Genomic DNA, 65,885 nt, shown 5'->3' on the forward strand with positions numbered 1-65,885 from the left:
CATTAAAATCAGATTCTTTTTTATACAAACATTGAACTTAACCCTAAAATACAACTAGCATTCAGTGAAACAGAGATGACTATTTTCCTCCATAAAGCAGGACTGTCTTGAGAGTTTCAAAAAACAGGACTAGACAGGTTTGTAAAACTAAAAAAAAGATTTACATGCAATAAATCCAATAAGTTTCCTCCACCCTGGAGACAGCACAGTATATTGACACACATAAGCCTTGGAGAGAGATAAAGTGGATTGAGATAAATTGCCAACCAATCAGCTACTAACTGTTATTTTTCAAACACAGGGGTCTATTTTCTAAGCCTTGGATAGAGATAAAGTGAATGGTGATAAAGTCCCAGCCAGTCAGATCCTAACTGTCATTTTTCAAACACAGCATGTGACATGGCAGTTAGGAACTGATTGGCTGGTACTTTATCTCCGTTCAGTTTATCTCCATCCAAGGCTTAGTAAATATCCCCCACAGCCTGTAAAGTGACAATTAGCAGCTGATTGGTTAGTACGTTATCTCTCTCCACTATATCTCTCTCCAAGGATTAGTACATAGACCCCATAACCACTAAGCTGCCTGAAACATGGTTGGAGCAGATAGTTAGTGTTTGCACCCTGCATTACTCTGGTTTGACAGTTGCAGATAAAGTGGAGGTTGAAGTGGCATTTATCTAATAGTTTGGAGGTTAAGTTATATCAGCCGGTGTTGTATGTTTGGTCAGCAGTTCTCATGTTGACAGTGACCATGCTGACATTCATCATGTCTATACGGATGACATGTTGACATGATTGAATGTTGACCTAACGTCCCTGGTGGCCCAGCAGTCACTTACCTGGTCCTAGAGGCAAATTCAGTGGTGTCTACCGGTTCCCAGTGGCCATTTAATCAGCGCTTTTGGCAGAGGCGTCTGACAGAGCTGCATTCAGATGAATATTTTTCCCCTATCCCTAATCCTCAACCCTCGCCCTAGTGCCTAACCCTTCTATAAAAGTTGCTCTGTGCAAAAGATATCCCACCAATAGTAGGATCTACCATAACTGTGGCTTAGTATAGCAACCTCTGCAATCTGTGCAGTTCCAAATGCTCTGCATACTCCAGATAAATGGAAATACTGTACCTTGAAATCTGCAGTCACCAGGAAGAACATTTGTGTGCCCTATGTTGCAAAATAAAATCTATATGCATTAGTAAGCATAACACCTTGATCCTCTGCCTGACTAGGTCTATTCACTCTCACGAGCAAATAATCGCTAATGCCAAAATTAAGCATTTCATGCATGATTCGTGAAGTCAGACAGAGTGGCAAAAAGAGTCACATGATGTTACAAATAGAAAAAGGTTCTATTAACACTATGTTGCCACATATTTCTGCATTCCTAATTGAATCCCATTAACTAGTTATCATGAATATTGTAAGGAAATGTAATACTGCTCATGTATGGAAGCAAAATTTTCTGGTGTAACTTGCACTTTTTCCTACTGCACAGACACACTACATTTTCTTACACAGCATTATGTTTACCCAGGAAATGTATCTGCATAGGGCTAGATTACCAATGAGATGAATGGGGCTCCAGCTCCAGGCTCCACATAAAGATAGGCCCATCATCATGAAGGCAAGATGATGACCAGCTACCCAGCTGGTCACACCGTCAGCCATAAATCATAATATTAACATTGTATTTCTATTTTTATCACAAAATCCTGCAATTTTTCTGATTTTATGTGTATAGGGAGACAATGGGGCTGTCTCCCTATACACATAAACACTCTCCCCGGGAGCTCCATGGCAGTCTTGGGCACGATATGCCCTTCTGCTCCACAGGAGGTTTCTGTCGTCCCTGAGCTCGCCTTAGGACACCCATGTGGCTCTGACCCCACCCACACAGTGCTGATCACATCTCCTCTTATTTTCACTATAGGCCCTTGATTATTTTCTGCCCCAGGTTTATGTGGCCCTTAATCCGGCCTTGTATCTGCATTTCTGTAATTGAAACCTCAAATATATTTTAGGAGCTTCTGTGAAACAAGTTTTCTGGACTTGTACGTTTTGAAAATGCAGTACAGGTGGGAGGAAGGTGCAAGAATTATAGCATGATCAAACAGTCTATCTCTTCCATGTGACATGATCACAAGCTTAAGGTGACTACACACATAGCGATGTTCTCACAATCCCATGTGTATGATTTCTCCTTGAACTCTCCCCGGGAGCTCCCTGGCAGTCTTGGGCACGATTTGGTCTGAAAAGCTGCCAATTTGACACACAATCTATCGTGCCTCCTAAACTATCCAGTGCATCGTGACTTGAGATTGTCAGATCTGCCCTACAGCACGGCAGATCTGAAGATGCGATATGCGACCTGCGAGGACTTGCATCGCATCGTGATCGTGAGTGGTACTCACGATTTGGGCATATTTTACACGATCTGTCGTTCCGATGCGTCGGAATCGACCAGATCGTGTAACATATCGCTATGTGTGTAGGCACCTTTACAGTAGCATGGTTTGAAAGTTTGAGCCCTGCACTTGCCACTTTTACTTACTCTCCAGGATCTAGTATACTTGCCTATATTTAATGGTGCCAGCATGTTCAGGTGGGAGGTGATGGGCTCTTGGTGCTACCAGTTGTTAGATCATAACAATCGCATACCACAGCATTGCATAGCAGGGCCATGATGACATGATGGTCAGCAGATCACGCTTACTTCTTGAGTGAAGTTGGTGGTATAGAGGAGGGTACTATTTGTACTGAATTTGATACAACCATATTTAATTGTGGGATTGGAAGTACTAGTATCTAATATTCCATATGCTACTCTATGAATCTAATAATTAGATGCAATCTAATCTGCTTTATTAGATAGCTATTGAATCTTCTATTACACTATTATTAAAGATACAATCAATTTAAACATACTTATATGCATTTTACTGTTGTAGGTAACTACCCTCCTGCATCTCCAGCCAAAACCCTAAAAGGATTCTGTGCCGGGAGAGCCAGTGGCCTATACCCAGTAGCTGGTGAAAATAATGCTTACTGGAACTGCTACAAAGGAATCACCTACAAACAATATTGCGATGCTGACCTTATCTTTGACGTGCAGTGTGAATGCTGTACGTAATTTAAGTTCTAGACTTTCTGTATGTAGGAACTCATTTAAAAAAAGAAAACTGGATGGGGGATGCAATACTTTTTTTTAATTATTGGATTAATCCATGGAAGCTAATAATTCATTCTTTTGATTAAGAATTGTGTGAAAAATGCCATACCTACACATGCTATACCATTGTGTGGGGCCAGAACTGACAGTATTTTATTGTAGCTAGATGGGGCAAGCAACATGATCAGCCTTATGTTATGTGATAGTAAAAGTTGAAGAAAAATATAGGAGGATGTCACAGGGAAAACAGAGCTCATATAGGTGCATTTCAAAGCTTCTCTGCTTATTACCTGTACATCATTTGCCATGTAACTGTTGTTGCCATGGTAGTCATATTACACTGTGAATAATCTTCTCCCGTCCTTGCTCTTCTTTAATTTTCTCAGTTAAAGGGGTTCATAGTTCATCGTAAGAAAACAGGGGTGTCCCATCCCATGTCTTTAGGTGCCATGATGGGGAAGAAAGAGGTTTTTCAGTCACTCTGCACTACATATTTTATATTTTTGTAGCTCACCCATTTATGTGACTTCATCATGCTAACACAGTGCTGTCAGTGATATGTAGCCTACTCCCATGTTTCTTACCAGTAGTGATTACCAGTGGAGGTTACGTAACTGTTTTATTTTTTTATTGAAGTGCTAGAGTGCTGAGGATGAGGCACATGCTACGGATGAGTCCTCCTTATAACTCAGTTGAGTAAGGGCCTGATTCAGAATTATCCTCTATTCCAATGTTTAGGCTGTTGAATGATAATCGTCAGTCTGCACATGCGTCTGAGTCACGCGTTGCATGCTTCAATGTACATTATCGTAGTTGCTCACAGCGACTATTTACTTGCAGTGTGATTGACAGTCAGGGACCATTTATGGGAGGTAATGGGGAGTAGCAGCAAAGAACGTGATTGTTAAGGGGGTGTATCTCATCCTGCATCTGCGATCCCATACAATAGAAAAGTGTCTCTAGCATCCCAGTTCCTGCGGCCATTCTGCATGACCAGAGGGTTAATCAGAACTGCAATAACCGAATGATCTAGGACCAATGCTGCGTCTTTGTATGCAGATGCTTGGATTTGGAAAGCAGGAGGTGATCGTCTCAATACATTGCTCAGCGTCTGCAACATTTGCCTATTTTTGCATAGCCACTGCGTACACAGACGCAGCAGTGGTGGCATTAACATGCAACTCTGAATCAGGCCCAAAGACCCTTACCCATTCAACTGTACAGAGATAATAGTTTGCTCACATGGCATAGTGACAAAACTCTCAGCCCATTTACATGACGGGTGACGTTAGCAAAGGTCCTGTCAAAAACAGGACAAAACAGTTTTCCATCAGTGCTGAAAAGACTGGTAGTAAATGTTGCTTTTAAACCATATTGATGGAGAAAAAAACAAAACCAATTAAGTGCCAATGATCTTACACTTTTGTAGATGACTTAAAGAAAAAGGAAAAAAATAATAACTTAAGGAAACAAAGACATTAGAAAAGTCTAAAACTCGTTAGTAGAGCAAAAAATCCAACAATGACCACAGCGTATAAGTGACATTGAACAATCATTTTTGGATGTTGCGCTTTTCTTTCAAATCTATCAGTATTATAGCTTCCTTTAATTTTAGGTGTATCTGATCTAAATTATAGAGAAATAAACATTCCATAAGGGATATTACTGCTTTACTAATGGTGACAGTAAAGCAGAAATATCCCTTATGGAATGTTTATTTTTTTATAACTTAGATACAGATACACCCGAATTTAAAGGGGTTTTAGTGTTCCGCTTGTAAATGTATCTTTGATACAAAAGCTCAAAAGCAAATTAAATATTAGTTCTTTAGCATTCCAGTTTTAAAATATTTATTTAAAATCTTTATTACTTGAAAGTTATAACTCCTTTGTTGTAGTTAGTACTTTTGCAGCATTATGAACCATATCATTAGTACTGATAACAACCAAGAATCTAACGAAAAATGTATCTAAAACATCATTATTTTTATTTTATTGCAGGCAACTACCCTCCATCCAGTGACTATGGTAGGGGTGAAGGTGATTTTGTATTTTAAATTGGCAATGCCTGTGGTCTGTATTGATTGGCCAGAAACAAGTCTGATTAGACAAGAACATTGGGATGGAATCACTACAATTGTCTTTGCATTGTTGACCCTATTGACTTTATAACCTCTGAGCTATTCCCACTACAGCATTACAGCAACCCTGCTATCAGAGCAATTTAAAAATTAAAAAATGTTTTCAAAATCAACATAAAATACATTTGTGTTTTCTTTTTTCTTCATACGTCTTAGTATATTTAATTTAATTTAATATAGGTGTAAAAGGTAGAGAGATACTGTATTAAAGTACAATGCAACTTTTTTTTTGCTATCCACAATAAATTATATTTATTTCTTAAAATACAAAAATTATTTTGTGCATCAAATTATTATTTTAAGTTAAAAGAATTAAATTGTAATTCTATTTTTTGCAAACTTTTTTTATGAGTAATTTATTTCTTCCAGTACTATCAATACATTCAGGAACAAAATGCTAGTAAATCAAAAATTCTGATGCACTGTCACAAGAGCAGCTGGTAAAGGGGTTGTCAATCCCAATGATACAGTAAAAATTTCTAGCGCTGGTTCTTTTACTATACATTCAGGAACAAGACAAATGAAATACTGTGTACACTTCCTCAGTGTTATCCTTAACTTTTACTTATGCTTGTAAACATTCAGAATTACCAACACTTTGGGCCTGATTCAGAGGTGCATGCTGCTGGGTCCACTGGTGGGTTTGCAGGAGTGGTGGCTGCGATACTATGCAAATGTTAGTATCAGCCTACCCCTGGTGCAATAGCCTGCACCTGAATGAGCAAACAGTGAAACACCCACTTCAGTGTCTCTGCACTTGACACTTGATTCCTGACACTCCACCATAGGAGCACCATCACATGCACCATCAACACTTGTACTAGCCCCATGCCAGGTGTAATTTCTCCTTGTGAACTTGGCCTCTGTGGCTGCAGCTGTGCGACACGCCCATAACATGCCCATAAGTCATATATATTTTTTTTGGGGGGGTTCACTTCAGGCCACCTTCCAGTCATCACCCTGGAATACCCATCATTTTGCTCCCTAATTTCTGATTCCGTCTTTCCCGATCTCAATAGAATCATTAAGTGTACACTCTGTGTAATACTTGGGGTAAATAATTGCACAATAACATGAATATTGGCAGTGGATTCCAATAGAGAGTACCTCTGAATCAGACTCTGTAAAAGCATCTCAATATCAACAAAAACATTTGTTTTCTGTTTGCTTTCTAAACCTTACAAATGTAGCTTTAACAACGACATCTGATGTTTGACTTGGTCAAATTTTCTCTCACTCTGAAGCGCAGATATTGGCACCCATTGTATACTTGCTACAAAATTCTGTTTCTATGAATATTGACACACATTTAGTTTCTCTCCCATTTGGTTAGGGCCAACCAGGGCTGGAACAATACACTTATCATCCTGGTAGTAGATAATAGACATATATTGTAAATTATCTACTATAATATATTGTATATTATCTACTACCAGGAATTGTATATCCCATCTAATTAATGACTCTGCCTTTCATGACTATCTGCTATGTATGTGTCACTTTTGCACACAGGGCATAATACACTTGCAAGTTGTATAACAGTTGTAACTAGAGATGAGCAGTAAGTATAACAGCTGACATCCTGTTGGATCACTGAAGCCATGACAGCTATGTTAGCATTAGATCTGCATCCAATATCCACCATCATTGCATCTGGTTTTAGACAATTAGTGGATGTATTGTGTCCCTGAAACCAAATTCTATCTAGATTCCATTTTACCAGAACAGCAATGCCTCACCTGCATCGGGACAAAAATGACAATTGTACTGACTATCCTCTTGACAACAGATATATGGATAAGTGCTACTGGTCAAAATAAAGATTACATGGCTGTGACAGCCCACTATGTGGGTGTATCGCCTTCAGCAACAGCAGTATCTAAATCACAATGACAGCTCATTCACTGAGAGGATACTCTCTGTATCACCAGCTTCAGAGGTATACCAACATCAATCTGTTGGAAAACCTAGGAGTGTGATAGCAAAGTGGCTTACCCCGTTAATACTCTCCTCAGAATTTGTAATTTCTGATAACATAAGTAACATTGTACAAGCATTACAACAGTAATTTTGAACACATACCATGTTTTGCACACACAATAAACTTGGTTCAGAATTTCTTAAAATCTAACAGGTACATGCAGGACATGCTGACTGTGACCTGAAAATATATCTGGACATATTTAGCATTCAGCAAGCACATGTAGAAAATTGCAGCGGCTGTAGCAATAGCATCATTTGCCATGTCACCAACTGAAGCAAGAGGTAGTAACCAGTTGGAATTTCATATGTTCTAGTGACTGGAGGAGCAGCAACCAGCAATGGAAGCATGCTACCTTAGCCAAGTACCTTGGAGAATACATTTTATGCAAGCCAGAAGCCAATGAATTTGTAACCAATGAACTGAGTTCCCAACACTGCCAGCCTGAGTCAGGTCATACCCTTAAATAAGCTACTAAAGCTGAAGAGAAGTGGAAATAAAGCGATTCCGCAAAGTAATTTGTACTTGTAGATCAAGTGCTTTTTTTCACTTTGCCAGGACCAAAGGGTTTCCAACATCTTGCAATTGGATCAGTACATTTTGGCAACCATGCAAAATCTAGGTTTAAGTCATATGTAATGTCTTCTTTCCAACTGACACAGATCTTAAGAGATGTAAAGAGCATATAGCAAGCATGTTGCAAGCTGAAGTGGCACATGACATGATGATGTCTTATGCTTCAGTTTTTCCCGCAAATGCTGCTGCCAGGAAAAAATGAACCTTTTCCAAGAGACCCACTTGTGATGATGATGAGTCAACTCAGTGCACCAGAGTGAAATATTATAACATCTGGTCTGGCTTAAAAGAATTGCCCACAATTATTGACACCTCTATCATGACTCTGAGTCTGATATCGAAGGCATCCATACAATTTTGGTGGATTATTTTAATGACAATGTACAAATTAGCATGTCACAAAGTCCCTTGGAATACTGAAAGGAAAAAAGGCAATTTGGAGCCCCTTGTTCAAACTAGCTTTGGTTTATTTTAGCTGCCCACCCTAAAGGCTGTACTTAGAAAGTGAGTTTAGCACAACTGGGAACCTTGTGAGCGAACGGCTACTTCCCCTTGTCCAAACTAGGTTTGGTTTACTTTAGCTGCCCACCCTCCAGTCTGTATTCAGAAAGTGTGTTTAGCACAACTGCGAACCTTGTGAGCAAATGGCATAAGAGGCTACTTCCAAAATAATTTTAAAAAATGATGCTCATAAAAATGAACTACAAATTCTATGAGAAAGAACCTTTTCTATATATTACAACAAAGTACAGAGACTTCTGTAATGGTGGTTCCAGTGGAGATGGGCTAATATTGTGAAATGATGATATTAACAGTGCTGAGGATCATGATGAGGATGATAATTACATCTTCCAACTGTGATGATTAACAATACTGTTAGCTGCCTTAAGCCCATTGGTAGCTTTTTTGTGAGGAACAAAACACACCAAGCACAAAAGTGGCAGTCACTGCCGCTGAAGTGCTTGGTTTGTTAAACTGTGCATGTCCCTTTAAAATACAACATAAGGGTGGGCGGGAGGTCCCAAGGACAGTTCCATTGTGCACCACTTTTCATTATGGGCTTTGACAAGATTCTGTGTGTTTGACAAGCAGCATACATTACTGTACTTTACTGGGACATTCATGTTCTTTTGTATCTTGCAAGGCCATCCATCACCAGCTTCTCATCCAAGCTATGAATACCATATTGTCGTTACCCCTAAATAATCGCAAGACGATATTTAGCATTACCTATCGCAAAATAAATAATTGCTTTCCAGCCCAACTGTGTTTCCAAAGCACAAACAGTTCTTATTGCAACAAAAAGTAAGTTACACGCTATGATCTATCACAATTAGCGCAAAGACAATTAAATACAAAAGGTACAGCTTGATACATACGCATGATCACCGGTCCCAGTAGACAGTCGTCACTCCAGAAGCCTGTGGTCATCCAAGAAGAATGGCTACTGACTGGGACCGGGACATAGGTTATATACCCTAACAGATCATGATAACAACAATGTAGACAGACAAACATAATTCCATTGGTTCTTACCTGTCTAATTTTGGAGGTGAGAGAAGCAGACTTGTAATTCCAAATCCAGTTATCACATAAAACATTATGGTCTGAAAGACACCACTGAGCTTTTTGCAGAAGCGCTATATCAGCCTTTAGGCGCTTCAAGTGTTTTCAAACCTTTATTAAGCCTTTCTACATTCCATGTAACAAATATAAGTGTAGTTTTGAGCCTAGGGGGGTCAACAGGGGGCATGTTCATATTAACCTATGCCTCTCCCTTTACCAGAAAACCAGCAAATAAGTAATCAAGCAATAATTCCCCATCCGTCCCAGTGAGCAGGTAAGGAATGTGGTGAGGAAACACAGCAGACTGGAGTAATATGACAATATTCTTAAAACTACAACTAGACAAAAAATAATGTATGACCTTTTGTATTTTCGTATATACTGTATCAGACCCATCAAAGATAGCTGACAAAGTCACCAAACAATATATAATACCTGAAACAGATGTGAGTGAGGGAGGGGTATGGCTGGAACCAGGAACCTTGATAATAAAGGGGGGGGGGGAGAATGGGGAGAGGGAAGGGGGGAAATGAGAACAAGAAGGAAATACATTTTAATTTGCTGTAAATAGTTTAGGGATTAGGGATAGGAGACAAAGTTCTTACAACCACAAAAGTCAGGACAATCACAGTGTGCCTGAAAATGAAAGGAGAAAAGATAATCACAGACATCCAAGATGTGTTATTTGTACAAGATTTGGGTACAAACCTAATTGCCTTCAGTGCCCTAGAAAATGATATGGTCAAGTTAGCAGAGGGCTGTGTTGTGCAAAATAAAAGAAGGCCTGTGATAGCAACAGCAGCCCAGTGTCAGCAATTATATGTTCTAGACACAGAAGTGATGTGTGATAGCAGTCTCTGAGACAAGTCAATCCATGAAATGGTGATGGACTGGTGATGGAAATAGCCATGAGTGATACTGAGAGATCAGTGTGTAAGAGCTGTATAATAAGTAAGCAGACCTGCTGTCCCTTCCCAAAGTCAGCGACAAGAGCTGAGGCACCGCTAGCTTAGGTGCATACAGACGTGTGTGGGGCAATGGAAGTAAAGTAAAATAGATAAAGTAAGTGGATACAAATATATCACGTTCATTGGCGATTTAATGAGAATGACACATGTTTACTTCACCAAAACATAGAGTGAAGTAGTGAACAAAATAGATTAAAAAAGTCTAGTGGAGACTAAAATAGGTCAGAAATGAAAAATCTTGAGATCTCTTACAATGGCATGGAACAGTGGAGTAACTATATATTTTGCTCCCCCGTGCCAAAAAAGTTTCAGGCGCCCCCCCCCTCCCACCCAAAAAACAAACACAACCAAAGACAACATTTAAGGTGTGTGGGTTCATGTTCATGATACAGTAATGTGCCTTACACAGTATGATACACTAAGCAATACCACTTATAACACATTATGGCACACCAGAATGCCCCTTACAACACATTATGCCACACAGCAATGCCCCTTACACATGCCACACAATAATGCCACATATAACACATAATGACACACAGTAATGCCCTTATAACAAATTATGCCATGCCATAATGCCCCTATTTCACATTATGACACCCCGTAATGCCACATACAACACATTATGCCACACAGTAATGCCCCTTCAACATTATACCCCTTATAACATATAATGCCACACAGTAATGCCCCTAATAGCACACAGTAATGCCCATTACACATTATGCCACACAGTAATGCATCCCACCCTGACAGATCTAATTCACCAACCCTCCTCTCCACTTTTGCCAGTCTGTCACCTCAGCTCAAGACAGGTTGAACAGTTTTTATGTCAGTGTAGAACCAGATTATTGGGAACATAGTTTATAACCTGTAAACTGCGTGTATCAAGTTAGTGTCCCTTATACAATGCCTCATGTAGTTGTGCCACTTATGCAATACCTCCTATAATAGTACCCCTTATGCCCCCTGTAGTAGTGCCCATTATGCAGGGCCCCTGTAGTTGTTCCCCTTATGCAATGCCCCTTGTAGTAGTGCCCCTTAAAGTAGTGCCCCCTGTAGTTGTGCCCATATGCAGTGCCCCCTGTAGTTTTGCCTCTTCAAGTAGTGCCCCTGTAGTTGTGCCCCTTCAAGTAATGCCCCCTATAGTTGTGCCCCTTCAAATAGTGCCCCCTGTAGTTGTGCCCCTTATGCAATGCTCCTTGTAGTAGTGCCCCTTAAAGTAGTGCCCCTTAAAGTAGTGCCCCCTGTAGTAGTGCCCATATGCAGTACCCCCTGTAGCTGTGTCCATGTGCAGTGCCCCATAAGTTGTGCCTGTTAAAGTAGTGCCCCTGTAGTTGTGCCCCTTAAAGTAGTGCCCCTGTAGTTGTGCCCCTTCAAGTAGTGCCCCCTGTAGTTGTGCCCCTTTAAGTAGTGCCCCCTGTAGTTGTGCCCCTTCAAGTAGTGCCCCCCAAACCTCTCCACCCTGTACTTACCTGACTCCAGGCTGTCTCTCCTGCTGCCATGCTGACTGGATCTAAATTGTGGCTGCTCAAGTTCCTTACATCGCGGCTGAAGTCATGACATCACCCACGCACTGCATTACTGAGAACGCTGGCCTCTGAAGTGATCGGAGGCTTCCTTAACCTCCAATCACTTCAGAGGCCAGCGTTCACAGTTGCAGTGATGAAGTTATGGCCCCTGGCACCCCACAGCCATAGCAGGGGCTTTGGGGGCAGTAGTTACGCCACTGGCATGGAATATAAAAACAGGAATATAACCGTCTTCATAAAATATAAATAAAATGGCATAGACCACCAGTTAACTATTGTGTACAATTGTGGAGAGAGCGTAGACTGTGCTGAGTGACGTGGTCCTGGAAATGTGCTTTTGAATAGAAGCAGTGTCTATGACAATACAGTATACTTAAAGAATCATGCACCCAGAGTTGCTGTAAAAGGCAAAACACAGCTGCAGGCATAGTCTGGAAGCAAGCTAAATGTCGATCAGTGTTTGGATGCACAGCTTATGTACACATTCCAAAAGAAAAGACTTGCAATCTGGATCACAAGTCAGTGGAGTGTATCTTGCTTGTTTACTGTCAAGAAAGTAAGGGATTTAAACTATGGGACATTACAAATAAAAATCTTATAAAGTTCAGGGATGTAGTATTCCAAGAAACAGCACCCCTAACATGAGGCTGGAACAAGAACTGCAGCACATGATTGTTTTGTTGGATATGCCTTCAGCTGGAAGCATGTCTGAATTAGAGACTGCCAGTGTGAATACCCAAGTGCAGAATAGCAGTTCAGTAAGAAATAATAAAGGAAAGCCCCCCCAAGAGATATGAAGAGGGGTTTTAAAATAACACTTTCCATGAACCCAAAAATTATCCAAGAGGAAATATCAAGCAGCGACTGGGATAAATGGAAGTCAGCAATAGACAGAGAAATGGCATCATTGCATGACACTAATACGTGGACTATAGGCCGAGTCACTTCAAGACATATAAAAACAGGTTTGTCTTCTGTAAGAAGTTAAATGTAGACAATACTGTTGCCTCTGACAAAGTCCGTTTTGTCGCTAAAGGATATATGCAGAAATCCAGGATTGACTACAGTGAAGACTTCTTGTCTGTGGCAAGGGTACAGTACACTTCGTTTAGTCATAGCTATTTCTGCCATGTATGTGATAAGGAAATCCTCTTCTCATTGCTGTACCAGTTACATTTTGATTCACGTTTCCTGAATAGAGATAGAGAGATAGACAGTGCCGTACCCAGAGTTCAACTGCGCCCTATGTAAGCCCTGCCCTCTCAGAGTGTGACATCATGATGCTACGCGCATGACATCATTACGTCGATCAGAGGGGGTGAGGCCGCCAGCACCCGTAAGTGCAGCACTACCGCTATACGTTGCAGAGAACATTGCAGTGACCACCATTTAATTCAATGATCATCACAGTAATAGCTAAGCAATGCAGAGAGCATTGCAGTGCTTGCCATATAATGCAGGTGTGGCACAATGATCACCATAGAAAGCATAGAGTGTTGCAGTGACTGCCATAAATAAAGAGAGCATTGCAGTGCCCCCTAAAATAATGCAAAGAGAATCACAGTGCAGAGGGAATTGCAGTGATCGCAAGGTAATTCAGAGAGCTTTACAGTGACCATAAATATAATAGAGGACGTCACAGTAACCACCATTTATTACAGTGATCATCGCAGTGCTCACCATATAATGTAGATTGCGTTGCAGTAAGTGCCATATAATGCAGAGAGTGTCACTGCGAGTGCAATATAATGCTGATAGCATCGCAACGACTGCCATATAATGCAGAGCATTGCAATGACCACAAAAGAATGCAGTGAGTGCCATGTAATGCAGTGAATGTTGGGCAGCACAGACGGTGTAATGGTTAGCATTACTGCCTCACAGCACTGAGGTCGTGGGTTCAATTCCCACCATGGCCCTAACTGTGGGGACTTTTTATATTATCCCTGTGCTTGCGTGGGTTTCCTCTGGGTACTCCGGTTTCCTCCTACACTCCAAAAATATACTGGTAGGTTAATTGCCGCCCAACAAAAATTAACCCTAGTGTGTATGTGTGTGAGCATGTGACAGGGAACATAGATTGTAAGCTCCACTGGGGTAGGGACTGATCTGAATGGCCAACTATTCTCTGTAAAGCGTTGCAGAATATGGCAGCTCGCTCTGAATCAGGGCGGCTTTTTTTTCTTTTTGGAGCCGGCCTCCGGGCTGCTCGCTTAGCTGTGGGTGACCACCAACAGCTTTTGCGAGCGGCCAGGTGATGGTCGCGATGGTCGCGTCCATCGCGACCATCGGGCTTGCGACGAGACCCTCGTGGTAGGGTCTTGTCTGCCGCAAGCCCCAATGAGCTTCCGGCTCTGAGAGATCTGGAAGCTCACTACTGACATCACTCATGATGTCAGTAGGGCCGCCCCCAAATGGCAGGTGTTCCTTCGGGCCAGCCACCCCCCCGACCCGCCTACTAAATGGGACGAGCTGTCGATCAACATTGACAGCTGCCCCTTTTGTATGCAAGCGCCGGAGCAAGTGATTTCTCGCTCGCTCCGGGGCTCGCGCACGCGCAGTGCGCACGCCGCTCATGCGCACTGCCCAGCCATCGAGCAGGGTCTGAATCAGGCCCAATGTGTGTGCTATGTAAATAACTGGTAATAAATAAATATAATGCAGTGACCGCCATATAATAGAGAACATCACAGTCACTTTACCAGCATTTAATACATTGATCAATGCAGAAATCATTGTAGTGAGCGCAAGGTAATGGCAGTGAGTGCCAAATAATGCAAAGAACATAGCAGTGCAAGAGAATGTCGCATTGACCGCAAATTAATGCAGTGTCGCAGTGAGTTATTTATACAGAGAATGTCGCAGTGAGCACCATATAATGCAGAGCATTGCTGTGAGCGTAATATAATGCAGAGAGCATCACAGTGATCACTATATAATGCAGAGAGCAACTTTTCTGCATGCAATAGCAAAAGAAAGTACTGAGTCAATAATCAGACTCAACTCTCCCATACTATTCTTACACATAGCCAATATACTGTATGCCCCTCCCCATAATCACATGACCTCCTCATAGCTTCCTATGAGTCCACTTTACAGCTCAGGATAATCACCTGTGCTGTGTACAGGAAGGCTAGGTCTAGAAGCAGAGGAAACAAGGAAGTCTCCCCTTCTTCATTGCTCCTGCTTATGTAGAAGCAGAGAAAGGAGAACAGTCAGAGAAGCAAAGGCAAAATAATATGCTCAACAGGTTTAGCAGTTTCTTAAAAAGAAAAAATATGAGTAGCAGTATTACCCCTATGAACCATGTTGAGGCCATGTTGGTGTAATGATGTAATAGTTAACATTACTGCCGCACAGTACTGAGGTCTTGAATTTGAGTCCTACGATGGCCCTAATTGTGTGGAGTGTGTGTGTTCTCCGTGTGTGTACTTATACAATACCCGACATCTGCGACATTTGCATTTTTTCACACAACAGTTGCATACAGGATTGCAGCCACGATGTGATTTGCGTCCACCTCTGCATCAGGCCCTGCGTACTGTATGACATTTACAATTTTATATGCGATTTGTAAAACTCTTATTTGAAGTAGTGAATACCTCCCTGCTCCTGCAGGTCACTGCCTTCTACTTACATCTCTTCACTCCCTTACTTACCTACTTGCCTAGAAACAGATATTTAATCAAATATTTTGACACAAAAATATATCATGAAGCCTTTTTAATTGAAAATTGACGCCATTGTCTATGAAGTAAAATACAGCAAAACTGATATTCAGTACAAATCTCTTTTGTGCCTCATGATAAATGTTATTTTTTTTTTTTTTTAATCATTAACAATTTTATTTATCGAGGTGAACACCATCATTTACAAAAAAGACCTGCATTAAGTTAACAAGTAACAAGTACATACAAGCTTTCATGCTCCTTTACAGTAAAAGTATTGAAGTTATTAGTTAAATTGGATGCTACAAATGAAGTATAGACATTTTTAAAGGACCCGGTTGTATCATATCGAGGGACGTGTCACCAGAGCTGGGAAACCAGTTGGGAAGAGCAGGGAGAGGGTGTAGAAGTGGGATAACAGGAGGAATGGAAATAAGATGGTGTAAGTATACAGTACAAGGAATATAAAAGTGAGGGAGAATGAAGGACAATACATAAGAAAGGGAGTCAGAGACAACTTATATACTGCTGCATATATAACACCAAAAATACTAAAGGGACCAATAATTGAAGTTATGGCCTTAAAGCACATAATAAATAATAATAATAATAATTACATTAATATTTACTTTAGAAAAATATATATAAAATAATAGTAATAATAATGATAATAAAAAAATTTTGCTTTTGAAAAATCAAAATGTATCTAATTTAGAGATGTGTGCAGACCCCTGTATTTTGGTTTTGACAAAACCACCCTCCTTTTGGACCTGTAATTTTTTTTAAATTGAGTCAAATAGCTAAAATCATGTAATTTGGGCCTGTTTTGTTCCTACAGTATTAATAACATCAATAACATAAATCTCTAGTAATTTCCAAAAATTTTATCCATCTCACAGCTCACAATATTGTTTTCAGTTTTCACCCATATTGGCCATAGCCCATAGAGAGCTGACTGGCTAAACTAATGACAGCATTGGCACAAACACATGGCTGTTTAAATAAAGAATATAGCGCATCTAGGAAACATAGCGGCACAGCAGTGGCAGACAGGATAGCAGTTTAATATAAACTATATGATGCTATTGAATGTTTTTATTCAACACCTAGATCAGAGGCCAGAGGCAAGCACAGGTAAATGGTGGTGGAGTACTATTTAGTGGAAGTCAAGTAAAGCATTGATTGACTGATTGATTGATCAACTGATTATTAATTGGTTAGTGTTAATAATTTAACTATAAAAAAATAAATCAGAGAAAAAGGAAGCACTGTTGCAAACAAATGTCCTAAATCCCAATGAGGTTGATTGATCAATTACTTGATTGATTAAATGATTGATTGAGTACAGAATATAACCATAAATTAAAAAGATTTTGATAAAAGAAACAAATCATTAAAAAAAAAAAAAAAAATAACATTGATTGATTACAGAATATTGCTATAAATAATTAAAATTTGATAAATTGAACAAATCATTATAAAATAAAAATCCAAATGAGATTGATTGCTTAGTGTTAATAATTTAACTATAAAAAAAGTTAATCAGAGAATACTAGAAAACACTACCAAGAAAACAAGCATCCAAAATCCCAATAAAATAGATTACACATGATTTAAGGCAGAGAAACAGCCTAGTCATATTGAATAATGAATTATTAATGATATGATTTAATTATACTAGTTTGTATCTGCTGAGAAACTGCAGGAAACAGGGCATATATACTTGGAGGAGAAGCTGGTGACAGAGAGAATTGCTAGATTTAAAAGAACATGAATGCCCCAGTAAAGTACAGTAATATACAGTACACTACCTGTCAAACACGCACAATCTTGGCAAAGCCATAATGAAATGTGGTGCATGATGGAATTGTCCTTAGGCCCTTCCTCCCATCATTATATTGTATATTAAAAAGGACATGCACAGTTTAACAATCCAAGCTCTTCAATGACTGGTACTGCCATTTTGTGGCTGAAGAACTTGGTTTATTTAGGCCTCCTGAAAACAAGCAACCAATGGCCTTATAGAATATGTCATTATCATCCTCACCTCACCAGTGTTTTTAATATCATTGTGATACAATATTAGACAAAAAGAAAATAATGGAGAGCGCTGGACAGAGGTAAATATTTTAATGATCAATAGCAATTAACATATCATAATATTAAAAAGCTGACAATTGTAAGCATAGATATAAAAAAATCATGAATCCCAGATGAAATGAACCGCCTGAAAAGGGATTCAACATATGGTGTAGCAAAAAACAGCATGCATCAGACAGCTTTTACAAGCATTAGTGAATCAGGCTGTTAGTAAACAGGAGTTTTGCATGCATTATGTCATTCCAGCTGGAAGAAGATTAATCGCTCAGGGCAATAACGGCAATATGCGCCTTGTAAAGTGCCAAATAACAGTAGAATCTTACCACCTTTAGGACTATAGCCGGCGCCTCGGCCAAGTGACTGGGTGGTATCTGCTGCTACTCACAGCTAATATGGTGTAGACACTCAGCAGTCCTAGGATATGAATCACTGTAAGTCCAAGTGGCAAGAGAAGGGGGAAAGCCAGGAGCGGAGGTCCGAGTAACAGCTCCAATAAAGCTGATGTGTATCAGCGTGTCCGCTATGTATTAGCGGCTGGAAATCCACGCGGCAATTGGGAGCCAGAAGTGGAGGTCCACGTGACAGCTCCAAAGTGTAGGACTTGGGCGGCTGTGGTGCGGCAGCGTGTCCGTCTCTATGCTCACCAGAGCAGTGGAAGCAGAGCCAGCTGGAGAGAGGCGTGCAGCTGATCAGGTGGTATCTGTAACCAGGATTCAGAGAAAACACCTGACGTGTTTCTCGGCCAATAGGAGAGGCCATTTCATCAGAGGTAGCTTGTTTCTCAGAAACATACTCTATTTATACTGATCAGTGATGATAAGTGGTAACACATGAAAATAATTGAGATCAGTTAGCTTGTCAGCTTGTATTTATCACTGGGATAGATAAAAATTCAAAAAACAAAACCAATTATTACAAGCTATAAAATAGCAATATATAAATAAACTTCATATTAGAAAAATTAGAATAAAATAAGATAAGTAAAATGGACCCCTATAAAACAGGATATAGTAAAGATTTATATTTTATCTTCAATAGATTAACAGAGAATAATCATGGTGATTTCATTCTTACTTAAGTTAGGATATAGTTGTCATATAACAGATGATCATACATGTGACAATGAATACACATACACATATATATATATATATATATATATATATACACGTATACACATAAACACATATATATATACATAGACACATACACATATATATATAAACATATATAGACCCATAACAATAAAAATAACAATAATAAAAAATAATAAAATAATAAAGTTTTAATAAACCCATGAGTGTGATCTTATTCGTACCCAACCAAACACACATATCAGAATTGTGTGCATGGCACGACAGACAACACTCTTTGAACACACTATCAATGATAGTCAGGAGACCTATAGAACAAGACCCAGATGGTGAACCCAACATAATCACCAATTGTATGACACACATGTATAAAAACATATATGCCCATATAACCATACACATATGTGAAAACACATATACATATATACACATATGCATACATATACACATGCACACGTATGCACAAACACGCATAAACATAATAGACACATCACAATGTAATCCAAGAATAAGCCAATGATGATAGATGATAGAGACCACAAAAAGGGAGAGAGGTTATTAATATTGTATAAGGGTATATAAGTAGTTAATGGGAAGGTATGAAAAAGGACCTATGGAAAACATTGGGGGGATAGCAAATGAATACATATAGGAAAGATCCAATGGGGTCCAATGGGGAACCAGAGTGTCACCATCTAATCTACTATATAATATGATGTATCATGCTCAGAGAATCAAAGTATAGAATATGAATAATGATTTAATTCAACTGTATCATTCAGCCCGAAGGGCATCAAAGTCTCCAACTGGAAGATCCAGAAAGCTTCTCTTCTACATAGCCTTCGAAACCTATCACCTCCTCTGGATGTATTTGGAATATGTTCTAAGGCTAAAACCGAGAGACCATCTAGATCTCCTCTGTGGCAAAAAACCACATGCCTAGATAGACTGTGGATTTTGATGCCATTGAGTATATTACGCCTATGTTCAGAAAACCTAACATGTAGGGGTTGTGTGGTCCTGCCCACATATTGGATACCACATTTGCATTGGATAACATAAATAATATATGTAGATTTACAATTCATAAAGTTAGTAATACTAAATTTTTTCTTATTATGAAAAGAAACTACTTCTGTAGCTTTATTTTTAGAAAATTTGCAAGTGTTACATCTTGTCCCACTACACTTGAAAAATCCTGGGGGGTAACCAGGGGATCATAGTCTTAACATGGTCTCTAGATTTTCCCTGAAACAGACTTGGGGCTAGGTGTTGTTTTAGGTTATATGCCTTTCTAAAAATAACTCTTTGTTGGCCATCCAAGACGGAACTAAGAATCCTATCTGCTTTTAAAAGTGAAATTACCTTTTTTATAGCATAAGCTGATGTATTATACTGTGTAATAAAAGGTATTACTTCTTTCTTATTTTCTTGATCTATAATTGATTTTGAATGTTTAGATTTATCAGAAAGTATTGAAGTCCTATCTATGTCAGTGACCTCCTGTAATACTTTATCCAACAGACTGTGTGGATATCCTTGTTTAAGGAAGTATCATACAGTCCTTGAGCTTGGACTTGAAATGTTTCTAATGTAGAACAATTCATCCTAATCCGGAGGAATTGGCCTTTGGGGACATTGTTCTTCCAAGGAAGGTGATGTCCACTTGCATAATTTAAATAGTTTCCACAGTCGACTGGTTTAGTATATGAGGAGGTTAAGACTTGATTATTTGCTACTGTCAGCATGATATCCAGAAAATTAAGTGATGTAGAACTAAAAGTGCTGGTGAACTTCAACCCAAACGTGTTAGTATTAAGGTGTTTAGTAAAAGAATCAATAGAATTAGAATCCCCATCCCAAACAAAAAACAAATCATCAATATCTCTCCCATAGAGGACCAGGTGCACCCCAAATATGCTCCCCCATACATAGTGATCCTCGAATCGAGCCATGTATAGGTTCACAAAACTTGGGGCGAACCTGGTCCCCATGGCCGTCCCCCGTGTCTGAAGAAAAAATCGTGAATCAAACAAAAAATAATTGTGTTCCAAAATAAACCTTATACTGTCCAAAATAAAGTGACGTGTTGCCTTAGTTACTGTGGAGTCTATATCCAAATAGTAATTAATGGCAAGAAGACCTAATTCGTGTGGTATATTCGTATATATAATGAGTCGACATCACAGGTGAAAAGGTGATATGAGTCTTTCCATTCAATTGTATTTATAAGATTCAAAAAATGTGTTGTGTCTTTAATATATGAAGGTAAAGACACCACGTACTTCTGTAAATAAGTGTCAACAAAAAAAGTAAGATTACTAGTGAAGGACCCAATACCAGAAATTATAGGTCGCCCAGGTGGATTAGCGAGTGTTTTGTGAATTTTGGGCAAATGATAATAAATGGGAGTGATCGGGTGAATGGTGTAAAAAAATCAAAAGTCTCTCTGGATATCACGCTGCAAGACAAAGCATCATCCAATAGGTCTCCAAGTTCCATCCTATAGCCATCAGTCGGATCACACAAAAGGCTAGAATAGAAAGACTGATTTCCTAACTGTCTAAAGGCTTCCTCAATGTAGTCCTTAGTATTTTGTATTACCAACCCACCGCCTTTATCGGCTTGTTTTATAATCAGATTTTTATCTTTAGTCAATCTCTTGAGGGCCATTCTTTCTAATTTGGTCAGATTATCTGTCAAATTCGTATCTTCCGCTTTTTTACATAGACTTCTAAAGTCTTCCATAGTTGTACTATAAAAACTCTCAATAAATGGTCCCCGATATTGTAATGGCTAAAAGTTGGAAGGCTACTGCAAAGAAATATGATTATTACAATTCATATTGTAAACCTGTTCAGGACTATTGGTGATCTCTATATCAACTTCAGGACAAGGATCTGAAAGTCCTATGTTTTCTCTACCCAAAGACTCTAAAATATCTAATGTAATCTTATCATCATCGTCTAAGACAATCGGAAATCCTTCCAACTGCTTATTCTTAAGTGATTTAAGGGCAAAAAAGTGTTTTTGACTAAGGGTCCTCACATACCTATTTAGGTCTACAAAAAGTGTGAATAGATTGGGTTTTTCTGCCAGAGCAAATTTCAATCCCTTTCTGAGAAGGGATATTTCATCATCGGACAAAATTTTATCAGATAAATTAAATATCCCTTTAGTATCATCTACCGCCATTTGACATTCTTGTTGGGGTTTCTTGTGTCGATTCCCTCCCTTGTCTTCCTCTGGCTCTATATCTCTGTTTCTTTTGACTGGCCAGCCTGATCTTGGTTCTGTGTGATGTATCTGAGAAAACGATAGGGGAGTGTGATGATGTGTCCAATAGTCTGTCTCTAAAAAACGAGGGGCAGTAGAAAAATTAGAGATTGAAGATTTATTGTTTTTATTTTTACTTATATTATTACTGGATCTTATAACCCTAGTATCATGTGTTGGAGTGTCTACTTCATCAGTTAAATTGGTGAATCGATTATGATGTTCTAAATCTGACCAGGAGTTTTTCCTTCGTGTTATGGATTTATCATACTTCTGATTAAATCTTGAATTAGATTGGTTCTGCATTCTTCTATCTCTATTCTGCCCAAAAGATTCAGATGATCGTCTAATATCAGGACGAGGTGATCGATAAAAAGGTCTAAAACTGGGTCTCTCAGTTGATGCCATATGTTGTGGTCTATTATAGGTTCTGACCTGACCCTTAACATAGTCAGTCTGATCTCTTGACAATTTTCTATTTGTAGTATCGAAAAGTGATTTCTCAAAATGTTCTATTTTCTTATTTACTTGCATATCTCTACTATCAAAATCTGGGTGTTTCTCATATTCTTTCAGAGATGTTTGTAATTTTTCCATTTCAGACTGGATAGTAGTAATTTTATTCTCCCTATATTTGATTAGGAGCTGCATTAAATTAATAGAACACTGATCCAAAACAGCTTCCCATTCTTCAGTGAAGACAGTATCATTTCTGAAAGAACATGATTTGAAGATTCTCAATCCTCTCGGAATTAACCCCTTATCGATATATTTTTTGAGCATAATTTTATCCCACCAATGGCGAGTTTCTGCTAAAGAAAGGGATTCTATCTTATTAAAAAGCTGATGCATATCATCTTTCATATCATCTAAGACAATCATAGCCTCATTTTCTGGATCATCTAAAAAGTTTTTATGTCTCTCAAGACGTTCTGTTAAACATTTCAATCCTGGCATCCTGCCTAGAGCTGCAATAAATCTCTGCCAAGAGAAAAAGAAGGGGAAGAAAGGATCTACCAAGGAAAATAGGTGTCCAATTAGACCAAAAAATATAAATATATCTCTAGTACACAAAGATATTCTATCCCAGAATGTAACCTACACACACATGTAATATGTTATAAAATAAACAATTAAACACAAGTTACCTCTGTCATGCTGCTCAACCCAAAAAAATCAGGATTGCTGGGTCCCAAATGAAAAATAGACAAAAAGAAAATAATGGAGAGCGCTGGACAGAGGTAAATATTTTAATAATCAATAGCAATTAAAATATCATAATATTAAAAAGCTGACAATTGTAAGCATAGATATAAAAAATCATGAATCCCAGATAAAATGAACCACCTGAAAAGGGAATCAACATATGGTGTAGCAAAAAACAGCATGCATCAGACAGCTTTTATAAGCATAAAGTTAGTTGCAAAGCATCTCATGCATTCCACATTGCAGCTGAAAAAGCGTTAGTAAATCAGGCTGTTAGTAAACAGGAGTTTTGCATGCATAATGTCATTCCAGCTGGAAGAAGATTAATCGCTCAGGGCAATAACAGCAATATACGCCTTGTATAGTGTCAAATAACAGTAGAATTTTACCACCTTTAGGACTATAGCCGGCGTCCTGGCAAAGTGACTGGGTGGTATCTGCTGCTACTCACAGCTAATATGGTGTAGACATTCAGCCGTCCTAGGATATGAATCACTGTAAGTCCAAGTGGCAAGAGAAGGGGGAAAGCCAGGAGCGGAGGTCCAGGTAGCAGCTCCAATAAAGCTGATGTGTATCAGCATGTCCGCTGTGTATTAGCTGCTGGAAATCCACGTGGCAATTGGGAGCCAGAAGTGGAGGTCCACGTGACAGCTCCAAAGTGTAGGACTTGGGCGGCTGTGGTGCGGCAGCGTGTCCATCTCTATGCTCACCAGAGCAGTGGAAGCAGAGCCAGCTGGAGAGAGGTGTGCAGCCGATCAGGTCGTATCTGTAACCAGGATTCAGAGAAAACACCTGACGCGTTTCTCGGCCAATAGTAGAGGCCGTTTCATCAGAGGTAGCTTGTGTCTCAGAAACATACTCTATTTATACTGATCAGTGATGATAAGTGGTAGCACATAAAATAATTGAGATCAGTTAGCTTGTCAGCTTGTATTTATCACTGGGATAGATAAAAATTCAAAAAACAAAACCAATTATTACAAGATATAAAATAGCAATATATAAATAAACTTCATATTAGAAAAATTAGAATAAAATAAGATAAGTAAAATGGACACCTATAAAACAGGATATAGTAAAGATTTATATTTTATCTTCAATAGATTAACAGAGAATAATCATGGTGATTTCGTTCTTACTTAAGTTAGGATATAGGCCCTCATTCAGAGCCACTCGCTATCGGCAGTACGCTCGTTCCGAGCGATGTTCGCACATCTGCGCATGCGTACGGTTTTTAGTACGCATGTGCGAACCAGTCAGTGCGGCCGAAAATCATTTGTACGCAATATAGCGAGTGCCTGCTATTTTGAGTGACAGAATGAGGCGTATGTGGGTGGTAACAAGGGAAGGTGCTTGAAAACGGGGAGTGGAGATCCGATCGCAGGCGTGCTTAAAGGTCAAAACGGGCGTTTTATGGGTGTGCATAATTAATATAGCAGCGTCAATGACCACGTCATTTGGTTTTTTTTAACTCAGAACTGCTCGCAAAATAGCGGTTGAAAAAACCAACCACAAGAATAGCGAGCAGTTCATATCCTGTTCGATGTACTCGATTAATCTAATAAATAGCGGACATGACGTATGGTGCGAGCGGCCAGGGGGCGTTTTTCAGAAATAAAAGAGCGTATGTTTTGCTCGCTCGTTCAGACTTAGAGGTGTGAACAGACTGCAATGTGCGAACGGATCATTTGCATAGCCACCCTTTGTTTTTGTACGAACGAACGCAAATAGCGAACGGCTCTGAATGAGGGCCATAATTGTCATATAACAGATGATCAGGAGAAGCTGGAACTCCCGTGCTACAATGCAAATATTTGCGCCCGGAGCCCTCCGTATGAATCACCGTGAACCGGTGGACACAAATAATATCAAACAGATGGCGGCACTCGCGGCGACTAAGGTAGGTAAACATCCTACCTTAAATACCATCACCCACAGTCTGTTCACTCGTGGGTGATGGTATTTAAGGTAGGATGTTTACCTTGTCTTATGTTTTCTATATCCTGACGAAAGGGAGAATAAAGGTCCCTGATAATATCAACGGGCCTTTGTGTATTTTGTTAGTCGCCACGAGTGCCGCCATCTGTTTGATATATATATATATATATATATACACATATACACACACACATATATATATATATACATACACACGTACACATATATATAAACATATATAGACCCATAATAATAAATACAATACAATATTAGCTTACCTCCTCTTGAATCCACCATTACAGAAGTCTCTGTATTTTGTCATAGAATTTGTAGTTTATTTTTATGAACACCAGTATTTCCACATTTTTAGGAAGTAGCCTCCTATGCTGATTGCTCTCAAGGTTTCTGGCTGTTCTAAACACTCTTAACTAGTACTTATTGGAGAGTGGGCAGCGTAAGTAAAGCAAAGTTAGTTTATGCAAGGGTCTCCAAATTCCATTTTTTCCTCCCAGAATTCAAAGTACTGTGTGACATGCTAATTTGTACATTGTCATTAAAATAATCCTCCACCTGTTTATTGATGCTTACTATATCAGATTGAGTCATGGCAGAGGTATCTATTATTTTGGGCAAATCTTTGAAGCCTGATCAGATGTCATAATTGTGTTGCACTTTGGTGCACTGAGTTGACTCATCCTCTTCATCAGTGTGTCTCTTGGGAAAGGTAATATTTTTCCTGGCAGCAGCATTTGCAGGAAAAACTGAATCAGGAAACATCATCGCTCATCTTTGTGAGAATTGTTTTGGGGTTCAGATAATTGCACACACTGTCTCTTACACTGGAAGGATGACACACTACGCAACTTTTTTTGTACTAATGACTTTGTTTTGAGGCACAGACAACAGTGCCAATTGTTTTCATGCACTTGAAAGAACAGTTCTTGAGAATTGTTTTGTGGTGCAGATGATGAGGGACACCCGCACACACTGTCACTTACACTTGAAGGATAACACACTATGCAAATTTGTTGGTACTTGGAGGAACAGGTCTTTGTGAGAATTGTTTTGCTAGTACACTGCTGAATGCAGATGCCTGCATGCAGCTTTGCAATTACGGTCCTTGCAGAATCAGGCCCACAAAACAGTAATATACGCTGCACCACTTGTCTCAACAAACAACTTCTTGAAATACACATTATGATTTCTAAATTCAATTAGAAAAGAATGCAGTTTTTTTTGTTTTAGACAACAGGAAAAAAAAACTTTTTTTGCAATTAATGTTTTATATATAACTGGGAAAAAAATAAAAACAAAGATGTCTTAGTTGTGGTACAGCAGCCTCAAGCACAGTAGAGTATTATTTTGACAGATAAACAATATACGTAGTATTCTGCAGTGATAGATTTACTAGATCAGAGGTGCCCAATTGCAGTCCTCAATGCTCCCCAACAGTTCAGGTTTTAGAGATATCCATGGAAGAGCACAAGTGGTTAAATCAAATTAACTGAGGTACTAATTAAGTCACCTGCGATCACGCATGGATATCCTTAAAACCTGGACTGTTAGGATGCCTTGAGGACTGAGTTTGGAAACCCCTAGCCTAGAGGGAAAAAAATGTGCAGGTTCATTTTAAGAAACAAACAAACAAAAAATCAACCAATCAATAACACCACACAGACAGTACCCTGTTTGTTTGTGTGTGTGACAAACACACATACACTGACAAATGACAATGATGCCCTGCAGTCACTCTTCACAGACACCTACTCCTGTCTCTAGACCTACCTACTATTAAACTCTAAAGTCTAAACCTAAACTTACGTAACTCCTAATGGCACACTGATGGCTTGCTAAGGTTGTTTTTTAACACAATGCCTCACAGTGCTCCAGCTCACAAGCCCAGACCCTCTCCCTCCACTCTCCGGTGTCAAATGGCACCCAATCACAAGGGAGGGACTTTTATATGCAATCCAATACATGTGAGATCCGACACCGGGAAGATGACGTTTTGCCTAATATTAGGATCCGAACTTGGCATGAAGACCTGAGCGAGTACTCAGAAACCCTCCGAACCAGTGGCGGATTTTGCCTAGGGGCTGCGAGGCTGCAGCCCCCCCAGTAAAATCCATCACCTCAGTGTAGTCAGTGCAGTCCATGACAGCACTGGCTACACTGTGACTGACAGTAGCTTCCTGCTGGAAGCGCCACCTGCCAGTCACAACAGGCAGTCTCAGAGGGAGGTGTCTCCTCCCCCTGGGACTGCCAGTCTGGGCTGCTATTAGCAGAAAGTGACTTCCATTAGGAAGCCACTTCTCTGCTTTTCCGCCAGCCCTACCCAGCTCCTTGGGGCTGCAGACGATACAGCCCTTTGGAAGCCGATCATATGCGCATGCTCGAAGTGGTAGTCTGCCGCCTACTGCACATGCGCAGGTCCCAGCGCCTGTCAGAGCGATTATGCAGCAGGCGCCGGGACCAGGGCAGGGTAAATGATTCTTGGCAGTGGCAGCCCACCTCATCAAAGAGGGTAGGTGCCGCCGCTGCTCGGAACCCCAATGTTCTGGTGCGTTTGGCTTCCTGAGAAACTGAACCGCTCCTAATAAGGGATTGAGATATGCAACTTTTATTAGAACCAGAATATTTCTGGTGAGAAGGGCCCCCTGGCCAATCATATTTTTTCATTTCTTCTGAGAGCCAAAGTGATGCCAAATTGATATGTAATTTTCTTGAGTCAAAACTATGTGAGTTATCTAAATGGCTCAATGTGTCTATTTAATTTCCATTAGAGTATATCTTTTTGGCAAGTCTGAAATCTAATTCAACAGGAGATTAAACAGTACAGAAGGTCACTGCTACAATATTATCATACTGTTCCATGCAGACCAATGGTTTATTTGAATTAGGAAAATTTTAACACAACACTCATTGGTTGGAAACATCTACTGATCACAGCGGCATGAATTGTAGCCTCATATTTGACCTTACTATCTGGCTGCCATTGAGTGGAAGCCACTGGAGCTTTCCAAGAACAATATATCACAATGCAAATATATAATTTTAATTGCTTGCTTTTCTTTATCAATACTGCAAAGTTAAATACAAATTCTAACTATTTGCCATTAATTAAAATTACATTTTTTAAGTGTGATAAAAAGTGGGAGGAGCATTAGGTATAAATAGCCATGCATCATAACCTGGAGTCAGTACAGAGGCAAAGATGGCAAAGCTTATCCTCCTAACCGGTAAGTGAATGCATGGACAGGCTAACATGCAGCCTTAATATATCAGAGTGTTATGTAACCAAAGGAGTTATGTTCTCTGTGTGTACTAACTGGTATACAAGGAGCAGAACCTGGTTCCTTACTCTACTGTAGTTGTAATGGAGAAGGAACAATGCTTCCTGATCTGTGAATAAATTCCTAGGAATGGTAGGGTGTCGGCAGTCATAGTGGAGTATTGAGCAAATTACTATATCCATCAAACAATATACCACAATATATATACTTTTGAAAGATTTTATGTATTTATTAAGGAACAAAAAATGTATTTAAAATATATGGTTGCATTTTAATTTATTTATTAAGGCTTCTATTTACTTTATTCTTTAAAACTTGGGACATTACTACTTGTTTATTTTAACAGGGGTACTAATACTTACATTATGTTAGTAGGTGCATTACTGCTTATTTTATTGAAACAGGGTGACTACTCATTGTTTTTAAAATGGGGCACTACCACATATTTTAGCAAGATGGGGCATTACTTATAACTTTGTTAAGAGATGGGGCATGAGCAGATTATTACCCTGGTAGCCACAGGCAAAGGGTACAAGAAGGCTCCTGGTGCTACTCAGCATTGGGATGGTCATCCCTTGGTGCAAAGGCATGGAGTTTAGTAGCACTGGGCTATTACACAATGATAGTAAATCCTGTGGTTTGGGTCTGAAAACCACATGTAGTGTATGGTGGTTTGCAACTGTCCCCCCCAAAAAAACTGCCTAGTAAATCTCCCACTAATACTATTTAGCATGGTACATGTTTTTCTGCATCTTACACAAGTTTAGTAAATATTATCCAAGGCTTATATATGTCACTCATTAGGTATTAAGCCACCGTACTGTGTTTTTTTAACCTGAACTGCAAAGCAATGGTCACCAGGGCCGTAACTAGGGTAGTGCGACTAGTGCCATGGCACAGGGCACCGCAGTGCAGGAGGCGCTGTTTGGGCCTGTCAATTTTCCTGTTTATTATTATTCTCCCCAAATTCTTGTTGGACAGTATGCATAAGTAAAGCAGACAGACAAGAAGCATAAGGGGAATGACAGAATAGGTATCAAAAATGCTAAAAAAGAAATTCATAAAGATAACAAAATTAAAATGTTTGATCCGAAATTAAGAGAAAAGAAACTTAAATATGCAAATAATGATTACAAAAGAAAACAATATAAAGATCTGAAGCTGAATTGTAGTGGTAGCTGCCCAGCTTTTATCTGTATATGCTCCGGAAGCTCAGAGAAGGGGATTCCGTCAGAATCCCGAAGAGCAGGATGCAGGCGCTTAGAATGCCGGTGCCAGGACACCTGTCAGAATCACAGCGTTGGCATCACAATGGTAAGTAGTGGGGTTAGGAGGAGGGTTAGGATTAGGTTTAGGCACAAGGGGGAGGGTTAGGGTTAAGCACTAAGGGGGGAGGGTTGGGTTTAGGGTGCGGGGGGAGGATAGGTTTAGGCACTTGGGAATGAAGGTTAGATTTAGATACCGGGGAGGGTTAGTGTTTCGGGTAGGGAGTGGGGGAGGGTTTGGATACTGATCGACAGCTGTCGGTATTCTAACCCTGTCGGGATGCTAGCATCAGGATTCTGACTACCGTGATCTCAAGCACCGGCATCCCGTACCCAACCCCTGGGCAGGGGATGGGCATAAAAAATATAAGGCATATATAAGACACAGAGGGCAATGTGGAAAGAGCATCCAGTAAGATGGAGTGTTAGTAAAATGTCCATGGTTTGTGATAGCTTTTTTGTTGGTTTGTGGGTGTCAGATGCTATTAGTGCTGTTAGTGTTGGTATTGGTGTGTGTGTGTGTGTGTGTGTGGGGGAGGGTGTTGTGTGATATTTTGCACCAAGGCACAGGGCCTACAGCTAAAACTCAAAACCATGCTGTCTTGTCTCTAATGATTAGTGATAGATGTTACTAAAGAACAGCCTAATGCATTATCATTTTAGACATTTTAATAACAATGCATTAGCATTTACTGATCTTATTTCTGTCTTCTAGGGCTGGCACTGCTGCTGAATGCTCAGCTAGGTAAGTTGTAAAATATTTAAATGCCACAGAATATTGTTAGTGAAAACTTACAATAAATAATAGTAATCCATACAACATGTATAGCAGACTACCCCACCCTAGGGTTGCCACCCTTCCTGTATAATACAGGATCATCCCGGATTTGAAAGCAACTTGCTGCATCCTGTATTGATTCAAATATGAGACACAGTTTGTCATGTTTTTAAGTCTGTTTTTAGAAGTGCTATTTTTGTCATTTGTGGTGTGGTGCTGTTTGTGACTGAGTGAGGCAGAGCTCCAAGTCCAGAGACTGGCTCAGCCTCTGTGTGCTGCGGCGTGCAGCATGTGAGAATGCATGTTACGTGTAACGTGCACTCTCAGTCACACTGTACACAGAGGGCCCATCACTCTGTCACTCTGTCTGGACTCGGAAGTTCACACAGTCACTGCAGCAGCACTGTACCACATATTACATTTCTCAAATCAGGAGACCACAGGTGAGAGTATGAGGGAGAGCCAGGGAGTGGGTGGAGGAGGAGCGGCGGGCCAATATCTCAGTGGCAGTGGAGGATGAAGAGCAAATATACACCCTGGCTGCAGGGCCACGGGTGCTGAGAGGGGGCAGCAGATACTCTTTACCCGGCCAAGGTTTGTTGGAGAGGCCCGGTGGGGGCCCAGGTCAGTTGCTGAGGGGGACAAAGTCCCTTTGCAGTGTTTGGTACTCCCCTTTGCAGCATATATTGCCAGAACAAAGGTGGCAACCCTACCCCACCCAAACACAGAAGAGGAGGTTATATATTTTCTTTCTCACAAGCCATAGGGGCTGATTCTGAAAGGCAGCAAAGCAAAAAATAGCAAGTTACATTGTACCTAGACAGAGGGTGAAGTCTGCATGAAGCTAGTGGTGAAAGGCTTCACAGTGGGGAAAGTGCTTGACCTGGCTAGACTCTTTTGAAATATGCTATCCCAGCAAGCAAAGTTTGATACATAACTCCAATAAATTGTGGCTAACAAATACAAATTAATTTATTATCTATTGAGTAAAAAATAAAATGGGATAGATAATAAATTACTTTAACAAATTATTGAACTGCGCTTGTAAGCAATGTATACATAATAAAACACTTGTTGCAATATGGTAGCACCTGTCTGAATAATGTACCAAGGACAAGGCTTCTCTTAAAAAATGTTTTCACAATTTATTACATTCAATACATATACTCTTTAACTTGACTCACAACACTTAAAAAATGTATTATGCACAAGCTGGCTCTGTAGCGCCCATTTGTTACTCTGATCAAATACTTTTGTTTAGTATATATGTTTCATGCTGGAATATATGAGAGAATGTCCAAAATCCACAGTCATTTGTTTAGTTTTTAGTAGATATATATCTCTCTCCACCAGAGATTTGTGCACTGTAAGTGCTTGCACAGCCCGTAACAAAGTGTCCTTACCCCTCTGCAGATAGTTCAGTCTTAGTTGCCACAGATGGTAATAATATATGGCTGTTAATCCTCTGTGGCTGTAGCTCCAGAATATTACCACGGTCCTGTACTGGCACACTGATGTTTAGTAGGTCCGTACATCAGGGAGACCAGGGTGCAGATGATGCAGCGGCCGCTTGCTAGCACCCGGTTAATCCCTCCGTGGCTGTATATTTATCCGGTCTGCAGGGCTCACTTCAATAACCAAAGGTGCAAAGTGACGGGCTCGGGTGGGTTTGGTATCTTACTCTATTCCAGAAATAGTAACCCTTTCGTCGACTGTACCACAAATTACATTTCTCAATTCAGGAGACCACAGGTGAGAGTGTGAGGGAGAGCCAGGGAGTGGGTGGAGGAGGAGCGGCGGGCCAATATCTCAGTGGCAGTGGAGAATGAGAAGCACGTATACACCCTGGCTGCAGGGCCACGGGTGCTGAGAGGGGGCAGAAGATACTCTTTACCCGGCCAAGGTTTGTTGAAGGGCCCCAGTGGGGGCCCAGGTCAGTTGCTGAGGGGGTTGCTGAGGCAAGTTACATTGTACCTAGACAGAGGGTGAAGTCTGCATTAAGCTAGTGGTGAAAGGCTTCACAGTGGGGAAAGTGCTTGACCTGGCTAGACTCTTTTGAAATATGCTATCCCAGCAAGCAAAGTTTGATACACAACTCCAATCAAGTGTGGCTACCAAATACAAATTAATTTATTATCTATTGGGTAAACAAAAATGGGATAGATAATAAGTTACTTTACTCTAGTATATGGATTATCAGGCAATCATATATATATATATATATATATATATATATATATATTATATATATTTCCACATATATGTCTGTTTCTACCCTACACAGGCTCTGCCTACCAGTTGACATGTTACTTTACCAACTGGGCCCAGTACAGACCTGGACTGGGAAAATTCAAGCCTGATAACATTGACCCATGCCTATGTACTCACCTGATCTATGCCTTTGCTGGGATGACCAACAACCAGATCGCCACAATTGAATGGAATGATGTCACCCTGTACAGCTCCTTCCAAAATCTGAAGAACCAGTAAGTGGTAGTTTGACAATGTAGCACCCAACAGTAGTAATGATTAGGGGCTTAGTGGTGTACAAAATATTTATATATTTATAGTAGATGAGCTTTACCAATATAATCCAAATATGGTTAATTTTGATATTATCTACACTATAGTCCATAATGCCTGAAATTATAATGACAAGATTTAATTTGTTGAAAAATATGCAGGTGAACAATCAGCGGTACCTAGCCTCAGTCCTATACATTTAATCCAATGTACTTTTGACATCATGGTACTAAGAGCCTGATTGAGCGTGCACTGCTGATCGCAGATTACAGTGTATCAGGAATGTGCGCGTGCACAGGACCCATTCTGCACATGTGCAGAATGGGTCCTGTGTGATCGCATGCAGCCCCTGCTATGCCTCCGACTGATTGACAGGCAGAAGCTTTTACGGGGCGGCGTGGGGGCAGGGAGGGCCTGCGTTCTCGGAAACGGGAGTATTGCCCTCATTTTCCGGGAGTGACATGCCCAAGATCTCTGTCCATGGACTCAAGTGGCTGTGATGGCCGTGATGGTGATTACAGGCTGCGTCGCTGCGCTGGGATCGCAGTATCAGCTGTAGGTGTCAGACACCTCCTGCTGCATTTGCATATTAGCAAGGACGGAATTGTGTGCGGCTTTGCAATTCCGTCCTCTGCCGAATCAGGCCACAATTTTGGTGAAACCAACACAGATAAACCAGATATTATTATATATAATTGTTTATTGCCACAATATTATGCAGCGGTTTTAATTCTTTATTGGACACCAGGGTCCATTTTTGTCTGAACTAGTAAGTTTTTGTAGTTTGGGAGTAAACCAGAACACCATGAGGAAACCCATGCAAACATGGGGACAACGTAAAATGCCACACAGACATTGCCTTGTTCAGAACTGAAACAATAGTTTAATATGTACTATGAGCTGTGATGACAGTGAAGAGTTATTATCAATACTTGAACATATTACCCTTTAATTTAAAACTTAATTGGACACATTTTGGGGTTCTTTACAACCCTGAAGCCTGCACAAGGGCAGCTATATTCCCATATTCCTACACCTTGACTTTATTGCGGTGGCACCGGCCTTTTTCTCATACACAGCACGTTACCTGAAATAATCTTTCCTGCACTGATAGATACAATTAGAATTGTAGCTTCAGAATATTGTTCTCCCCTTTCTGCCAGAAACAGTAAAAGCCATCCCCACAGCTATTAGTCAATGGTCAAAAAGGTGAATGATATGTGGAATGAAGTCTAATTTGCAAATCACAGTATTTCAATTATCTCCAATAAAACTTACAGTGACCAACTTTGCAGCTCTTTACAAATCAGCTAGTCTGAACAGGTCATTTATGTTAGCTAAGATGCTGCTAGGGTTTCACTAAGTCCTGGGTTTTATTATTGTCCAAAATGCAGGATGAAGAAGCAATGCCCACTTAAGCAGATATTTTCATTATGACTTCTGTCAGCAAGGGCACAGACCAGAAATCATTGTTAAATAAGGAAATGGAGTTCTCTTTAAAACAGAAAATATTGTTCAAAATTACACTTATGTTACAAATTAAATTAAATGTAACAATAATTTTAATTTTAGAAATGGTAACTTGAAAACTTTGCTTGCCATTGGAGGTTGGAACTTTGGAACTGCACCGTAAGTATTGATTCATTTAAAAAAAAAATATTTGTGGTGAAAATTGCATATTCTAGTGGTTTTAAATGGGTTTTCATTCCCACATATTTTTACAGTTTCACTGCCATGGTCTCTACTGCTCAGAATCGTCAAACTTTCATCTCATCAGTGATCACATTTCTGCGCCAGTATGGGTTTGATGGGCTAGACTTTGATTGGGAATATCCTGGCTCCAGAGGAAGTCCTCCTCAGGACAAAGCACTCTTCACCACTTTGGTTCAGGTAAACCAATCTCATCCTCCAGAACCGAGTAGCACAAACGATTAAGATATTTTATTCCCAATGGAAGCGACATAGTAATAATGTACAATTACAGGAAATGAGAGCAGCCTTTGAGACAGAAGCTTCACAAAGCAACAAACCAAGGCTCATGGTGACTGCTGCTGTAGCAGCCGGTATCTCCAACATTCAGTCAGGTTACCAGATCCCTCAACTCTCTCAGTAAGTAAAGCAACATACGATTCATCCTAATTATCATGGTACAATTTGTTTTATGAAAAAGAAGAAGTTAAAAATCAATTTTGTTTAATCGATAATTTTAAACACACTGCACATACAGTTTATGAAGTTAGGCAGTATATTTACTTGGTGCCATTGTCAATAATGGACAGGGTATTAGCAAAAAACAAAATTAAGTATTGCGTTATTAATAATGGACCTCATTTGGAGTTTAAAGTATTTTGCTTTCTGAACATGTACATTTCGATAAATCCAACTTCAAAACCTCCGTAATTATAGGTCAAGTGTATAAATGTGTTTATAAGGACAGCATGGAAATTCTGCTGCACATTGTAAGTAAGAGTTTAGAGCTTTATGGCCAGGCTTTCGGGCCTGACCGGCCCATCAGGCCATCATCCATTCTGGCATTTGCCAGAAGCGCCAGACTGCCAGCCCAGCCCTGGCTGTGACTTTAACCACACAGGAATTAGTTTTAAACATGCACAAAGTTGCTGATGAAGCACAACAGATCTTGTCTTGAGACAAAGCCGTGGCCCCTTACACAGATTCAGGCTCATCCGCACACAGCTATACAAATATTGCGTATTAAATGGATCAGGGCATGCTAGCAATGTAGTTTTGTCACTCCCAGTTCTATTATTTATGCAAATAAAATGGAAATATTTATATTTTGAGCGAGAAAGATGCTTTTTCATGGCTGAGTTATTTGGGATCTTGCGCACAAGAGCAGCTATTTGGAGCTACTTGATCAACAGTGAAAACAACTGTATGTGTATATATTTGTATATATTAAGTCAGTGAGCATACCTTGGGAATGTCAGGCAGTAGTTGCTTGCACAAAATAGAGCATTCCACAAATGTAGTATGGAGTAAAGGAGATTCAAAACACTGTTCCATCCTACAATCCCGGAGATACACAGTTCTGCCCTCCTGGAAGAACAGTTTGCACTGACAAGTATCTGGAGGGTCAAAATGCCAACCACCAATTAGAAGAGGCTAGATAGTACTGTCGATGGCCAACATGATTACCTTGTATCTTTGCCCCACCTGTCCAGTACCCACAAGAGATACACCACCTGAAAGGATTATCTGGATCAAGTTGTGTTGCATCTCCAGGAGACTTTCTACATATTAAAACACCCCACTTCAGTACTCAGCTCACATTTACTTGCCCCTTTCTGCTTTTTTGAGTACAAGACAAAAATATGCAATATATAAATACATGCCTATTTTGTGCACATGAGAAGTACAGAAATGTATATGTATATATGTATAACACAAAAGCTGACACCAAGCTCTAAATGAGGCCCAATATGTAACATCTTAAGCTTAAAAGTAGGCAATTGGATAATGTAATGAAAAGATGAACTTGGCTGGCAAATTGCTCCAAATATCATATTGTAACAATACATTTTATATTATTTAGGGCTCTGGATTACATCCATGTCATGACTTATGACCTGCACGGTTCATGGGAAGGATACACAGGAGAAAACAGTCCTCTATATTCTAACCCTTCTGCAACTGGCTACAATGCCTACTTGAATGTGGTGAGTATACATCAGGTTAATGATATTGAACAGCCAGAGCATGTGTGTGAATATACAGTATGTAAAATTCATAATACAAAAGAAGCTATCAAAAATGATAACATGCTATCTACAGAACATATTGGCCCTAGTAAAACTGACTTTTGAAGATAAAACAGAAAACTTATATAGCATATTACAACACAGCAATATCTCTGCTTTCCAGGATTATGTCATGAACTACTGGCTGAACAATGGTGCACCAGCTTCTAAACTCATCGTTGGCTTCCCAACCTATGGACACACTTTCATCCTGAGCAACCCATCTAACACTGCCATTGGCGCCCCTACATCTGGTACAGGACCTGCTGGGCCTTATTCTAGGCAGGCTGGATTCTGGGCTTACTATGAAGTAAGATTATCTTGTCACTTGTGGTGCTCTACAATGTATGCACTATGCAAACTGCATCTTGTAACAGACGATTACCCAACATTTTGGTGATATTTTCATTACAGTTAATAAATATAGTTAATAAATATAAGATTTTTTTTCTTGACTTGATGAGCAAGTAAACAGCTTATTGTTTTTTCTCTGGCACAATGTTGTACTCATTATGACAATTATCCATTCATTTGTTCAGATCTGTACCTTCCTGAAGAATGGTGCTACTAATGTTTGGTCTTCTGTTGAAGACGTCCCCTATGCCTACCAAGGAAATGAATGGTTGGGATATGATAATCAGAAGAGCTTCCAGATAAAGGTACTTGCAGTTTTTTGGTATACAATACAAAAGGAGGAATTACAAAACAGCATCGGAAATTAATGTTATATTCACTTCCTGCCCATAGGCTGAGTGGCTGATGAAGAATAACCTTGCAGGTGCTATGGTTTGGGCTATTGATCTGGATGATTTCACTGGTACTTTCTGTAACCAGGGCAAATACCCACTGATCTCCACATTGAAGAACACTCTTGGTATACAAGCTTCTGGTGAGTTAACTCATTTGTAAATTGTATAAATAATCTACAGAACAATAATCATGTTCAGTGAAACCCTGTTGTCTGGTGGGAGGTGCAGATGCAGCTCTCTTTGGCACCTACTTCTGTGTTAACCTGGGGTCTGCCACCTGTTGCTAGCTCAGTCTCTATATTATAAGGTCCTCATGAATGAATAAACAATAATCAACAGAAACGAGATGGGCAAGGGCAACAACTGATTAATATGGGGCATCAGACCATCTTTCTCTGATGAAATAAATGAGGTGAACTTTGTATATCTATCCTCAACACTCCAGCACAGGTCTTAGTGGCAGCAAATTATTACATACTAGATAGTATACAAAAATATGATTCTAGTCACCCCTACACATAGAGTATATTCAGGGCCAGATTATAGGTGAGGCGGATGGGGTGGTCGCCCAGGGGCTCCCACACATTGGGGCCCCCCACACTGCTGAAAAATTGTCCGAAACCTGGACACCCTGTCCCCTTCCGGGCGGCTCCCGAGACATCATTACTCAAACAACACACTGCCACACTCACTGATAAACTGGTGGGACCAACGGACTATGGAAGCACCGCCCCCTCACTGTCATACTACTGTGAATCGTGGGTATATGGTATACCCACCTATTTTCAATCCAGAATTCATCAATGAGGCACTCGCCGGCGAGCATTAGTGTTAAAGAAAACCAGTCAGTGCTGTTTCTCTCTTTAAATAGCGATGCCGAATTAAGTTGAATTTTTCATGTGTGAACTGTGCTCATGTGCAGTCCAGCAGACCAAGCGCTAAGGAGACCTGGGAGGGGAGCCATATTGTTTGCACGGACTGATGTTCCCTTATCTGTCCATGGTGGCCTCCCCTTTAGGGTAACTGAGCTGTAATGGCAGCCAGTTATCAGCATCAGTCTGCAGAAACAAGCCTGGCCGCCGCGACAAACTCTCTTGGGTAGGAGAGCGGGAAGGTGTGTACTGGGGGAGGGAAGGATTGAGGGGCGGGTGGTTACTGCTGGGGAGGGGGGGTCCACTGGGTCCTGTGGGAGTGAATAGAGACCTGCTGCGTACTGGGGGAAGGGGGTACACTGGGGGATGTGTACTGTGAAGGGGATGGGGGTGGGGGAATGGATGGAGAGGTGCTGTGTACTGGGGGAAGGGGATCTGCTGACGCACTGCATTCTGGGTAGACTCGGATGCCAGGTCAGATAGCCTGGAGCGTAGTGCTCATCAGCACAAGATAACTGTAGTAGGACAGAGAAATCTATACTGCCGGGAGTCAGTTCCCAGCAGTGTCGCGGTCATGATGTAGTATGCTGCCACCTTGCCAGTTAGTGGAGAGTCCAGAGGCAAGGTAAGGGGCATAGTAGTCACTGCATGAGGCTGTGGCAATTTTATTGATGGGGCCCCCACAATTTAGTTGCCCTGTGGCCCCCACAAGCCTTAATCCAGCCATGAGCATATTATGGCTCCAATAGGTATATCTAGTCAACCCCTCCTAGGGAAATATTTCACACATCATGTGCTCCAAAATATTTGTTAAATAAAACACATAAATTGCCTTGTGGTGATAATAAGATTCAAATCTCACACTCACTTGAGAGCAACGGCATATTGGACCAGCACTTACTTTTTTATAACACACATTTACCAATTTATCCGATGCTAGTAGGAAAATAGCTCATACACAGCGCATGACATATCCATCAACTTGTGTAAGGAAGTCTATGAGTTCACTGGGCCTGATTCAGCACGGATTATGCATGCAGTCTCATTGCGAAGATATGCTAATGATTGCAATCGCAATGCATTCACAGCCTAACATAAGGACGCCTCCTTTACCTTACACACATTCGTAATACTTAAGAAGACTGCAAAACCATTGGTAACATAGAGTACAATAGCAGCCTCACGCGCACTTGCACAAGGTCTGACCTTACTCGGGAATTGCTAACCTCATTGCACGCAGTGAAAGCCCAAGCTGCGTATGGCATCGCAGTGGCTAATTTATGCACACCCCTGTAAAGGCGTTCAAACACACTGACATGCATGCATTTCGCCAACCACCCCCCATCACCAAAAGGTACTTCCTGTCAATCACTCTGCGATGGGTCACGCGCACTGTGATCCATATGCATGCGCAGAATGCAACAATCAGCCGATTGCGTGCGTAATCGCAGTTGCGATCGGTAGTGAATCAGGCCCACTGTTCTCTGTATGGTCTTCCTTGTAGCAATATTCAATACATTTTGTTACAGGGACTCAGTAAACATTATAAATGAGCCCAACATTTATTGATTCATTATAAATAATGAAGATCATTCTAATAAGTGCCTATTCCTACAATAACTCATAATCAATTTGTTGCAGGGACTCAAAAAAACATATACATCGATATATAATCATAACATAGAATGTGCAATCCATTAGCCTGCATAAAAAATAAGTTTTATAAATTATTTCCAAATGCATTTCCATACTAATTCAAAGTGTGCCTCAAAAAGAGAATCATCTTTGTTTTGTTTTGTTTTTGCTGTGGCTAAGATAACAATTTTCTTAGATACTATATTTGATTTTAGGGAGCACCTTCAGCAACACTGAATACAATTATTTACAGTACACATTTCTACCATATGCTTGTTTATATTTATGTTCATAATTTCGTTATTTTACCTTATCATTCTATTCCTGTGCGGGATATCTCTCTTGGTTTTTTGGATCATTTGTTACTGTATTCTTCTCTTTTTGTAGGATGCACACCTCCTGCTGTTCCTGTTGCTCCAGTTACAGCTGCCCCAGCCACTGTGCCTAGTGGAAGTGGGTCTGGAAGCAGTGGTTCTAGCAGCGGCTCTGGTAGTAGCTCAGGAGGTAGTGGATTCTGTGCTGGCAAAGCCAGTGGCCTTTACCCAGTGGCTGGTAACAAGAATGCTTTCTGGCACTGCTTAAATGGAGTCACCTATCAGCAGAACTGCCAGACTGGCCTCGTCTATGACCCTAGCTGTGAGTGTTGCAACTGGCCATAGATTGGATCTACGAAGAGCTTGAATACTCAGATTATATAGAGAATACCGTACTGAATTAAGTGGCAAAAATAAAGAAGAGTTCAGCATAATCAGAGTCAGTGTTTTTCTTTTATTTAAGAATTAGTGGAGTGGAGTGTCAAAGGTTTGTTGAGAAGTATATTTGCGTCAACATTATGAGAAATATTTCTGAAACAGTAATAACCTTTCTCATCAACGTTTTAGCTATAGAAAGGGGTTATCACAATTTCTACAAACTTTCCAAAACTGACCTCTATGGAGACAACATAGACTTCAATGATTACAGCAGCCTCACTCAAGTTAACAAGTGTCTAAAAGCATAGTTTAACATCTCATGTTAGGAAATGTGATAAATGAGTCTTAAAAATAATCATATTACAGTAGTAAAGACAATGTGTTAAGAGAATGCCTACATTTTAAGTTTATATGCAATTTATGATATATATATATATATATATATATATATATGGTCTCTGTGACTTTCTTCGGACACTATATATAAACAATACTGTGCAAAAGTTTTAGGAAGGCGTGAAAAAAAAGCTGCACAGTAAGAATGCTTTCAAAAATAGAAGTGTTAATAGTTTATTTTTAACAATTAACAAAATGCAAAGTGAATGAATAGAAGATAAATCTAAATCAAATGACAGGACTTTTTGCTGATTTGAGTTTGGCCGGGACGCTTTTTGGAGTCCTTTTGCAATTGAATAGGGCGAAAAGTGGTGACGAGCGCGATACTTAGCCGGAGCCAAAACCAGTGATGGTGGCGGAAAGTGCACCATGCAAAAAGTCTGGGACTTTTTCGCCGGCAATTGAGAACGGGCCTAAATCCTAACCCTACTGGGGAGGTGCCTAATCTTAAGCCCTTCCTAGTGGTGCCTGACCCTAACCCCCCCTTTCCCTACCCTAACCCTGCCGAGGGGGTGCCTAACCCTAGGTCCCCCCGGGGGTCCCTAAACCTAACCCTCCCCCCGCGGCTAGACTCTAAGACACCTGGCTTACCTTTGTTCGGTATGCCGAGTGTCGGGATTTTGTAATGGGGCTAATAATAGGCGTCGGGATTTCAACGCCTACCTTTAGACCTGTGTCGGGCTGTCAGTATCGGGATATCGGAGAGCGGTATAGGACCTGCCGGTAACCTGACTGCATCCAGTTCCTGAGACCCCACTATGAAGAAACAAGGGTCTTGCCCTCTCACATGACATTCTGTTTTACCACCTGAATTCTTACAAACCTTCATTTGTCTAAGTGGTGTTCCGTGCATACACCATATAAATATAAAGGGTCATTCCATGGTAACTCGCATTATAAAGTGACATAGCCAAAAATTAGCAATTCCTGTATGCAGTTTGCTTTAAAGAATGACCTGTCTTATTATTTTCTCAGTAAATACTATTAATTAACATAATTCCCTTTTGCTGTTGATAGCATGCAAATAACTTGCATACCACTTTGTAACGTGTTACCGTGGAATGAACCTAAAGCATTCAAAAGTAAACCATATAAATAAAAACTCGGAGACATACATTTGGCAGAGTAATTTGTTAGCTATTTATTTAATATAAGCCTAAATGATAGAAAGAATGGTAGCAAAGAAAGGACATCCAGAATCTGCCTACTCCAACAATGCACTACACAACAAACTACATGTATTGCCAGAAGATACCACCAATGGTGCAGACAAACCAAAGAATCAATAACTGACAACAATTTGTATCCACTCAACCTACTAACATGACTACCCATCTGGTAGGGTGATGACGCAGCCCCCGTCAGGGTGGTCCAACAAGTCAACAAAGTTGAGCGCACCCAAAGACTATAATAACTAAACAACTCAACCAAACCTGTTGTTCTTTCCTGCCAAAATGAGGGTCTGGTTACAGAATTATTGCACCACCACACTGTACATCCACTAAAGCACTGAAGCAATAACCTGAAACTACATCCTCAACAAAAAGCAAAAGCCCCTCCACCATCAAATGGACCCCATCGGACCCATACAGATAAAACTAAAGATACCTAATCCTAGAATGCCCGACACACTACCACCATTGGTCAACACATATTTTGTGACCACTGCATTCACCTTCTTCCTGGCTTCATCAATCGCCTAGTTATCATGCACACCACGCCAGACAAGTCTAGGCACGATAAATGACCAAATTATTTTGCAAGAGGGCCAAGCTGACGAAATCTGGCAATATCATCTACAATGAAGCTCCTCAATTTCAAACCAGTCATCTTTCCAAGATCATTACCACCTATATGAATAAGAAAGACCTCGGGAATACCAAAATGTTTGGCAATATCCAAAAGCAATCTTGCAAAGCCCGCCACATCATCCTTCGCACACCACTCTACCAAACACAATCTAACCACAGAAAGGAAGGAGCACCACTGGAAGCCATGAACCTAGCAGCCCAAACACATATAAAAGTCAAACTTAACACCTATAAAAAGAGAGAGAAAGAATCAAACATGAAATCATTTTGAAATAAAATGTTAATGAAAAGGAGGTTCTGCCAAAAAAAAAAAATTGCATATTTAAATACCAACCCAAATCAAAACAAGATTCAGTGCCAATAAGAAGCAACATAAAGACACATGAGGATAAACTAGGAATAAGGTGGGAAGAGAAAAGACTCGGCTAGAGGTAAAACCAAAAACCTGCTGAGGGACATAAAAATAATAATTATTATTGCCAATTAGCCGAATTAAGCCTGTCAGTGCAGGCAAAAAGCCCAAATCCCTCCAGACTTCCGCTGCCAACAGCGGCAAGTAGCTAATCCCTGAGTAGGGTAGACAAGGGGAAACGGGACACACAAGACAAGTTACGTACTAATCACCCACTGCTTCCACCCACTACCTCTCCCTGTTACCTTCTACCTCATCCTGTCACCCTCTACCGCTCCCTACCACCCACTGCTTCTCTCTGCCACTCTCTGACTTTCCCTGTCACCTGCCATTCCCTGTCATCCTCTTCCTGAGACCAACATCCATTCCCTGCCACCTTCTACCTCTCCCTGTCATCCTCTACATCTCCCTGCCACCTACTGCCTCTCTCTGCCCCCACTGCCTTCCCTGCCACCCACTGTTTCTCAAGTCACCACCTGACACCCACTGCCTCTCACTGACATCCTCTGCCTCTTACGGTCACACACTACCTCACCCTGCCACCCTCTGCCTCCCCAGTCACTACCTTACACCCACTGCCTCTCCTATCCACCCACTACCTAGCCCTGCCACCCTCTGCCTCTCCAGTCACTCACTGCCACCCATGCCTCTCACTGTCACCTTCTGCCACTCATTGTCACCCCCTGCTACCCTGTGCCTCTTTACATCACCCTCTGCCTCTCCCTGTCACACTCTACTTCTCCTTTTATCCCTATAACTTCTCCCCCACTTCCTCTCCATGTCACCCACTGCCCTCTACCTCTTCCTTTTATCTGTCCATCACCCACTGCCTTTCCCTTCCACCCACTGCCTCTCCATGTCACTGACTGCCTCCCTCTGCCTCTCCCTTTCATCCACTGTCTCCCTCTTCCACCCACTGCCTCTCCTTGTTGCCCTCTACCACCAAGTGCCTCTCCCTGCCACCCTTTTCCTCTCCCTGTCACCTACTGCCATTCTCTGTCACCCTCTCCCTGCTATCTACAGTCCCTCCCTGCCACCCTCTACCTCTCCCTGTCATCCACTACATCTCCCTGCCACTCCCAGACTCTCCCTGTCACCCACTGCCTCTTTCTGTCCCCCTTTCCCTGACACCTACTGCCTCTCACTGCCCCCCCACTACCTCTCCATGTCACCCACAGCCTCCCCCTGCTACCCACTGTCTCCCCAGTCACCACCTCACATCCAATGCTTCTCAATTACACCCTCTGCCTCTCACTGTCACCTTCTGCTTCCAACTGCCACCCCTGCCTCTCCAGTCACCACTTTACACTCACTGCCTCTCCCATCCACTACCTACCTAGCCCTGCCAGTCTCTGCCTCTCCAGTCACCCACTGCCACCCTCTGCCTCTCACTATCACCCTCTACCACTCATTGTCACCTACTGACACTCGCTGCCCCTCCCTGTCACTTGCTATGTCTCCTCATGTTGCTCTGAAGTTATTTTCTTCCTCCTCTAGATGTAGCAGATCTAGAGCAGTGGGCAGGAGGGAACTCTGGGCTGCTGAAGAGGGTCCCACAGATGACAAGCTGGGATTGGACATCCAGGATATTCTCTTATCGCCCAGCCATGGTGGATTTTTCCCTCTCTCCTCCATGCAGGATGACAGTCATCTCTCATCACCTAGTACAAAAAAACTGTAATTCAGATGAGGGACATACAAGTGATTTGAGGGTCATAATAAGCTGACAGTTTGTTAGATGCTCTAGAATAAAGTTACACATCTTGTGGGGCCCAGAATCTGATTTTTGGTCCCATGACTGCGAGATATGATTGTTTGGGGCTTAGCAGAGTTGGCTGCAAAACTAGAGTGTTACTATTATAAAAGGCATGTGCAAAAATAACATATTTCTGCATATAACAGAGCCTGAAGGGATGTCACAGAAGGGATGTCGTCAATGTTGGTCAACATTTACAAAGTCGACATTCTGAATGTCAACACCACAATGACAACAGTTATGATGCTGACATTGTTAAACTGGCAACAGGCAGAATGTCAACATTAGAATTAGGCTGTGGACAGGAGAGTTAGGGTTAGACACTAGGGGAGGGTTATGGGTAGGTACTAGGGGTAGGTTAGGGTAAGGCTGAGGGTGGAATGTTAGGGTTAGGCACTAGGGGAGGATTAGGGGTAGGAACTAGGGGAGGTTAGGGTAAAGCTGGGGGGGAAGATTAGGGTTAGGCACTAGGGGAGGATTAGGGGTAGGGACTGGGGTAGTTTAGGGTAGGTTGTGGGGGAAGGTTAGGGTTAGGCACTAGGGGAGGGTTATAGGTAGGGACTAGGGGGAGGTTAGGGTAAGGCTGTGGGGGAAGGTTAGGGTTAGCACAAGGGGAGGGTTAGGCATAGGGATTAGTTTTAGGGGAGAAATATTCACTAGAACACTGGAGCATCGGAGGGCTGACCTGGAAGTGACAGTCACATGACCGCCAGGACCAGGAAACTACAATGACAGCCACTGCAGCCCCCAGGAGCAGGTACGTGACCACTGGGCCACCAGGGACAATATGTCGGCATTCTAAAATTATGGGATTTCACCTGTGTCTATATGATGTTGACATGGCCAATGTTGACATTATGACCATATAGACAGTCTCGTGTTGACATGATTAATGTCAGCATTATGATGGTAGACATATCATACCACCATACCACACCCACAAAGAACCATCTTCTGCAGAGCAATGTGACACCAGAATTATCAGCTAGAATAGGACAGCACCAGTGCTCTGAAATAGTTTCTATTGGCAATAGGGAAATTCTGGGAAATTGTTACCATGCAGAATAAGGAAATGTTCCCTTTTACATGTAACCTCACTGACACACATGTGACCTATTCCCCAGTAACAATATTCCCAGCCCTGTGAGCCAATCCTTTAGCCTACAGACATTCAGAGCATGATGCAGGAAAATAATAAGGGGCCTATTTATCAAAGCATATTTGCAGGATATCCCCCGAAAAAAAAAATTAGAAAAAGTTATCAGCAGAAGGTTCCATTTGCAATCAATTTACTTTTAAATATCATAGGAACAGACTCCTATCAAAGCCCATGTCCCTGCATGTGTAGTTTAATGCATCCCGGTCCAAAATTTCTTTTTGCCATGATAAGAAATTATAATCAAAACCTGATAATTAATAAACGGGCCCCTTGGACAGATCTCTATCTACAGAGGCACAGCTTTGTTTTGTTTAACGTTCCCCAATGTTGGGTAGAGGTTCATTGTTTTACTGACTTTGGCCCTGATTCAGAGGCGCTTGCTATATGCAAGCACTCGCTCTGAATCAGGGCAGGCCGTTTTTTTTTTCTCCGGCTTCCAGGCCGCTCGCTAAGCTGTGGGTGGCCACCCACAGCTTTAGCTGGCGGCCTGACGATGGTCGCGATTTTCTGACATCAGGCATCTGAGCTCATGGACAGTTTTGAAAATAATCAACTGATGTTGCCATGGCTACCACCAGACCTAAAGGGCCACTATAGCTCACTTGCTGCATTACATAAGGCCACTAATAGTGACATTTACAATGACATAGCTATGAAATATATCTTAATAACACCTCACACATTTATAATATGTGACATGAGGCAGTGATTGTGGTGGTAGACTTTGTTAACTGCATATCAGATTTCTTGTCTTTAGGACTATTGAAAGTGCTTACATTTAGCCACTCCTGGGTCCCTTTCATATGCTCGCAGTGGTCATAGACCATACCCAACATGACCCTCTCCAGGAGGGACACAATGCTCTTGTCCTGGACTTCCCTGGTAAGAGGTGGGGCTGCAGCACAGTTCAAAATTGATATAGGGGAGCCACACCAACTGTCATTTCAACCGCTGCCAAATATCACTGGCTGGGACTCACTGGCAGTTGGTGTGACTCCCCTATTTGAATTTTGGACTGTACTGCAGCTTCACCTCTGGAGCCTCCACCAATCATACATTACCAGGGAAGTCCTGGACCAGAGCATTGTGGACCTCATTCAGAGTCGGTCAAAGCGGCCGCACGGTCGTACGGAAAAAGGGGCCGGATATGCAAATGATGCACTTGCATGTTGCGTCCCTAAGATCGGATCGGCTGCTGGCCGACCAAGGGGAGGAAGCGGCCGTAAGACAAAAAATACGCCCCCTTCTCGCATTACACGCCATCTCCGGCCATATAAGGATTAATTGAGACCATTGGGCACCATCGGAACTGGTCGTAGAGCTTAAGGTTGACCATACCCTCTCTTAAGCTCTACGATCATGTCAGTGTAAAAACCTCCCATGTCACGTGTGCCATGACACTACTTTGTTAATTATGCACTCCCATAAAATGCCGTTCGCATAATTAGGCACGCCTGCTTTCGGATCTCCACTTCCCCGTTTTCAAGCACCTTCCCCTGTTACCACCCACAAACGCCTCAATCTGTCACTCAAACTACCGACCTGGCTGTTTTCAAGGAGAGAGAAATTTCTGATCGTAGCGGCTAGTTTGCGCACGTGCATTGCGAACTTTATGCATGCGCAGTTTAGCGAACATCGGTGGTGTACGACCATGCGGCCGCTTCGACCGACTCTGAATGAGGTCCTGTGTCCCTCCTGGAGAGGGTCATGTTGGGAGGTATGATAGAGGGTATCAGTAGAGGGTATGGCTACAATGGGGGCCCTTGCTATGGTCTTGAAAGACCAGAACTTGGGCCTGTTCTGTACAGGCCTGGTACATGTGCACTGTGGGAGGGCATAAACAGACCTGGGAGACTCACACATTTTGGGGATCCCAAGAGAGTAGACAACACTCCAGCTTCCCATCTATGTCTTTAGCAATGAAGCAGGTGAGCAGAGCAATGATGATGCAAATCTCTATGAATGACATAATCCTGACCTCACCTCCCACCTCAAATGCCATAAATTGTAAACTATAAAAGCATATAAGATGTACAGTACTGCCATCTACAGGCTACATCTGGTATATTTCTACCCTCTGTGGCTGCATTCAGGAGCCCAGAGGAGATCTGAGGAGGATGAACACTTGTTTTGTTCAGAAGATATTTCTATCTGTGTGTTTAGAATCAAAATTAATGTTGTATCTGTCTTCTTCATATCTAGAAAAGATAAAAACAAAAAAGTTAAATCTGCGCTATATTATTATTATACTGTGGAGTTCTCAGTGATAAGAGTAACATAGCTACACCAGGAGTAACACATAAATTACATTTACTTATAATCAGTGGTCGAAGTGGGAATTTTGAAGTGGGGGTATGGAGGAACACTGTGTGTGCGCGCAGAAGGTGCACCAAAAGTGGGAGTTGTCATATATCATTAGGGGCGTGACCATGTATCACGAGGGGGCATAGCCACTCAAAACGGGTCGTGTCAGCATTTGTCTCTTACTCCTTCCATCTCTCACCCTTTGCACCTCTCGCTATCTCTTCCCTTTCTCCCCTCTGCAACTCCCACTCCCTCCTCTGTAACCCCCTGCATCTCCCACTCCCTGCTTCCTTTTCTTCCTTCGCACCGATAAAAAAAAAAGAAAACACACACATAGGCCCCCACAGGATATAAATAAAACACATAGGCCTCCATGTATAAATAATCACAAGTGCAATGCAATCTGGACATGACTTTACTGCATTGTAATCTGCCAGTCTGGTACTCGCAGGGACAGGGGCTCCGAAAGGAGCCTGTCCATGCGATGTGCCCAGAGAGCTGCTGGGGCTGCTGTGTATGTGCAGTCCCGCTGACTGTACATGCATGGCTGCCATTGCCTCCGACGGCTTATTATGTGCAGTGAAGCCAATAGGCTGAGGAGCCAATATCTGGAATGCATCGCATTCAAGATGTTGGTATATTTGGCAGCATTGCATCCGCCCAAGTTACCGTGGCAATACTCCGGAGGAGACGGCAAGAAGGGAGGGCAGACCCAGAAGCTTATAGAGCCTTAGGAGAGGACAGGAGGGCTGACAGTGAGTGTCATACGAGAGGCAAGCCTTAGCACAGCAGACACAGCAGCCACACCCACACATAGACTGACAGCAGTGCTGGGGTTGAGAGCTCCTCATCACCAACATTTAGTACTGGGATTTGATAGAGAGTCACAATCGGGCTACAGCAGCAAGGGCTATTACGTGACTGGAAGCCATAGCCTATCATAGGGCCACTTCGGCATTATTGACCCTAAGTGGGTCTGGAGGGATTAAAGCCATTGCAGGTGCCCGCAGAATATTTAGACTCAGCAGGATCCCAATATAACCTCGCCCATCTGGAGGATTAGTAATTTTATATGCTATAGGATTGTGAGGGTATAACGTACAGAACCATATATCACCTAACCAGAAGTGTTGGGGGAGGAGTATAAAGTCATATTAGTACTATAGGAGAGGAACTTACTGCTGAGCAAAAAGGAGTATGGTAAAGACATTGTGAGGCCATTACAGCACCACACTGTTGTTGGTTACTCAGGGGACCAGATACAAGTAGCTTAGACGTTCTAAGGATTATTGATAGGAGCTCCACTACTTTGGATATAAATTAAAGCTCTGGCTCTTACATGGCGGATGACCCATGAGTATAATTGAAAATGTAACTCAATATAACATTTTATGACCATAACAGCAAGCCTATCATCTCTACCAGTACAGAAAATATCCTACTGAAGGGTATAGGGTGACTGGTTGCCCCGGGACAATTCATGTCCACAAATTGTGTGGGGAACTCTATAAAGGGCAACGAGAACAATCTATTGGTATAGTTCATTTTGAAGAGATTACCTAGTACTCTAGTTGTGTTCCGATTGTGGTGTTCTATGTGTATGGTATAATGTAAAATGGTTGTTGATGTTGAAAGCTGTATACGTCCGGTGAATTTCAGGCCGGCACAATAATTTCCTCGTTGATATGGAAACTAGATATTACCTTTGGAAGAAAATCAGGACGAGTGCGAAGCACAGCCCTGTTTCTATGAAAAATAAGAAAGGGAGGTCGACATGAAAGAGCCCCCAATTCTGAGACCCTTCTGGCCGAGGCAATGGCCAGAAGGAATACAGTCTTAATAGTTAAATCCACTGAGCCCAGTGGTTCAAATGGTGGTCCCTGATGAGCTTTCAGGACCACAGCCATATCCCAAGGCGCCACAGGTGGAACAAAGGGAGGCTGGATACGTAATACACCTTGTATAAAGGTGCAGACATCAGGAATCATAGCAATCCTACGATGAAACCAGACAGACAGGGCAGACACCTGTACCTTCAGAGAGGCAAGGCGAAGACCTTGATCCAAACCTGCTTGTAGGAAAGCCAGCACCCTGGATAACCTAAACACCAGAGGAGCATAACCTCTAGGCCATTGAAAGAAAGCACACCATACTCGATGGTAGATGCTGGCAGATGAAGGTTTCCGAGCTCGTAGCATGGTGTTAACCACAGAGCTGGAGAAACCTCTGGACCTTAAGAGGGCAGTCTCAATAGCCACACTGTCAAAGACAGCCGACCCAGGTCCGGATGATGACAAGGACCCTGAGATAACAGGTCCGGACATTGAGGCAACAGCTACCGAAAGACTCTGAAGGTCTGAGTACCAGTGCCGTCTGGGCCACGCCGCTGCTATCAGCTGGAGCGTGCCGCCTTCTTGCTTGAATTTGCGTAGTACCCGAGGAAGAAGGGAGAATGGCGGGAAGAGGTACTCATACTGGAAGGTCCAACTGACCAACAGGGCGTCCACCAGATAAGCTTTTGCATCTCTTATTCTTGACCCGAACACCGGTAGTTTGTTGTTGTGTCGGGAGGCCATGAGATCTATCTCTGGTAGGCCCCACCTGTTCACCAGTAACTGAAACACCTCCTGGTGAAGAGACCACTCTCCTTGATGCAGAGAAGTCTGTAGCCACCAGGCCAGAGACAGATGTACCTCCGGGGAAAGCACCATTGCCTACGTCTTTATCTGCTGGGGCAACCCATTCCATCTGGAGAGGATCAACTTTTGCAGAGGTCTGGAGTAAAACTGGGCAAACTCCACCATGTCAAACATCGACACCATGGAACCCAGTAACCTCATCGCCGAGTGAATAGACACCAGGCGACTCCTCAGGCAGGTGCAAACCTTCTCCTGTAATGCAAAGATCTTTTCCTCCGTCACAAAGATCCTCTGATGTTGGGAGTCCAACAGAGCTCCTAGGTGGAGCATCCTCTGTGATGGTACCAGGGAGGACTTCTTCCAATTTATCAGCCAGCCATGATTCTGCAATACAGAGACTGTCAGTTGCAGATGGTGCTGAAGTATCTCTGGAGACTCCGCCAAGTCCAAGACGCCGGAGGTCGTCCAGATATCATAATAAGCAAACCACCTGCATCCGCAGGTGAGCTGCCATAACTGCCATATCTTTGGTAAACACACGAGGCACTGTGGCCAGACCAAAGGGCAGAGCCTGAAATTGGAAGTGGTCGTTGACCACTGCAAACCTGAGGAAATGCTGGTGCGCTGAGACAAGAGGGATATGCAGGTAAGCATCCTGAATATCTAGTGACACCATGAAATCCCCAGGCTCCATCGCTAAAATGATGGTATGCAGGGTCTCCATCCTGAACCGAGGAACCCTCAAAAATTTGTTGAGGGATTTGAGGTTGAGTATTGGCCGGTAGGACCCATTGGGTTTCTGTATCAGAAAAAGATTGGAGTAATACCCCAATCCCTTCTGAGACAAAGGAACTGGCACTATTACCCCATCCTGGAGCATAGAGCGCCATACCTTCTTGAATTCCCGGGCGTTGTCCTGGTTGGACTGAAGACCCGTGGTGAAAAAACTGCTGGGAGGCCTCCTGCGGAAGGAGAGGGCGTACCCCTGAGAAACCACTTCTCTTACCCACATGTCTGAAGTGGTCAGACACCAGCTTTGGGCGAATTTCAGAAGTTGACCTCCCACTTTGGGGTCCCCAAAGAGAGGCCCGTCCCATCAGGCCGAAGGTTTGTTGTCGGACTTGGGAGCAGGACGTCTGGTACTCCAAGCCTGCTTCTTTGGCTTTTTAGGTTTCTTGGCGGCAGTCCACATCGGAAAGGACTGCACCCTGGGCTTACTCTGGGTTCTGTAGGACCGAAAGGATGAAGAACCCGACGCTGATGGGACTGTAGACAATGGCAGGCACGCAGACTTAGCTGCCGCCAGCGTAGCCACAATTTTGTCCAGGTCAGGGCTAAAAAGGACTTTTCCATTAAAGGGTAAACCATCCAAGCCCTTCTTGGAATCAGCATCTGCCTTCCAAGATCGCAACCACAGGGTGCGACGAGCTGCCACAGCTGCCAAGGAGATCCTAGAAGCAAGAAGGCCTATATCCAAGGCCGCCCCATTAATGTAGGTGGCTGAGTCCCTGAGATTACCCACCAACTCCATCTGGTCAGGTGATGAGTCCGGGTCCAGAGATGACTCCAATGTATCAGCCCAACGCTCCATGGCTCTAGCCACCCAGCACACGGCCATAGCCAGTCTGGAGGCACCTCCTGCAAGGGAATACATGGATTTGAGACATATTTCAACTTTGCGATCCGCAGGATCCTTTAAGGAGGATATGGAGGGCATAGGTAGTGTAGCACTCTTTACCAGACGTGTGACATGAGAATCCACTTATGGCGGGGTCTCTTATTTGTAGAAATAATTTTCACAAAGGATATGCCACTGCTAAATGCCTTTGAGGCTAGTAACGTTTACCAGGAGTTTTCCACATCTCCTCTAAATGATCCACTAGCTGACCAGATAGGGGAAATAATGTAGCATCACCCTTGATATCCTTGAAAAAGGCATATTTTGATTTGGCCACGGGGGGTACATCATCTTCAATAACCAAGGCCATGCGGACCGCACGTATAAGGCCCGGTATATAGACCTTAGATTTAGACTCTGTTTCTTTATTACGGAAAGTCTCCTGGTCAGAGAGGTCAAGCATCTCTCCATCATCAGATGACACATCATCCTGACCATACTGATCAGTCTGAGATTGCAGTTGTCGCTTGTGCGGCCACAATGATGGCTCCCCCTGTAAAACGTCCGACAGGTGTTGCACCGAAGTGGACAATGAACTAACCCACGAAGGCTCTTGAGTGACCTGAGGGGGCGACATCGGGAGACTCTGGGGTACTACTAACTGTCTGGGGAACCCCTGTATGGGGGGGGCGACACCAAAGACTGCTGTGAAAACCCCATTTGGGGAAACTCAGGGGTCGTTGCCAGCTGGCCCACTAGGGTTGTAAGTGCCTTCGCAAAACAAGCCCAGGGCGGCTCCTGCACTGGTGTAGTGACAGAAATTGGGCATGCTTGCCTAAAACACGCCTTATACAGCCCCTCAGAGTTGCCATCACCCTCCACCAGTGGTACAAGACATATAGTACACTTTGGCTGAAGAGCAAAATCGTGTTCACTGTCAGACATGATGAGTGAACCAGAGCTGTATGTGACACCCCACACTAACAAATATACTGGGTTTAAGTGGAGAGATTGCTGTGTGCAACTGCGCAGTCTGAGAGCTGGAAGTTATTTATATAGCGCTTTTTCCCAAAAGGACACAAAACAATTTATTTCTTCTTCCATAGGGTCCACAGGAACTACCTTGGGATATGTAGTTGGAGCGATCCAATGCACCAAACAGCTACAGCTTTGGAGCTCCCAGCATGCACTGGTCTCCCTCCCTATATAACCCGCCCTCAGCCACAGGCATTCAGTTTTTTTGTTTGGGGCGCGGCAAGACCAGTCGCACCTGTTATACAGCGGGACCGCCTAGGCAGTCCCAGGCTTTTTTATTTTATGATTTACCTTAGTTTTTGAACTTCAGAGTCTAGCGATACCAAGCACCGATAATAACGCATGTACCGTGACTCCTACCTCCACTGATGTCAAAACACCAGTTCCGCTATATGCCCTGAGGTTTTCGGCAGGCCTAAGCGTGGCTTAGCAGCGGCATTTGGTGAGGTCCGGACTGCAGTTGGATCACGGAGATGTCAGATAAGCGATTCCTCACGAGGAATTGTGCGCGGCATTCCTGGCCTCTGGTGTAGAGATGCATCGGAGGTGGCTGCGGGTGAAGGCCTCGTGTAACGTGTCCTCACTAACGCGGCCGGGACCATATCGTCTCTGGGGACGGGTGGTAAGACGCACCAGAAGCGTACTAGACAACGTCTTACTACTGTGAGGTCAGTGTACCCAGCCATCAAAATCGCAGCCTAGGGGAGATAGGTGCTCCTCCCCCAGGATGCAAACTTCCTGGTACGGATTCCCGCGTCTGGCTTACTATATCTGACCACCACGTGTATGAGACGCTCGCAGTTAGCGTTTGTGCATGTACTGTTGAAGCTGTTTATCTCAGAGGTTTTGGTCTGTCTCTCTGTATACTTTTCCCTTGGGTCTGGTATATAGCACTCTATGGGCCTGATTCAGAGCCGGACGCAAGTGGCTGCTCGTTCGCTTTGAGCGATGTTTGCTTAACTGCGCATGCGTACGGATCGTTATACGCATGCGCGAACCAGTCAGTGCGACCGAAATTCATGTGCTCGCAAAATAGCGAATGCCTGATAATTGGAGTGACAGGATGAGGTGTATGTGGGTGGTAACAGGGGAAGGTGCTTGAAAACGGGGAGTGGAGATCCGATCGCAGGCGTGCTTAAAGGTCAAAACGGGCGTTTTATGGGTGTGCATAATTAAAATAGCAGCGTCATTGACCACGTCACTGGGTTTTTTTTAAGCCAGAACTGCTCGCAAAATTGTGGTAGCAAATACCAACCACAAGAATAGCGAGCAGTTCATACGCTGGTCGATGTACTTGATTAATCTAATAAATAGCGGACATGACGTAGGATGCGAGCGGCCACGGGGCGTAGTTTCCCAAAAAACGACCGCAAGTTTTGTTCGCTTGTTCAGACCTAGAGGCGTGAACAGACCGCTAACAGCGAACGGTTCATTTGAATAGCCACCCCTATTTTCGGGACAAGCGAGCGCAAATAGCGACAGGCTCTGAATCAGGCCCTATATCCCACCATTACCCCTCCGGGTCTGGTTAGTTGATTCAGAGTCCATTTGCAATACATTTGTGCGTAATTATGCATTGTATGTGACTGTAATGCTAGCTGCTGTATTTATTCTGCCTGTTTTTTTCAAACTGTCAGTTATACCTATCACTGTGTTTCTCCTCATCCCTCTGCAGAGGTTTGGGGCGTTTTTCATTGATAGAGGTCACATTGCATTTATACTATACACCTTATACCATTTACACATTTGTCATGTCTAAAGGTAAAGGTGAGAAGGATAAACCGCCAGTGCTGAGAACATGTAAGTCCTGTTTTGCAGGCCTGTCTGAGCAGGATGTTATACTATCCGGTACACCTGCACCAGCACTAGAGCCACCCTGGGTGGCCATTTTGCCTCAGTTTTGTCATACCTAGTAGACAAGGCTGAAGAAGCACAGGCTCCTGCTACTGCAGTATTAACTCATGCTATGGGGTGTTCACAGCATGTGCATCCTTCTATGTATATGCCCACCATGAATTCCTGTTGGGTTATTTCTATTGCTCACTCTAGTCAGAGTATGCCGCTGTCTATAGCCTCTCAGCAGGCAGATAGACCTGTAGAGGTAAAGCAGGAGCATAAGAGAGGTTGCCTCAGCAGACTCTGATACTCATTCAGTGGAAGAAGACCATCAGTCCCTTGTGGATGTCCCTTCCCTGGTGAGTACAGTTAGAGCTGTCCTCTGTATAGAGCACGGGTGTGGAGCCTTTTCCTGCTTAGGGCCATTTTGATATATATAGATTCTTGCTGCAGGGTGCCATTCTAGCCACCCTGGTAGCCAGATTAGGCTAGCAGAAAAAGCTCAGAGGGCCAGTCCAAATGATTCCATGGGTTCCCCATCGCTGGTATAGAGGAAGAGGAGGTTTCACTGACATCTAAGACTCTGGTCTTTAGACGTCAGAAGGTGGCTAAGGATTAAATTCCTCAGTCGGAGCAACTGACGAATCTCATGTCTGAGGCATTTCCATGCTACAATGAATATAACCTCTCGATACCCATTTGCACTTGGTGAGTGTAACAAATGGGAAGTTCCCCCGAGGATAGATGCTCATATTACAAGATTGATCAGGAGCGCTACGTTACCCATTCCTGCAGCATCCTTTTTGAAAGAGGTTACAGATAGAAAACTTGACAATTATTTGAAATAAATGTTTTCATTATCTGGAGCTATTACCAAACCAGCCATGGCTGTAGCCTGGATAGCCAAAGCTATGGAAGATTGGACAAAATCTCTGGAAGACACTATGCCGGATGCAACTAGAGAACAACAGTCTCTTCTCAGTCAAATGCGAGAAGCAACTGTGTATATGGGGGAAGCGGAGATTGCGCAGGTATCTTGGCCTCGAGGGTCTCAGCATACTCAGTTGCAGCCCAAAAGGCACTTTGGCTAAAGACCTGGAAGGTGGATGCAGGGTCCAAAAAGGCCCTTGAATCCTTGCCTTTTGCAGGGAAGGTACTGTTTGGATCAGAGCTGGATCACATAATGACTTCTTTGGCAACACCGAAGTCTGCTGAATTACCGTCCCCGACTACCTCTATATTTAGGCAGTCATCATCTCAGACCTTTCCCCACAGGGTAGGGCAAAGAGACAATCTTCCTTCAGACAGAGTCATTCCCACAGGAAGCAGCAGCCCAAGAAATCTTGGTCAACTAAACATCCTGCTTCCAGACCAGACTGTAAGTCTACGGTCTGATGGGGCGGGCCTCCCCCTGGAGAATATCAGGCCGACTTCTACAGTTCGCCAGGCCTGGCATAAGATGTCTACAGAAGCCTGGTTTCTGGAGCTGGTCTCTCATGGTTACACCATCACGTTCCTAAGGCTTCCCTCACAGAGGTTTGTTGGTGCAACCCTGCCTTTGGATCCGGTCAGAGCTTGGCCTACCAGGAGTTACAGTCCCCGTCCCTGTGATGCAACAGGGATGGGGTTATTATTCAAATGTATTTTTTATTCAAAAACCAAATGGGTCGCATCGCCCTATATTGAATCTGAAATCTCTCAACACATTCATCAAGGTGCCCAGATGCTGCATGGAAAGTGCTGGCAATGGAGCCTGGAGATTTCATGGTATCCCTCGACATACAGGTTCCATATCTGCATGTGCCAATTGCACAATCCTACCAAGGCTTTCTGAGATTGGTGGTAGATCAGCAACATTACCAATTCCAGGCTCTACCTTTTGGTCTAACCACAGCCCCTCGGGTATTTACCAAGATAATGGCAGTTATAATGGCTCATCTCAGATGACAAGGAGTCAGAATACGGCCATATTTGGACGACCTCCTGATATCAGCACAATCTCAAGAGACCATACAATGTCATTTGCAGATGACTATTGTTTGCTTACAAGAGCATGGCTGGGTAATCAATTAGAAAAAGTTGTTTCGTTCTCCCACTCAGCAGATGGTGCACTTTGGGGCATTGCTGGACTCTCTGGGACAGAGGATTCTTCTACCAGAAGACAAGATTGTGGCAGTACAGTCTCATGTGTGCGGTCTTCTCTGCATGCAAACGGTATCAGTACACTTGGCAATGCAGGTGCTGGGCTCCATGGTATCCACATTCAAAATGGTGGCCTATGCCCAGTTCCACTCCAGGTCCCTGCAACAATGGATCCTGGCTCATTGAGATGGTCAGTATCATCAGATAAAATCTCAGATGACTCGCATCTCGCCAGAGGTTCAGCTCTCCCTCGCTTGGTGGCTAGAGGCGACTCATTTAAACAAGGGTCGTCCATTATGGGTACTGGAATGGGTACTACTCACCATGGATGCAAGTCTGCAAGGATGTGGAGCAGTGACACATCACCGAACCTTTCAGGGAAGGTGGACAGTTCAGGAAAGTCACCTACCAATAAATATCTTGGAGCTTCGTTCAGTGCACAGAGCGCTCATACTGGTGCATGACCTCCTACAGGGCAGGCCTGTCCAGGTTCAGTCCGACAACGAGACAACTGTGGCCTATATCAATCAAAAGGGAGGCACACGAACTCTGGCTGCCATGAAGAAAGTGGCGTAAATTCTGCTGTGGGCAGAATGCCATCTTCCAGCAATCTCTGCAATATTCATCCCAGGAGTTTTCAACTGGGAAGCAGACTTCTTAAGACGCCAGGACAAACACGCTGGAGAATTGGCTCTTTATCCAAATGTCTTTCAACTCTTGGTGGACTAGTGGGGATTACCGGACGTAGACCTCGTGGCGTCACGTCACAACCACAAGGTCCCCAGGTACAGGCTAGAATGAGGGACCCCTCAGCCACCTTCATGGATGCTCTGGCGGTGAGGTAGGACTTCAGGTTGACATACCTGTTTCCTCCAATCTCACTCCTCCCAAGAGTTGTCAGAAAGATCAATCAGGAAGGCGGCAGGATAATACTAATAGCAGTTATGGTTTATCAGTCGCACAGGATATGCATGTCTCCTAGGTTCAGGGACAGTGGTAACGCCTTTAAGTAATTTGCTACCATGGACATATGAATTCAACGATGTGATAGGAGATGTAACACATTAAGGGGTATTTAAGGGAGGTCTGGAGACCAGCTCGGCTTGACCTTGAAAAGGCTTTATAGCGAAACGCTGCATCGGTTCCACGGCGCCCTCTACTACTCATTATCATGATGTTATAATTACCTGCAGAGCGAACTTATGATACAATATGTATTATGTACATACTAGTGTGAACTAGAGTGATGAGCTGCATTGTAGATAGAGACCACACTGTTTCATACAGCAAAAGTCTGTTGATTTGCACTATTGTGGCATGAGTCATTTAATTTACATATCCCACAAGAAGCACTCTGACAAATGAATGAGTATTGTGTGACAAAATACATTTGAAATAAAGATTTTTTTTATTATTATTTCACTATGTGAATCACACTCATCAATGTACAGGGATATCTCAGGGAGGAATTAAGGGCCTGATTCAGAGATGAACGCTCTGACCAGAGTGCTCGCTCTGAATCAGGGCCGTCCCAGCTAAATTTGGAGCGGCTTATGTGAGCGGCCAAAAAAATGGCCGCGATGGTCAAAGACCATCGCGACCATCGGGCTTGCGACGAGACCCTGCGGTAGGGTCTCACTTCCGCAAGCCCAGGAGTGATTTTGGCTCTATCAGAGCCAAAATCACTCCCACTGACATCATTACTGATGTCAGTGGGGCCGGACTCAGACGGTAGGCGTTCCCATGGGAACGCCTCCGTCTGGCAGTCATGCCCCCCGCACGCACACTAAAGGGGGCGTGCTGTCAATCAACATCAACAGCACGCCCCCTTTGGTGCGAGACCCGGAGCGACGGAGAGCCCGTCGCTATCCGGGTCTTGCGCATGCGCACGACGGAGCTCCCTCCGTCGTGCGCATGCGCAGTGGGGCAACATCGACCCATTTGCGAGCGTCCTTTGCTCGCGAGCGGGTCTGAATGACGCCCTAAGTACCATATGAAGTGAACTATATCAGTGACTATAATCATAATAGCGCTCTCTGAGAATTGCCCATTGGATGGAAAATATCAACTGGATGTACATAAAAATAGAGTTAATTGGTTACATGTGCACAAGACCAAATACCTTCAGCAAGCTTTATGAATAGTTATGCATGAGATGATTATGCTGATTAAGATATTTGTATTGTCTGTTGCTGTGTGACATACTGAGTAGGGGTGTGCACCGGCCACTTTTCGTGTTTTCTGTTTTGGTTTTGGATCTGGATCTTTCTTCGTGTTTTGGATCTGGATTGGTTTTACCAAAACCACCCTTCCGTGTATTTTTTTTTTAAAAAAAGCATAAAAACAGCTAAAATCACAGAATTTGTGGGTTTTGCTGCTATGCTATTATTAACCTCAATAACCTTAATTTCCACTCATTTCCAGTCTATTCTGAACACCTCACAATAGTGTTTTTATGTCCAAAAGGTTGCACCGAGGTAGCTGGATGACTATGCTAAGCGACACAAGTGGGCGGCACAAACACGTGGCCCATCTAGAAGTGACACTGCAGTGGCAGACAGGATGGCAGTTTGAAAAACTAGGCCCCAAACAGTACATATTGCGAAGAAAAAAAAAAGGTGCAAGATGGAATTGTCCTTGGGCCCTACTGCCCACCCTTATGTTGTATAATCAGGACATGCACACTTTAGCAAACCAATCATTTCAGCGCCAGGGTCTGCCACACGACTGTGGCTGAAATGATTGGTTCGTTTGGGCCCCCACAAAACAAGCTGGCAATTAATCTGTCCCTGCACAAACTGGCTCTACGGAGGCAAGATGTCATCCTCACCCTCTTCAGTGTGGTGTACATCCTCATCCTCACAGAGTATTAATTCGTCCCCGCTGGAATCCACCACCACAGGTCCCTCTGTACGTTCTGGAGGCTGGTCTCCCTGGAAGAGTTGATAATTCATTTTTATGAACATCATCTTCTCCACATTTTGTGGAAGCAACCTCCTACACCTTTCGCTGACAAGGTTTCCTGCTGCGCTAAACACCCTTTCGGAGTACACACTGGAGGGGGGGGCAACTCAGGTAAAATAGAGCCAGTTTGTACAGGGGCCTCCAAATTGCTCTTTTTCCTGCCAGTACAGGTACGGACTGTCTGACATGCCTACTTGGATGCTGTCACCGATGTAATCCTCCACCATTCTGTCAATGGTGACAGTATCATATGCAGTGACAGTAGACATGTCAGAAATTGTTGCCAGGTCCTTCAGTCCGGACCAGATGTCCAAACTTGGTCCTGCCTGCCCTGCATCACCGCCAGCGGGTTGCTTAGGATACCTAAGTTTTTTTCTGGCAGCCCCGGTTGCGGGAGAAAATAAAGAAGGAGCTGTTGACGTGTCACGTTCCGCTTCAGCTGACAGTGTTTTCACCAGCAGGTCTTTGCACCTCTGCAGGCTTGTGGCGGCCGGAAAGAGAGACACCACATAGGCTTTACACCTAGGATCGAGCACGGTGGCCAAAATGTAGTGGTCTGATTTCAACAGATTGACCACCCTGGAATCCTGGCAAAGTGAATGAAGGGCTTCATCCACAAGTCCCACATGCCGAGCGGAATCGCTCCATCTTAGCTCCTCCTTCACTTTCTCCAGCTGCTTCTGCAAAAGCCTGATGAGGGGAATAACCTGACTCAAGCTGGCAGTGTCTGAACTGACTTCACGTCTGGCAAGTTCAAAGGGCTGGAGAACCTTGCACAACACGGAAATCATTCTCCACTGTGCTTGAGTCAGGTGCATACCCCCTCCTTTGCCTATGTCATAGGTGGATGTATAGGCTTGTATGGCCTTTTGCTGCTCCTCCATCCTCTGAATCATATAGAGGGTTGAGTTCCACCGCGTCACAACCTCTTGCTTCAGGTGATGGCTGGGCAGGTTCAAGAGTGTTTGCTGGCACTCCAGTCTTTGGCACGCAGTCGCTGAATGGCGAAAGTGGTCAGAAATTTTTGGGGCCACCCAAAGCGTCTCCTGCACGCCTCTGTCGCTTTTCAGAAAATTCTGCACCACCAAATTTATTGTGTGAGCAAAACATGGGACGTGCTGGAATTTGCCCAGATGTAATGTCCACGCAATATTGGTGGCATTGTCAGATATCACAAATCCCCAGGAGAGTCTAAGTGGGGTAAGCCACTGGGCGATGATTTCCCTCAGTTTCTCTAAGAGGTTGTCGGCGGTATGCCTATTACTGAAACCGGTAATATACAACATAGCCTGCCTTGGAACGAGCTGGCGTTTCTGAAATGCTGCTACTGGTGATGCTGCTATTGTTGCTGCGTAAGGTGATACATCTACCCAGTGGTCTGTCACAGTCATATAGACCTTAATCTGCCCTGTTCCACTTGTCCACATGTCCGTGGTTAAGTGGACATTGGGTACAACCACATTTTTCAGGACACTGAGGACACTTTTTCTGACGTTTCTGTACAGTCTCGGTATCGCCTGCCTGGTGAAGAGGAATCTAGACGGGATTTGGAACCGGGGGCACACTACCTCTATCAATTGTCTAAATCCCACTTCACTAATGGCGGATACCGGACGCACGTCTAACACCAACATAGCAGTCAAGGTCTCAGTTATATGTATTGATTCAGGATGACTGCTGTCATACTTCATCCTCCTCGCTAAGGACTGTTGGAGGGTCAATTGTTTAGTAAAAGTAGTGGTGTTCCTACTTCCTCTCTGGGATGATGAACGACTCCCAGCAGCAACAGCAGCAGTAGGCGTAGCAATGCAGGATCCTCCGGAGGAATCCCGGATAGGAGAGTCAGTCATGCCAGTGACATGGCCTGCAGGACTACTTCTGATCCTGACTAAGGAGGAAATTGACAAGGAGGGAATTGACGGTGTGGTTTGCAGGTGCTTGGATACAACAGGACAAAGGGATTTAGGTGTCGCTGGACTGCTTATGGCCTTAGCCAAAGTTTCTGAACTTGACAGTAACTTTTTATGAACGCGCTGCAGGTGACGTATAAGGGAGGATGTTCCTAGGTGGTTAACGTCCCTACCCCTACTTATTTCACCTTTACATATGTTACATATGGCTAGACAGTTGTTGTCCGGATTTGGATAGAAATATTGCCAGACCAAAGAGGTGGAATGTTTGGTCTTCTTCCCAGGCATGACCGTGATGGGCTTTTTCATCCCACGGCAAACAACTGTCTCCCCCGGAGCCTGATTTAAACAAACCACATCACCATCAGAATCCTCCTCGCCAACTTCCTCCTCAGCGCCAGCTACACCAGTATCCTCATCCTGTTGTACTTCAACAGTGACATCTTCAATTTGCATATCAGCAAGTGTACTGTGGGTGCTCCTTTCAGCACTTGCAGAGGGCGTGCAAATGGTGGAAAGAGCCACCTCTTCCCGTCCAGTGCTGGGAAGTTCAGGCATCGCAACCGCCACCACACTTGGACTCTCCTTGGGGATTTGTGATATCTTCTTAGAACGTACAGTTCTTCGCTGTGCTTTTGCCAGCTTAACTCGTTTGATTTTTTTAGCGGGAGGAGAGCTTCCATCGTCATGTGAAGCTGAACCACTAGTCATGAACATGGGGAAAGACCTTAGCCGTTCCTCCGTGTCGTAAATGGCATATTGGCAAGTTTACGTTTCTCCTCAGATGATTTAAATGTTTTTTTTAAGGTCATTTTCCTGAACTTTGTCACTTTGGATTGTATGTGCCCTCTACTATGACATTGGGCATCGGACTTGGCAGACGACGTTGATGGCATGTTATCGTCTATGTCATGACTAGTGGCAGCAGCTTCAGCACTAGGAGGAAGTGGTTCTTGATCTTTCCCTATTTTATTTTTATCGGAGAAAGTTTGGTCCTCCATTTATGTTATATTGATATATACGTGCGGCTAAGGTGCACACAAACACAGAAATTAATTTGTAATTTTGGTGGAGACTAGTGCACTTTGTGGGTTACACCACCCTTTAAGAAATGAGCCAGCCGGCTCTTTACTTATGGGACAAAGGCGCACGCTTGGCGCTGCTCCTTTGTTGATGCACGTGCAGCTACAGTGCACACAATTCACAAAGACAGAAAAAAAAGATTTTTTTATTTTTTGTGGAGCGCTCTTTTAGGGTTACACCTCCCTTTAACAGACAGACGCACACTTGTCGCTGCTGCTTTGAGGATGCACGTACAGTGCAGACAATTCACAAACAGAAGAAAATGTTTTATTTTTGTTGGAGTGCACTTTGGGGGTTTTACCACCCTTTAACAGACAGACACATGCTTGGCGCTGCTGCTTTGAGGATGCAGGTGTGGCTATAGCCCACACAATTCACAAAGACAGAAAAAAAAAGATGAATTTTTTATTCTTTGTGGAGCGCACTTTGAGGGTTACACCACCCTTTAACAGATAGATGCACGCTTGGCACTGCTGCTTTGAGGATGCACGTACAGTGCAGACAATTCACAAACACAGAAGAAAATGTTTTATTTTTGTTGGAGTGCACTTTGGGGGTTACACCACCCTTTAACAGACAGACGCACGCTTGTCGCTGCTGCTTTGAGGATGCAGGTGCAGCTACAGCCCACACAATTCACAAAGACAGAAAAAAAAATATTTTTTTATTTTTTGTGAAGCGCACTTTGGGGGTTACAGCACCCTTTAATGGACAAGCCAGCCGGCCCTTTACTTATTTTCGACAGACTCGCACGCTTGGCGCTGCTCCTTTGTTGATGCACATGCAGCCACAGTGCACACAATTCACAAACACAGAAAATATTTTTTTATTTTGTTTGGATTGCACTTTGGGGGTTACAGCACCCTTTAACGGACAAGCCAGCCGGCCCTTTACTTATGGGACACAGGCGCACGCTTGGCGCTGCTCTTTTGTTGATGCACGTGCAGCCACAGTGCACACAATTCACAAACACAGAAAATATTTTTTTATTTTGTTTGGAGTGCACTTTGGGGGTTACAGCACCCTTAACGGACAAGCCAGCCGGCCCTTTACTTATGGGACACAGGCGCACGCTTGGCGCTGCTCCTTTGTTGATGCACGTGCAGCCACAGTGCACACAATTCACAAACACAGAAAATATTTTTCTATTTTGTTTGGAGTGCTCTTTGGGGGTTACAGCACCCTTTAACGGACAAGCCAGCCGACCCTTTACTTATGGGACACAGGCGCATGCTTGGCGCTGCTCCTTTGTTGATGCACGTGCAGCCACAGTGCACAGAATTCACAAACACAGAAATTTTTTTTTCATTTTGTTTGGAGTGCACTTTTGGGGTTACAGCACCCTTTAATGGACAAACCAGTGGCCCTTTACTTATGGGACACAGGCGCACGCTTGGCGCTGCTCCTTTGTTGATGCATGTGCAGCCACAGTGCACACAATTCACAAACACAGAAAATATTTTTTTATTTTGTTTGGAGTGCACTTTGGGGGTTACAGCACCCTTTAACGGTCAAGCCAGCCGGCCCTTTACTTATGACACAGGCGCACGCTTGGTGCTCCTTTGTTGATGCACATGCGGCTACTGCGCACACAATTCACAAACACAGAAAAAATATTTTTTTTTTTGCACTTGGGGGGAGCACCCCTGATGGACAGAGCACCCCCCTGGACAACACTACAGCACCCCTTTAGGACTGGGACACTGCACAGGACTTTGGAGTGGACTCAGCCCCTATGGACAACCGACTGCACAACACAGTCCAGCCAGCCCCTATGGACTTTGGAGGAGTGGACACAGCCCCTATGGGCAACAGCAGCACAGCACAACACAGACAGCCCCTATGGACTTTGGAGGAGTGGACACAGCCCCTATGGACAACAGCAGCACAGCACAACACAGCCAGCCCCTATGGACTTTGCAGGAGTGGACACAGCCCCTATGGACAACAGCTGCACTACACTACACTACACAGCCCAGCCAGCTCTAACTCCCACCCTCCCTCTTCACTGTCCACAGCCGAGTGAGAAAATGGGGCCG

The 65,885-nt window shown here is 43.0% G+C and overlaps 1 protein-coding gene across 1 annotated transcript; it reads left to right on the forward strand.

Annotated features, from left to right (window-relative positions):
• Nucleotides 1-28,430: 28,430 nt before the first annotated feature.
• LOC148516727 (acidic mammalian chitinase-like) lies at nucleotides 28,431-40,748 on the forward strand. The gene is made up of 11 exons (XM_088479638.1): nucleotides 28,431-28,455; nucleotides 30,490-30,519; nucleotides 32,837-33,038; nucleotides 34,648-34,704; nucleotides 34,800-34,965; nucleotides 35,060-35,184; nucleotides 36,629-36,752; nucleotides 36,958-37,143; nucleotides 37,373-37,492; nucleotides 37,581-37,722; nucleotides 40,477-40,748. The coding sequence occupies exons 1-11, from the start codon at nucleotides 28,431-28,433 to the stop codon at nucleotides 40,746-40,748; spliced, it is 1,449 nt and encodes a 482-aa protein (XP_088335764.1).
• Nucleotides 40,749-65,885: the final 25,137 nt, after the last annotated feature.

The sequence above is a fragment of the Taudactylus pleione genome, unplaced genomic scaffold (assembly GCF_031769625.1).
Source record: "Taudactylus pleione unplaced genomic scaffold, aTauple2 ptg000242l, whole genome shotgun sequence".
Classification (NCBI taxonomy): Eukaryota; Metazoa; Chordata; class Amphibia; order Anura; family Myobatrachidae; genus Taudactylus; species Taudactylus pleione.

Bases quoted from the DNA above. Each gene is read 5' to 3' on its own strand.
- LOC148516727 (XM_088479638.1), top strand. From the start codon at position 28,431: ATGGCAAAGCTTATCCTCCTAACCG. The intron at 30,520-32,836 runs GTAAGTTGTAAA...TACCCTACACAG, and splicing joins GCTGCTGAATGCTCAGCTAG to GCTCTGCCTACCAGTTGACA. The intron at 35,185-36,628 runs GTAAGTAAAGCA...TATATTATTTAG, and splicing joins CAGATCCCTCAACTCTCTCA to GGCTCTGGATTACATCCATG.